The sequence below is a fragment of the Oncorhynchus nerka genome, linkage group LG18 (genome assembly GCF_034236695.1).
Source record: "Oncorhynchus nerka isolate Pitt River linkage group LG18, Oner_Uvic_2.0, whole genome shotgun sequence".
Taxonomy (NCBI): Eukaryota; Metazoa; Chordata; class Actinopteri; order Salmoniformes; family Salmonidae; genus Oncorhynchus; species Oncorhynchus nerka.
The window spans coordinates 17845711-17916536 of record NC_088413.1 but is presented as its reverse complement, the minus strand read 5'-3'; the positions used below and the strand labels follow the sequence as shown (position 1 = coordinate 17916536).

Here is a 70826-nt window from a genome sequence, read left to right as displayed (position 1 = left end):
AAGAAGTCCACCAGCTTGCGTTGCAGGTCTGCAAGCAGACCGGCGGGGGTTGAGGACAGCCAGTTTATGCCACAAGGAAGATGCCACCAGGTTGTTGATTATCAGCACCCTCCTCTATATGACACTTGGGACAGGAGCCACCTCCACCTGGCCAGTCTTGACACCACTGCCTGTGACAGCCCCTCCCAGTTCTTGCTGACCCACCTCTCCGAGCCCAGGTACACCCCAACACTTTAAGCCCTTCACAACCCCACTGCAAACCCCTGGAAGCAGAGGAGGAGCCCTATCCCCCATGTCCCACTTAACAGAGCTTTGCTCTTTCCCCAGTTTACCTTAGCTGATGAAGCTCCCCTCGTACACCTTCAGACTGGTCTCTCAGTTCCTGCATATCTTGCCCATCCCTGACCATCACAGAAACATCATCTGCATATGCTGAGACTGCTATTCCTGTCACCACTTCCATGCCTGTCCAGCACACTCCCCGCAGTCTCCTGCGTAGCAGTCCTAAAAAAGGCTCAATGGCTAGTGTGTACAGCTGCCCAGATAGAGGGCATCCTTGTCTAATCCCCGTCTCACCCAGACTGGCCTACTGAGCCCCCTCCCACCTTAACCATACATGACGCCCCAGCATACAACAGCTTCACACAGGTCACAAAACTCTTCCCAAACCCAAACACAGACATCACATTAAACAGATACTCATGATCCACTCTATCAAAAGCCTTCTCTTGATCTAAAGAGACCAGTCCAAAGTTCACATTAGAACCTCTCGACAAGTCCAACATGTCCCTAATCAAGAACAAGTTGTCCGTGATTGAGCGTCCCGGTACACAATATGTCTGGTCCTTGTGTATTATAGAGTCCAGATGGGACTTCAGTCTGTTAGAGAGGACCTTGGCAAAAATCTTGTAGTCCGCACAGAGTAATGCCACAGGCCTCCAGTTCTTAAGTTCACACAAGTCCCCTTTTTGGGCAGAGAGTCAGAGCCGCCCGACGGCAGCTCATCGGCAACTCTCCTACCCCGACGCATTCACGCAACACGCAAAATATATCCTGTCCAATTGTTCCCCAGAATTTTTGTAAAATTCCACTGGAAGTCCATCGACCCCGGTGCACGACCGGGGACATCTGGGTTACTGCCTCTGCCAGTTCATGTGACAACAGAGGAATGTCCATTTCATCCCTCTGTGCCCGAGAGAGCTTAGGAGTCCTGCGAACAAGACCTGAGCACACATAGGATCACACATTGCTGCCCTATACAATTCAGTATAAAACTCCACAGTCCGCTCCCGCATCTCCCCACCACAGAGGTCACCCGCCCATCAGACAGCCGTAGACAATGCATACCCTTGGCTTCACTGCTCTGTCTTTCCAAACCAAAGAAGAAGGAGCTGGGAGCATCCATCTCCTTGAGCATGGAGAACCTAGCTCTTACAAGTGCTCCCTTTGCATTAACCTGGAAAAAACTGCCCAGGTCCCTACGTAATTCGGCTAAGTTAGCCTGGAGGCCTACATTGCCTTGCCCCACCATCTCTACCTCCATCTCACTAATACACCGCTCTAGTTCCCCCAATACTCTCCTAGCCTCTGAGGATGAGAGAGCTGTGTACTGTTGACAGAAAAGCCGAATTTGCACTTTCCCCACATCCCACCATTGACTCAGAGACTCATACTCCTCTCTTCGCTGCCCCCATCTTTCCCAAAAAGTCTGGAAACCTGAGCAAAAGGTGGCATCTTGTAAGAGCTTTACATTGAACTTCCAATAAGATGCCTGCCGGGGCCCTGGTGAAATAGACAGCCGAGCCATGGTTATGTGGTGATCCGAAACCCCACTGGGAGAATGGTAGCACCCAGCAGCCTATTGCTCTGATTCCTGGACATGTAAAAACGATCAAGTCGAGCTGCACTCACCCTAGCCCCAAAACCTTCACCCACGTATACTGTCTTATGTTTGGATGTTTAGTTCTCCAAACATCCACTAGGTCAAACTGATTAAAGATGTCCCTTAACACTCCCACTGACACTGAATGAGGCTCTTCCCCATTTCTGTCTTTTGTAAAATCCATTGTACAGTTCCAGTCACCTCCGATCACCAGCGTCTCCTCAGGCGCTACTTGTGAGAGTTCCTGTCTAAGACTCCCAAATAGAACCCTCTTTCTCTCCCTGTGTTAGGCGCATACACATTTATAAAGACAAAAACCATGTTGTTAATTTCTGCTTTAACAACAAGCAACCTACCCCTACACACCTCCTTTGAGGAGCAAATTTTTACAGCCAGACCCGGTGCAAAAAGGACTGCCACTCCTGCACTAAGATTTGTCCCATGGCTCAACACACTTGCCCCTTTCCACCAGAGCCCCCAATCAACTTCATTCACCACATCACTATGCGTCTCCTGCAGAAACAACACCTGTACTTTTTTTTGTTTTACATATTCACCCAACACACTCCTCTTTCCCGCATCTCTGGCGCCATTTATATTGAGCGAGCCTACCCGAAGAGTCTCCATAAGAAGTGGGAGAAAAGCCAGCAGAGAAATAGACCAATAGCAAAGCTCAAAAAGCCCTAGTGTCAGTAAGAAATTAAACATTTAAACAGTGTCTGAAGGTAAACCTTTACGCACTGTTGTGACCCACTTCCTCAACCTAAACCGTTTCCTGGGTGAGAGGACACCATGCCCCTCATTTCTCATAGCATGTTGTACTGATCTTACAAACTTTCTAGGATCAGGAAAAAAGTCTCAAGATCAACTTTTTTTTTTTCCCCTTAGTCTCATTCAGGAACCTTGTCAGTTCTCTCAACGTGTACTTAGACCCCTCTGGTTGACTGGCTGTCAGCTCCGGGCCAATTGAAGAGGAGTCTGAAAAAAATAACTCCTCATCCTCTTCCTCAGACTCACTTTCCTCCTCTTCTCTATCTCCCACCCTGACCACCTGCCCTTTCTCTCTGTTTAGGGCCTCACCCACAGCAACAGGCAACATTTCCATGGTACCTTTATCCACATCCTTTTTCCTTTTCCTCTTGACACCCTCCTCCCCCCTAATCTCTTACACTTCCCCACTATACTCTCCTCATCCACTAGAATAACCTGACTAGACGCAGTATCATCTGCACCACCCTCTATAGCATGACTAGGGCCAGCCTCATCTGCACCACCCTCCATAGCATGACTAGGGCCAGCCTCAGCTACACCACCCTCCATAGCATGACTAGGGCCAGCCTCATCTGCACCACCCTCCATAGCATGACTAGGGCCAGCCTCAGCTACACCACCCTCCATAGCATGACTAGGGCCAGCCTCATCTGCACCACCCTCCATAGCATGACTAGGGCCAGCCTCATCTGCACCACCCTCCATAGCATGACTAGGGCCAGCCTCAGCTACACCACCCTCCATAGCATGACTAGGCCCAGCATCATCTGCACCACCCTCCATAGCATGACTAGGGCCAGCCTCAGCTACACCACCCTCCATAGCATGACTAGGGCCAGCCTCATCTACACCACCCTCCATAGCATGACTAGGGCCAGCCTCATCTGCACCACCCTCCATAGCATGACTAGGGCCAGCCTCATCTACACCACCCTCCATAGCATGACTAGGGCCAGCCTCAGCTACACCACCCTCCATAGCATGACTAGGGCCAGCCTCATCTAGCACCACCCTCCATAGCATGACTAGGGCCAGCCTCAGCTACACCACCCTCCATAGCATGACTAGGGCCAGCCTCAGCTACACCACCCTCCATAGCATGACTAGGGCCAGCCTCAGCTACACCACCCTCCATAGCATGACTAGGGCCAGCCTCAGCTACACCACCCTCCATAGCATGACTAGGGCCAGCCTCAGCTACACCACCCTCCATAGCATGACTAGGCCCAGCCTCATCTACACCACCCTCCATAGCATGACTAGGGCCAGCCTCAGCTACACCACCCTCCATAGCATGACTAGGGCCAGCCTCAGCTACACCACCCTCCATAGCATGACTAGGGCCAGCCTCAGCTACACCACCCTCCATAGCATGACTAGGCCCAGCATCATCTGCACCACCCTCCATAGCATGACTAGGGCCAGCCTCAGCTACACCACCCTCCATAGCATGACTAGGGCCAGCCTCAGCTACACCACCCTCCATAGCATGACTAGGGCCAGCCTCAGCTACACCACCCTCCATAGCATGACTAGGCCCAGCATCATCTGCACCACCCTCCATAGCATCTCTAGGCCCAGCCTCAGCTACCCCACCATCTCTAGCCTGACTAGACCCAGCCTCTGCTTCTCCACCATCTCTAGCCTGACTAGACCCAGCCTCATCTACACCACCATCTCTAGACTGACTAGGCCCAGCCTCTGCTGTCTGCATCTCCTTACCCCCTGCATTTTGACCCTGATTTCCCCCACTTGCACCCTCACTCCGTCTATGGCCTTTATGTGGGCACGCAAAGCTCTTGTGCCCCAAATCCCCACATTCAAAACACCGTAGACTATCTGTGCTGGCAAAACCTGCATAGAGCCCCTCCCCATGCCTCACTTTGAAATGCACATTTAGCTGTTGCTCATTATTGTTCAGAAACATAAACACTTGCCTCCTGAACGAAACAACGTGCTTAATGGCATCTGCCTGAAAACCTGCTGACAGTACACGGAAACCGCTAGCAAACTTACCAAAACGACTTAGTTCTTTCCTAATTTGATCGTCCGTAATAAACGGAGGCAAATTTGCCACTACAACTCTTGTTGAAGGGGTAGAGAGAGGTGAAATTGACACCAACACATCCCTCACAAATATTCCGCTAGCAATTAGCCTACCGACCAAATTTGCCCTTTTCATGAACACAACCACAGCTTTGTTCATTCTAGAAGCAGAATGTATAAACTCAGCAGAACCTCCTCCACCTTAACTCCGTTCTCAGGAACACACCTGAATCCATGCTGTATCGACAGCGTCTCCTCCGCGCTAGGCTGAGAAGCCATTGCGCACACTACACCTTCCACCCCCCCGGAAAGTTACTCTGTCCTCTTCCACCCTAACTTTGAAGAAAAAAACTTTGGATACCGCTAAAAACAAATATTGCATTAACCCTCCACCATAGAAAATAACCTGTAAAGAAAAGAATCAAGAAAGTTAGTTAGGATAGAGCTTTCCACACCAAACACTCAAACTCCAAAAACACCCAGCATGCACCGAGAGAGAGAGAGAGAGAGAGAGAGAGAGAGCAGAGAGAGAGATGGAGGAAGGAGAGAGAGTTGGGGAGAGATAAAGGTGTGAGAGAGAGAGAAAGAGAGAGAGCAGAGAGAGATGGAGGAAGGAGAGAGAGATGGAGGAAGCAGAGAGAGATGGAGGAAGGAGAGAGAGAGAGAGAGAGAGAGAGGAGAGAGAGTTGGAGGAAGGAGAGAGAGTTGGAGGAAGGAGAGAGAGTTGGGGAGAGATAAAGGTGTGAGAGAGAGAGAGAGAGAGAGATGGAGGAAGGAGAGAGAGATGGAGGAAGGAGAGAGAGTTGGGGAGAGATAAAGGTGTGTGAGAGAGAGAGAGAGAGAGCAGAGAGAGATGGAGGAAGGAGAGAGAGTTGGGGAGAGATAAAGGTGTGAGAGAGAGAGAGAGAGAGAGATGGAGGAAGGAGAGAGAGATGGAGGAAGGAGAGAGAGATGGAGGAAGGAGAGAGAGAGAGAGAGAGGGGAGAGAGAGTTGGAGGAAGGAGAGAGAGATGGAGGAAGGAGAGAGAGTTGGGGAGAGATAAAGGTGTGAGAGAGAGAGAGAGAGAGAGAGAGAGAGAGAGAGAGAGAGAGAGAGAGAGAGAGAGAGAGAGAGAGAGAGATGGAGGAAGGAGAGAGAGTTGGGGAGAGATAAAGGTGTTAGAGAGAGAGAGAGAGAGAGGAGAGAGAGATGGAGGAAGGAGAGAGAGTTGGGGAGAGATAAAGAGGAGAGAGAGTTGGAGGAAGGAGAGAGAGATGGAGGGAGGAGAGAGAGATGGAGGAAGGAGAGAGAGATGGAGGAAGGAGAGAGAGATGGAGAGAGTTGGAGGAAGGAGAGAGAGTTGGGGAGAGATAAAGGTGTTAGGGAGAGAGCGAGAGAGTGAGAGAGAGAAAGAAAGAGAGAGAGAAAGTGAGGAGGAAGGGACTGTGAGAGCGAAAGGTGGGGATAGATAAATGAGAGAGGGAGAGAGAATGAGGGAGAGAAAGAGAAAGAGGGGAGGAAGGGCTTGTGAGAGAGAGACGTGAGGAAAATAAATAGGAGAGAGAGAGAGAGAGAGTGAGAGAGAGAGAGAGAGAGAGAGAGAGAGAGAGAGAGAGAGAGAGAGAGAGAGAGAGAGTGAGAGAGAGAAAGGGAGAGAGCGGTTGGAGGAGGGACAGAGAGTGGGGGAGAAGGAGGGGGAGAAAGAGGGGGAGAAAGAGAGGGAGAAAGAGAGCAATCAAGTAAATAAGTGTGTGAAAGGGGGACTATGCCTTTTAATTAAATGAACTATAGTGGTTAAGGTTCAATGTACCTTGTGTTTTCCAGCACTGTATATACAGTATATTTAAAGCGGAACTGACAGAGTTCTAGCAACATGACATTTTATTAAAGTCTGTTCATAAACACGCCCAAGAAGAGCATGAGTTTAATTCAAACAAATTCTAACAAGCGGGCACTAAGATATGGTTAGTTTCACGTTTTCATAAATTCATAGAATGTTTGGGGATTACATATACTAAGACATATGTTATAGCAATATAGAGTGGGAAAGCGGCAGAGCGTTTTGACAATTAATAGACACTGCAGTAAATAAAGCCCAATGAAAACATGTCTTGTCCAGGACCTGAGTGTCACGAATCCCGCCGAAGATGGTGCCTCTTCCTGTTCGGGCGGCGCTCTGCGCTCGTCGTCGCCGGCCTATTAGCTGCCATCGATTCCCTTTCCTTTTGTTTCTGTTTATTGGGTTTAATTGGGTACACCTGTTTTGAGTTAGTGTTTGTTTGTAGGCTATTTAAGGGCACTAGGCCCGCTGGGTATTTGTGTGGGCTTGTTCTCTGTTATTTTGGTGTTGGTGTAGAAGTGTATTCTCATTATTTTCCGGACAGATTTAGTCCTGTGTATTTTGGACGGGTGGTTCCATACGCCCTAGTGTTGGCATGTCCATGTCTCCGCTGTCGTTGGAATAAATGGATTCACATACGATATTACCTGCTCTCTGCGTTTGACTCCTCCACCGCAACATTTGTAGAAGTCGTAACCCTGAGAATACGCAGACCAATGCGGCATAGCCAATCAGAGCTACAGCTACACTATGAACTGGACTGTGTGTTTCCAGGCAGGTGGGCCTGTCCTCATTCACTTTGAACTGGACTGTGTGTTTCCATGCAGTAGGGCCTGTCATCATTCACTATGAACTGGACTGTGTGTTTACAGGCAGTAGGGCCTGTCATCATTCACTATGATCTGGACTGTGTGTTTACAGGCAGTAGGGCCTGTCATCATTCACTATGAACTGGACTGTGTGTTTCCAGGCAATAGGGCCTGTCCTCATTCACTATGAACTGGACTGTGTGTTTCCAGGCAGTAGGGCCTGCCATCATTCACTTTGAACTGGACTGTGTGTTTCCAAGCAGTAGGGCCTGTCCTCATTCACTATGAACTGGACTGTGTGTTTCCAGGCAGTAGGGCCTGCCATCATTCACTTTGAACTGGACTGTGTGTTTCCAGGCAGTAGGGCCTGTCATCATTCACTATGATCTGGACTGTGTGTTTCCAGGCAGTAGGGCCTGCCATCATTCACTTTGAACTGGACTGTGTGTTTCCAGGCAGTAGGGCCTGTCCTCATTCACTTTGATCTGGACTGTGTGTTTCCAGGCAGTAGGGCCTGTCCTCATTCACTATGAACTGGACTGTGTGTTTCCAGGCAGTAGGGCCTGTCATCATTCACTATGAACTGGACTGTGTGTTTACAGGCAGTAGGGCCTGTCATCATTCACTATGAACTGGACTGTGTGTTTACAGGCAGTAGGGCCTGTCATCATTCACTATGAACTGGACTGTGTGTTTCCAGGCAGTAGGGCCTGTCATCATTCACTATGATCTGGACTGTGTGTTTCCAGGCAGTAGGCCTGTCCTCATTCACTATGAACTGGACTGTGTGTTTACAGGCAGTAGGGCCTGTCATCATTCACTATGAACTGGACTGTGTGTTTCCAGGCAGTAGGGCCTGTCATCATTCACTATTATCTGGACTGTGTGTTTCCAGGCAGTAGGGCCTGTCATCATTCACTATGAACTGGACTGTGTGTTTCCAGGCAGTAGGGCCTGTCCTCATTCACTATGATCTGGACTGTGTGTTTACAGGCAGTAGGACCTGCATCATTCACTATGAACTGGACTGTGTGTTTCCAGGCAGTAGGACCTGCATCATTCACTATGATCTGGACTGTGTGTTTCCAGGCAGTAGGGCCTGTCCTCATTCACTATGATCTGGACTGTGTGTTTCCAGGCAGTAGGGCCTGCCATCATTCACTATGAACTGGACTGTGTGTTTACAGGCAGTAGGGCCTGTCATCATTCACTATGATCTGGACTGTGTGTTTCCAGGCAGTAGCAACAGCGTGACTTCAGATCATTAGAAAACATTCACCAAAAGACACAAAATACACCTGAAAGTATTTCTGCAGTAATGTAAATACCACAGGAGTCCTCTTACATGTGGGAACTTTACAGTCCTATTGATCAAACAACCATGAACAGGTAAGCTCTCCACCTCAGTTATACACATCAACAACAACAAGAACAACAACTAATTCTAGCCTGAATGAGATGAGCTAAAATCTAACGAGGGAACATTAGATAAATGCTCTCAAACTTTTTCAGCTATTTAACAGTCAAAATGTCAGCACTAGCTGTGCCACCAGAGACTCTGGGTTCGCGCCCAGGCCCTGTCGTAACTGACCGGGAGGTCTGTGGGGCGACACACAATTGGCCTAGCGTCGTCCGGGTTAGGGAGGGTTTGGTCGGTAGGGATATCCTTGTCTCATCGTGCACCAGCGACTCCTGTGGCGGGCCGGGCACAGTGCACACTAACCAAGGTGACCAGGTGCACGGTGTTTCCTCCGACACATTGGTGCGGTTGGCTTCCGGGTTGAATGCGCGGTCTGTTAAGAAGCAGTGCGGCTTGGTTGGGTTGTGTTTCGGAGGACACATGACTTTCGACCTTCGTCTCTCCCGAGCCCGTACGGGAGTTGTAACGATGAGACAAGATAGTAACTACTAACAATTGGATACCACGAAATTGGGGAGAAAAAAGGGGGTAAAATTCTAAATTTTTTAACAAAAAGTAAAAAGTAAAATAAAAAATAAAAATGTCACTGATAAACGATGGGGAATAGTAGGTAACCTGCTGGTCCTCCTGCAACCTGCCTGCCGATGCATGCAGTCCCAACAAAGTACCCAAGCTAACTGGCTAAAGTTGGCTAGATTGCTAGCTACTTCCAGAAGCAAATGAGAGAACACCTCACTCTTACCATTCACTTGCCCTAGCAGAGCTGGTTAGGCTGTTTACATGTTATCTAGAAACAGTGCCTCCCCAAGTGGATGCAGTAAACAGTGTACCAAGCAGGCCTGCTATGATTTACAACCTCATAACAATATTTTTGGGACTACCGAGAAATGTATTGGTGAATTATATGAATCATGCATTGAACTGCATCCATCTATTCTGCCAACGTTGCCTTAGTGTACATCAAGAAACATTGAGTCAAATAGAACCCATTTTTAAAAACTCTTATAAAGGTGGTTTTGTAGCTTAAACTGGGAATTTGATATATTTTACTGATATTATTGTCTGTTTGTTTCATATCTGCAAAGTAGCTAAAACGCTGTCAGTTCCACTTTAAGAGAATATTGTAATATTGATGTACTGTACATTAAGAGACTATTGTAATATTGATGTACTGTACATTAAGAGACTATTGTAATATTGATGTACTGTACATTAAGAGGCTATTGTAATATTGATGTACTGAACATTAAGAGACTATTGTAATATTGATGTACTGTACATTAAGAGACTATTGTAATATTGATGTACTGTACATTAAGAGACTATTGTAATATTGATGTACTGTACATTAAGAGACTATTGTAATATTGATGTCATTAAGAGACTATTGTAATATTGATGTACTGTACATTAAGAGACTATTGTAATATTGATGTACTGTACATTAAGAGACTATTGTAATATTGATGTACTGTACATTAAGAGGCTATTGTAATATTGATGTACTGTACATTAAGAGACTATTGTAATATTGATGTACTGTACATTAAGAGACTATTGTAATATTGATGTACTGTACATTAAGAGACTATTGTAATATTGATGTACTGTACATTAAGAGGCTATTGTAATATTGATGTACTGTACATTAAGAGACTATTGTAATATTGATGTACTCTACATTAAGAGACTATTGTAATATTGATGTACTGTACATTAAGAGACTATTGTAATATATTGATGGTGTTACATGGTAACTGTTATCATCTACAAATGGACATTTGCCTGGAAGTCGACTTACACAATGAAGAAAGTATTGGTGTGTGTGTGTGTGTGTGTGTATGTATGTGTGTGTGTGTGTGCGTGCGTGTGTGTGTATGTATGTGTGTGTGTGTGTGCGTGCGTGCGTGTGTGTGTGTGTGTGTCTGCGTGCGTGCGTGTGTGTGTGCGCGTGTGTGTGTGTGTGTGTGTGTGTGTGTGTGTGTGTGTGTGTGTGTGTGTGTGTGTGTGTGTGTGTGTGTGTGTGTGTGTGTGTGTGTGTGTGTGTGTGTGTGTGTGTGTGTGTGTGTGTGTGTCCCTCTGGACTTTCCAAGTCTGATATCCAAATCCATCAAATCATACGCCCACGCAAATCATTTTTTCAAAACAAAGTTCAGTATTTATTTCTTTATATAATGTTGCCTCTTTCCTTCCACAGTGAGAAAGATGACAGCAGAAGACAACTCAATCTCCTCACACAGTCAAGTAGATACCAAAATATTGTTTTCTCACACATACATACACTCTCTCTCACACTCTCTCACTCGGTCAAGCAGGCAGGTTTAATTTACAGTCCAATCATTGGGTAAAATGGTATGACTGGGGCTTTGGTCGTCTGAAAGTGACCTGACTGTCATGGCCACAGAAGAGCACCGAGGCCCAGTTTGACCTCACCCTAATTGCTGACATATATGGACGGACACAGTGTTACCACAGCAGAACAGAACACAAACCAATCCCTGGACTCTATTATTAGTGAACAGCGTATTGTTGAGTCCATAGAATCCTGTTTCTATGGTTGACTCACATGTATTGAAAGGCTGTGTCCCATAGGGCACCTTACTCCCTAGTTAGTGGTCTACATTTGAACGAGGCCCATGCATAAGGGACAGGATGCCATTTGGGATTCAACCCAAAATCTCCAACTGAATAACATAGGTAATGCTTTTCTTTAAAAGCGAGGCGATTTCAGAAAGCACAATCTATGTATTTACTGTAACAGAAATAGATTGAAATGACATTAGATGGAGCTGCAAGACTGTCTGTCTGTCTGTATCTCTCTCTCTCTCTCTCTGTGTCTGTTTCTCACCACTTCATCTAGAAACTCATAACTTAAGGTGTGTGTGTGTGTGTGTGTGTGTGTGTGTGTGTGTGTGTGTGTGTGTGTGTGTGTGTGTGTGTGTGTGTGTGTGTGTGTGTGTGTGTGTGTGTGTGTGTGTGTGTGTGTGTGTGTGTGTGTGTGTGTGTGTGCCTCTCTGTTCTCCTCCTACTCATACCCTATCTCAGCCTGTCCTTGCCCTCTTCACCTCTACTGAGAACATCTATGTAAAAGGGTAAAAGGAACGGTCTCTCCTCCCTCCCTCCTTCCTCCCCTCTTTCTCTCTCTCCTTCTTCCTTCCGCTCCCTCCTTTAATTTCTCTCTCTCTTCAGAGAGATGGAGCACGCAGGGGTGAGTGCTTTACAGAAACAGGTGACCGGTAGGATAAAGAAAGGAAGAGAGAGAGACAGAGACAGAGGGGATGATTCGTCAGCACGCCTACCCACCCTCCTACAAAGCCTTGTAGAAACTCAGACAAAACGAGTAGGAAGAAAGGAAGAGGAAAGGAAGTCTGTTTTTGGTCACCTCCTCAGAGGTCCTCCTCCTTTCTCTGACGTTGCTTCAGCTGTCCGCCAATCAGATTCCAGTCTCTCTTTTAAACTGTCTTCCGTCGATCACTGGTCGCCAAGGCAATAGGTCAGTCAGTCTGTCTCTGTCAGCAAGTCAAGGAATTACGTCTCTCTGTGAGTCAGCAAAGTCTGTGAGTGACAATTTGGTCCCTCTGTTGTTCTGTCCATCTGTCAATCAATCTCAGTAAAGCCACAATGTAACTTTCCTTGTCTCTCCCTGCTGGGACACTGCCTGGCTTTTCCTTCCATTCATTCTGTGCCAGGATCTCTGAGCTCAGTAGTCCAGAACAGTCCTATTGGAATAATATGGCTGGTCAATCACTAGTCGGTCTTATTGGTTTGGACTGTCCAGTCCAGTCCAGTCATCACGTGTGCCATTCTATGTCTCTTTCACTTCCAGTTCTAGATATCTTCTTGAGTTCTATGCAGTTCAGTTACTGGTTGATTCTTCTGAGTTGAACTAAGTTGATTCTTCTGAGTTGAACTAAGTTGATTCTGCTTAGTTGATGTGGGGAGGGGGAGTATTAGACTAGAGATATTGGGGTGGGTATGGTAGTCGGAACTGGGGGGCTGAGTTGAAAACACTTAATTTGTTTGTTTACTCATCATCAAGTTTTTAGCTATAGGACTAACAAGCAGTCATGGGCTCCGTCTGAAATGGCGCCCTGTTCCCTATGTAGTGCAGTGTCAAAAGTAGTGCACTATTTTCACCTTCCAAAGAAGTGAGTGAGCATTCCAAGAGAGAGAACAAATGACTTAAAGAGATCAATTATTGATCAAGTAAAATCAGTTTGAAACACAACAGCTGCTGCACCCAAAGAAAAGTCTCACAAATGTTATTCAGAATCTCAATAGGTCTTTTTATCTCTCAAACGGGTCATGTCACGCATTCCGTCAATGACATCACAAACAAACAGCGATAGCCAATCAGAACAGCGAATGACACTGCCAGACAGGAAGCATCCTTCCCCTGTGGCTTCTATGGTGATGATGTCATATTTACAGGACATGAAGTTATACAAAGACTGAACTTGAATACCTGAAGTGATTGCTTGTCTCTCCTATTAAGTATCTCATGGTCAAAGGACAGTACTGTCATTTTCTCTCTCTCTCTTTCTTTCGTTCTTTCTTCATTTCACCGTGTCTCACATTCCTTTGGTTTATATATATATTGCCTGCGCTGTCCTTGCTCCCTCTCTTCCGTTCTCTTTATTATTGAGAATCTCGACAACCCTCTCTCCCTCCCTCTCTGTCCTTTCCTGTTGCGCTTTCTTCTCTTCTCTTCCACCCTTCTCCCTCCCTCTCTGTCCTTTCCTGTTGCGCTTTCTTCTCTTCTCTTCCACCCTTCTTCCACCCTCTCTGTCCTCTAGCTTCTTCCTTTGGTAACTTTTTAACTCATCACTCTCTCTGACTTTCTCTCTCTCTACCTTTACATATCTCTCTACATATCCTCTCTCTGTGTGTCTTTCTCTCTCTCTACCTTTACATATCTCTCTACATATCCTCTCTCACCTTCTCGTACTCTGGTGACTGCCTCTCTTTCATTCCTTCATCCCTTCTTTTCTCTCTCCCCTTAGCGATTTCTCTGTAAACAATCCATTATAAAGTAGGCATCATGGTAGACAACATATAAGAAGGAAATCTCAACTGCACTGCACCATCAAGTACACCCACCTATTTACAGTACAGTTGTCAGAGTTAGTACAACAATAGAAATGTAGATACTGTCGTAACTGTAATCATAGCACTTGTAGTAGCAGACGTATTCGGAATAGTAGTAGTCGTAACATGCATATAATAGTCGTAGCACTTGTAGTTGTAATATTCCTCCAAGTGACAACAGTTATAGCATTCACAACAGTAAGTAGCACTGGTGTTCGCTGTAGAGCGTTACAGGTGACCACTGACCCCTGATTGCAGGTGTCGTCATGGCAACCAACACACTAGTCAGGTGAGATGCAACTGTTGTAGTAACAGCCTTGGTTGACTACTGTACTGTACTATATTGTACTATGTACTGTCAGCCATAGTTGTTTAACCCTGCATTAAGTTAGAAGTAACAATCTAACCCCCCCTTTGTATCCCCTGCTGTCCTGTACTACTGACAGAGGTTATCCAGTAGGACATCAGAGGGTTAACTAGGGAGGTACAGAGTCTTTAACAAGGGGTTCCCCATGCCCTGAGAGGGGCTGGGGCAAAGACAGGAACGGGAAGTGGGTCCTCAGTCTGATTCAGCCAAATATGAGGTGTAGATTGATGGAGACTGCGAGTAGCGAGAGGGCGAGGAGGAGTGAGAGAGAGGGGGATGATGTGGGGGTGGAGGAGGAGTTGGGAGGGAGGCCATCGAAGTCAGGCGGACACTCGAGCTCGAAGCATCGCAGCGTGGTGCCGGCGTCCTCGTTCTCATAGTTCGCCCAGTACTCCTCAGCGTCGAGTTTGGGTAGTGCTGCCTCTTCCTCACCGAGCTCGTACTTGACGTTGGTGGAGGACACGATGGGTGGGTTGTTCTTTCCTTGGGGGAACGGGAAGGCCTTGATGGTCTCGGAGCTCTTCTCGAACACTGCCTTGGTCTGGGACTGGGGCTTGTGCTTGGAGAACCACCATCTTGTCTTGGTGCTGAAGGTCCTCGTGGTGGAGCCGGCCAGGGTGCCAGGGTCGGGGAGAGGGCAGAGGGCGAAGTCCATCTCACGGAGGAAGCGGAGGTCCATCCCGCGGCGGGGGGACGGGGAGGAACACAACAGCTCGGACGATGAGACGCGGGCGCCACGGAACCACTCCCACAGGGGGAGGGCCTCGCAGCCACAGGACCAGGGGTTCCCATTGAGACGGAGGAACTCGATGCCCTGGGTGTCACGGAGAGCCTGGCCGGGGAGCTCAGCCAATGAGTTGTTGAACAGGAAGAGCATGGTCAGGCGTCCGAGGTCGCGGAACGCCCGGCGGTTAACCTGGCGCACACGATTGTCATGGAGAAGAAGGCGGTCCAGGTTGACCAGGCCACGGAACACGTTCTCCGACAGAGTACGGATACGGTTTCCATGCAAGAAGAGCTGGCTCAGGTTGATGAGGTCAGAGAAGAGGTCATCCTGGAGGAAGTGGAGCTGGTTCTCCTACAAGGACGAAACAGGAAACAGGAAGAGGAAGTGGTCAGGTGGGATCAGGTGATGATGGGCTACATCTCAGTAGTGGTGAGGTGAGAAACATTTACACCTTCCACTAAAGGGCATCTCATAACTATCACTGATGCAGCATGATTTGAATCATGATACAACATGATGTGATTGTGATTATATAAAATGATGTAATTTTCACAGCTATGAGAATTCCCTGTAGTGTGTGTGTATGCGTGTTGTGTGTGTTTTCATATGTGCCCGTGTGTGCATGAATATATGTGTACTGCCCCTACCTGCAGGTAGAGGAACTGCAGGCTGTACAGCTTGTGGAACAGGTCGTGGGGCAGGGCGGTAAGCTTGCAGCGGTGCATGTGGAGACTCTGGAGTTTCTCCAGGCCCCTGAAGGCGCCTCCTTCCAGCCTGCGCAGGTGAGAGTTGTCCCCCAGGTCCAGCTCCTCTAGATCCCTCAGCTCACTGAAGGAGCCAGCCTCAATCCACGTGATGTTGTTGGAGAACAGCCACAGGACCTATAGGGGAGAGGGGAGGAGGGAGAGGAGGAGGAGGGAGAGTGTGAATATCAATATGTATTCTAGGGTCAGGTATTATTCTATGGTCATATTGTAGGTAAGACTCTGGACTCAAACTCAAAAAGAAAAACAAGGGTTAGGAGCAAAGATAGAGGCAGAGAGAGTTAGAAAGAGAGAGAGAGGGGGCAAAAGAATCACACACTCAAACACCCGCCATGTCTCCTTTAAACAATCTATAGTCTCTTACCTGAGTCCCGAAGCCGAAAGAGCCGACTCTGAGCTCCGTAATTCGGTTGTTCTGTAGGAACACACGCTGCGAGTCGTAGGGCACGCCGACGGGCACGAAGGTGAAGTTCTGCGCCTGGCAGCTCACGGTCATGGGAGTCGGGTAGCACACGCATAGATGCGGGCACGCCGCCGACGGACCGGGCTTGCCGAGGACCAGCCACACCACCAGCCATAGGGAGAGTCCGCCTGGGAGAGAGAGGGAAGCGGGGAGAAGTGAGTCTAGATGTGGGGTCGGGAAGGCGAATCTAGCGGGAGCTGTCCGATAGCTGTGGGTGGTTCTGAAACTGTTTAGTGGTGGCCCGGATGGCAAACTGCTGCTGGAAATGTGGCAGTTGAATCCCAATACAGCTCATCAGTCAAATCTCAGATCACAATCAAAGTGTTGCTTATGTACCAAAGTAGTTATGGATGCAGCAATAGTTTTTTTTCCACATTTGAATACGGAGATATGAGGAAAAGATAGCTGGAGCTGTCCACTAACAACGGTGCTGAAACCGTTGACGCAGACACTCAACTGCTGCACTAAACCACATTGCTACCTTCAGTTGATGCTAAATACTTTATGCAAAGCCTTTGCTAATCTGAATGCCTAAAATGTATCATTTTGAAATTGTTGAAAACATTCGCAAAATATCATCATATTGGTGGAATGAGATTGTCATTTTAATACTGATTAAACAATTCACGCTCAATTTAGACAATATGAAGCTCATATTCAGTAAAGATTACAGCATCATGAGCCCATATGATGACAGAGATGACGTATAACCACTTTAGAAGGCGTGATTGAGTAACCAAGTCTGTGCGTAAAACTGTCTGTCTCTCTTTGCTTGCGTAAGGCATTACGCACGGCAGTATCGCAAAGTAAACCCAAGTAAATCGCATCTAAAACTATTACAAACATATTAAAAGTCTAAGTTAACTTCCAGATCTTACACAGGCGATATCGGTCTATTGAATAGTTGCAAAGTAGGCCTACATCATAAAGTAAAATCAAAGTACAATCGTAGCAAAATTGCAAGTTTAAAACGTCCCGTACTAAATCTATTTTACAAACGTATTGGAATCTAACAGCATCTAACATGGCTGCAAAGCCCGCATGTTGTTTAAATATTATCTGTGAATCATGCATTCCATTGCTAACTGGGTGAATGATTACCAAACTATCAAATCAGATACTTTCTCAAAGTCATAGTAGCCTAACTAACGCACAACACCTCTTACACTATTACATCAGAAGACAAACAGAATATAACGGGAAACCGTTAGAAAAGTGGTAGAAATAAGTCAACTGGAGGAAGGATTCTCAAAACTATCAAGTAAGATAGTTTCTAAAAGTCATAGTAACTCACGCACAACAGTATAAACCAATAGATGGTGGTAAGAAAATCCGTAGAAACTTACTTTTGCAGGTGCGCATGAATGAGCATTGTCTGCTCCGAGCGGTTGTAGGGGTGTCCATTTCAAACCAAAGCCGAAAGCGAGTTAGCCTGAGAGGGTGAATTACTGCCTGCTATCTCCGCTGACTGGTACTCTGGACGATTGGTTCCCGAGTCGGAGCGACTGAGAGAGTACCGAATGTTGGCTCCCGGTGTCCCATTTATACTCGAGAATCCCGTTAGCGCCTACGGTTGTGGGCACCACGGAATCCCCTACGTCACGGGCCAAGATCGAGGGAGGGGGGTAAATTGAGAGAAGAGAAAAAACGGAAAGAGGAGGGGCCGTGCACTGTGCGTGCGGGTGATGAGAGGATTCTTGGAGAGACCGCGCGCGCAACCGCAGATAGCCTAGAGGACAGCGCTCCAAGATGGAGAAAGGAGTAGATTCAGACAGAGTCACGCGGGAGGGAGGGATGGAGTGAATGATGGAGTGAGTGAGAGGAAGGGAGGGAGGTACGTAGGCACGATGCCCGGTAATGACTGCGCTTTGTGGAGGAGCGGAGGACGGGTAGAGAAAGCAGCACTAGGTTCGCTGCCTGGCTCGCGATCAGAAGCCTCTATGGTCTGTTTCCGGGCGGCAACGGCACGCCTCAGAGAGAGGGGGGATAGAGAGATGAATGGAGAGCGAGAGAATAGAAGGAAGAGAGAGGAAAGGAGATCAGTGGGATTAAAACCAAATCTGATGAAACAGACGGAGGGGGGGACATTTACCTACTGCCAAAGGGAGGTTGTCGCACAGACATTTCTGAATGAATAATTCTACTTAGCCTATAAGGAGTGGAGACTTAGTAAATAAAACCCACAACACTCTCATATGTGCCGAAGTAGATGGTGACATGTGACATGAGACAGGAATGAATGAGTAGTCTTAGATATTATGAGTGGGACACATTCAGTTTGAGATACAGAAGGATTTTGGAATGTGAAGGTGGGGGTTCTAACGATATAATTGGGATTATCATTATATGGATCCAATAGGCTAATTGGTAAAACTCAGAACGTTTTGGTGTAACTGGTCTGTCCAGCAGTGTTTGGCTCATTTGGTGCTGTATACTTTCAAGCCAACCCAATGACAACCCCTGAAGACTGACTTGCTTTAGCTCTCTAGGCTTTAGTTCAGCGGACTAACACAGTCTTGTGGTGGACAGGAGACCCAGTCGGCTACATACAGACAGAAATGTAAAGAGACAGACAGACAAACGTAGAGAGACAGGCTTTAGCTCAGCGGGCTAACTCAGTCTTGTGACATGCAGGAGACCCAGATTCCCCTGACTCTCCCACACTATCAGCTGAGTGTGTTAGTTCCCTAGGTTTTAGCTCAGCAGGGGAACACAGTCTTGTGGCACTCAGAAGACCCAGATTCTAACCCCAGTCAGTCACATATAAAGAGATGAAGGAACAGTCAGTTAATCAGATGAAGGAACAGTCAGTTAATCAGATGAAGGAACAGTCAGTTAATCAGATGAAGGAACAGCCAGTTAATCAGATAAAGGAACAGCCAGTTAATCAGATAAAGGAACAGCCAGTTAATCAGATAAAGGAACAGCCAGTTAATCAGATAAAGGAACAGCCAGTTAATCAGATAAAGGAACAGCCAGTTAATCAGATAAAGGAACAGCCAGTTAATCAGATAAAGGAACAGCCAGTTAATCAGATAAAGGAACAGCCAGTTAATCAGATGAAGGAACAGTCAGTTAATCAGATAAAGGAACAGTCAGTTTAACAGATAAAGGAACAGCCAGTTAATCAGATAAAGGAACAGCCAGTTAATCAGATAAAGGAACAGCCAGTTAATCAGATAAAGGAACAGCCAGTTAATCAGATAAAGGAACAGCCAGTTAATCAGATAAAGGAACAGCCAGTTAATCAGATAAAGGAACAGCCAGTTAATCAGATGAAGGAACAGTCAGTTTAACAGATGAAGGAACAGCCCGTTAATCAGATAAAGGAACAGCCAGTTAATCAGATGAAGGAACAGCCCGTTAATCAGATGAGTGATGGAGGGAATCCATGTTGTTGTTTTACACCTCCTCCTCCTGAAGATCTGGAGCTCAGTACTCTACTGCCCACTGCCATGATGCATGAATAAACCACACACACACACACACACACACACACACACACACACACACACACACACACACACACACACACACACACACACACACACACACACACACACACACACACACACACACACACACACACACACACACACACACACACACACACACACACAGGCTTCCCTTACCACTCCTACACACACCACCCGCTCTGTGTGTGTGTGTGTGTGTGTGTGTGTGTGTGTGTGTGTGTGTGTGTGTGTGTGTGTGTGTGTGTGTGTGTGTGTGTGTGTGTGTGTGTGTGTGTGTGTGTGTGTGTGTGTGTGTGTGTGTGTGTGTGTGTGTGTGTGTGTGTGTGTGTCGGTGTGTGTATGCGTGCGCGTGTGTGTCCATTTGCTTTCATGGATGCATGCTTGATTTGTGTGTGTGGGTATTTGTGAGCATGTTTGTGTGAGTGTGTATGTGTGTGTTTTGTTATGTGGCCATTCCAATATCTGTGAATAATTGATGTTTGTGACATAGACAAATAGAAATAGAGGTTTCCCCCTGCCACCCCCACCACCACCAGCTGTACATAGTTTGCTTTCTTGTGTGAGTGTGCGTGCGTCTCTCTCTCTCTATCTGTCTGTACAGTATCCGCCCATCATGTCTTGCTGCACAGCGAAACATCTCTGATCCTAACCAGCTGGAATTAACCTGCCACCTTATCAGTTAATCAATCGGTTGATTGAAATGTTGCTACAACGTTGCTCTCTCTAGATGAAGTCAAACAGTCCCGCTTTCATAAAGACCCCATTGAGAGTGAGGTGGGTGAGTGGGGGGATGGATGAAGTCAAACAGTCCCACTGTCATAAAGACCCCATTGAGAGTGAGGTGGGTGAGTGGGGGGATGGATGAAGTCAAACAGTCCCACTGTCATAAAGACCCCATTGAGAGTGAGGTGGGTGAGTGGGGGGATGGATGAAGTCAAACAGTCCCACTGTCATAAAGACCCCATTGAGAGTGAGGTGGGTGAGTGGGGGGATGGATGAAGTCAAACAGTCCCACTGTCATAAAGACCCCATTGAGAGTGAGGTGGGTGAGTGGGGGGATGGATGAAGGGGGCAAGGGCTGGTGTGCTACCAGAGGTGATGGTGGGGCTGGTGATCTGAGGTGTGTGGTGAGGGTGGAGCGAGTCGATGTTCACCGCTGAGCCAACACACCCCTGGGGTGTGGAGACAGATGGAGAAACAGGTGGACACACACACACATGGTCGGGTACACACACACACACACATGCACGCACACACACACACACACACACACACACACGGTCAGGTACAGTACACACACACACACACACACACACACACGGTCAGGTACAGTACACACACACGTTCATACAGTTTACAGACGTGGAGAAACACACACACTCCCAGTCAGACACAGAAGCATCTTTGACTTCCGCTCTGTAGCTCACTGCTATAAGGCCAAAACAATTTAGCTTTTTACAATTTCATATAGTCTTGCTCCTTTCCCCTCTCTCTCTCGCTCTCTCGCTCTTCATTCCTTTTGTCTCTCTCTCTTTCATTCACACTGTCCTCTACAGGAGTCTTCATTCCTAGCCTTGGCGTCACCACTTCCGATTCACCATATCTTATTTCACTTCCTTCCACGGCACTTACATGACTGGAGAGTGTAGACACACACTCTATCGAAGCATTGTGAAAGTAGTGTATACCTTCTGCACAGGATGTGTGTGTGTGTGTGTGTGTGTGTGTGTGTGTGTGTGTGTGTGTGTGTGTGTGTGTGTGTGTGTGTGTGTGTGTGTGTGTGTGTGTGTGTGTGTGTGTGTGTGTGTGTGTGTGTGTGTGTGTGTGTGTGTGTGTGTGTGTGTGTGTGTGTGAGTGTGTGTATAGAAGCCCTTTTTCTCAACTGACTGGAATTTCAGTTAACTTAGATGTGACCTCAGCTCAGCTCTGCTGTGTACTCTTCATAGGAGCTCCATTATCCCTCAGCTGTTATAGACAGTATGCATCTGAAACGGCACCCTTTTCCCTATATAGTGCACTACTTTTGATCAGGGTCCATAGGGCTGTGCTCAAAAGTAGTGCACTTCAGTATATAGAGGATAGGGTGCCATTTTGGACAAAGTCAAAGTCTCAAGGCAACATTATTGGCTCGATTGTCTCTATGCTGCTCTGTGCCGTTATAAAGAAGCAGTAGACACTCTCAGCCATTCAATGAAGAGTTGATAGTGTTCACGACTGTAGTGTTGTAAAGTTGAATTCCCTGTTGATCAGTGCCTCAGCAGCTCTCCTTTGATGGATGTCTACCTTCTTTTACTAGGACTTCGAGTGCAACTTCCTTTTTCTGAAGTTTAATTTCTGTTTCAACCTTTTGGGTGTGCATCTACCTACTCTCTAAAAGGAGGATGGAGTGAGGGAGGGGGGTGGAGAGAGGCAGGATGGAGAGAGTGGTGATGGAGGATGGAGAAAGGTAGGATGGAGGATGAAGAGAGAGTGGAGGGATGGAGAGATGCAAGGAGGGACGAGGGGGATGGAGAGAGAGTGAAGGGATTGAGAGAAGCAAGGAGGGATGGAGAGAGGTAGGAGGTATGGAGAGAGGTAGGAGGGAGGTAGGAGGGAAGGAGAGAGGCAAGGAGAGATGGAGAAAGGGATAGAGAGAGGGAGGAGTGATGGAGAGAGGCAAGGCAGGATGGAGAAAGGGAGGAGAGAGGGAGGAGTGATGGAGAGAGGTAGGAGGGAGGAGGGAGAAAGAGTGGAAGGATCGAGAAAGGCAAGGAGGGATGGAGAGAGGGAGAATGGATGGCGAGAGGTAGGAGGGATGAGAGATGCAAGGAGGGATGGAGAAAGGGATGGAGAGAGGTAGGAGGGATGTAGAGCGGGAGGAGGGATGGAGAGAGGGAGGAGGGATGAAGAGAGGTAGGAGGGATGGAGAGAGGGAGGAGGGAGCATGGAGAGAGAGTGGAGGGATGGAGAGAGGGAGGAGGGATGTAGAGAGGGAGGAGGGATGGAGAGAGGGAGGAGGGATGGAGAGAGGGAGGAGGGATGGAGAGAGGTAGGAGGGATGTAGAGAGGGAGGAGGGATGGAGAGATGTAGGAGGGATGGAGAGAGGGAGGAGGGATGGAGAGAGGTAGGAGGGATGGAGAGAGGGAGGAGGGATGGAGAGAGGTAGGAGGGATGGAGAGAGGGAGGAGGGAGCATGGAGAGAGAGTGGAGGGATGGAGAGAGGCAAGGAGGGATGGAGAAAGGGATAGAGAGAGGGAGGAGGGCTGGAGACAGGCAAGAAGGGATGAGAGAGAGAAGGAGGGATGAGAAAGGGAGGAGGGAGGATGGATGGAGATATTCAGATGCTTGTACTGTAAAATATTGGCCTACATTATGTCCATCCATCTTATCCAGTTTTTCACCTCTCCTTCCCTCTCTCCATCCTCCATCCATCCATCCCCCTCTCCATCCCTCCTCCCTCTGTGCTGAGCTAATGCTCTCTCTCCTCTCTCCTCCTCTTATCTTGCTCACTCAGTGGAATAGCAAGGATTACCCTATTTTCTCTCTCTCTCTCTCTCTCTGTCTCTCTGTCTTTCTCTCTCTCTCTGTCTTTCTTTCTTTCTCTCTCTCTCTCTCTCTCTCTCTCTCTCTCTTTCTCTCTCTCTCCCTCTTTCTCTCTCCATCATTTCATCGAACCACCCAATTGGATGTTTTTTCTCCATACCTGTCATAGGCCCCCAGTGGAATATACCCCCCCCCCCCACACACACACACACACGCACACACTTCTATTCTCCCGCCTGCCCTTCCCACCAGATCCCAATCTCCCTCCACTCCTTCCCTCTTTCTGCTCTCCCTCTCTCTCCCTCGTCTTTATTTATAAACTTTCAGACACAGGCACATCTCAAGGATGACGCAAATGTGAATGCAATGTACCAAACCATGTGGGGGGTGGGGGGGGTGGAGAGAGAGAGATGCGGGTGGATAGGAATACAAAAAGGAAGGGAAAAAGAGGGAGAAATGGAGATAGAGAAACAAAAATAAAAGGAGTTGGGAAACAAATCCCTGCTGGCTTTCTTGTCAACTGGCAGTAAAGTCCGCTCCACCATTCATTTCCTCCCTACATTGAACAGGAACAATGTGGGGCATTGGAACAGTCAGGACTCAACAAACATTGTGCTATCTAGAACCATTTGTCCCTGTAGCAGAACTCCCATAACCAAGGTTCCAGATAGAACCCTTTTAAATCAGATAAAAACCATTTTGGTTACAAATAGCACCCTTTCAAGGATTCTATTTGGAACTCATGGTCTGATGTGGAACCTACAAGGGTTCCATATGACCAGAAAAGGGTTTTATTTGTCTGAGAGTGTACACTACTGGATCAGTCAGTACTCATCTACTACCTGACATTTATCAAACTCACACAGCTCCTTTTGGCAACAGCAGAATTACAAATTCCAAGGGTACACCATGAGGGTCATGAACTTTTTTACCTGTCATTTACCTGTCAGTACTCACCTACTACCTGTCATTTACCTGTCAGTACTCACCTACTACCTGTCATTTACCTGTCAGTACTCACCTACTACCTGTCATTTACCTGTCAGTACTCACCTACTGCCTGTCATTTATCTGTCAGTACTCACCTACTACCTGTCATTTACCTGTCAGTACTCACCTACTACCTGTCATTTATCTGTCAGTACTCACCTACTACCTGTCATTTACCTGTCAGTACTCACCTACTACATGTCATTTACCTGTCAGTACTCACCTACTGCCTGTCATTTATCTGTCAGTACTCACCTACTACCTGTCATTTACCTGTCAGTACTCACCTACTACCTGTCATTTATCTGTCAGTACTCACCTACTACCTGTCATTTACCTGTCAGTACTCACCTACTACCTGTCATTATGATGTCAGTACTCACCTACTACCTGTCATTTATCTGTCAGTACTCACCTACTACATGTCATTATAATGTCAGTACTCACCTACTACCTGTCATTTACCTGTCAGTACTCACCTACTACCTGTCATTTATCTGTCAGCACTCACCTACTGCCTGTCATTTATCTGTCAGTACTCACCTACTGCCTGTTATTTATCTGTCAGTAGTCACCTACTACCTGTCATTATGATGTCAGTCCTCACCTACTGCCTGTCATTTACCTGTCAGTACTCACCTACTACCTGTCATTTACATGTCAGTACTCACCTACTACCTGTCATTATGATGTCAGTACTCATCTACTACCTGTCATTTACCTGTCAGTACTCACCTACTACCTGTCATTTACCTGTCAGTACTCACCTACTACCTGTCATTATGATGTCAGTACTCACCTACTACCTGTCATTTACCTGTCAGTACTCACCTACTACCTGTCATTTACCTGTCAGTACTCACCTACTACCTGTCATTTACCTGTCAGTACTCACCTACTGCCTGTCATTTATCTGTCAGTACTCACCTACTACCTGTCATTTACCTGTCAGTACTCACCTACTACCTGTCATTTATCTGTCAGTACTCACCTACTACCTGTCATTTACCTGTCAGTACTCACCTACTACCTGTCATTTACCTGTCAGTACTCACCTACTGCCTGTCATTTATCTGTCAGTACTCACCTACTACCTGTCATTTACCTGTCAGTACTCACCTACTACCTGTCATTTATCTGTCAGTACTCACCTACTACCTGTCATTTACCTGTCAGTACTCACCTACTACCTGTCATTATGATGTCAGTACTCACCTACTACCTGTCATTTATCTGTCAGTACTCACCTACTACATGTCATTATGATGTCAGTACTCACCTACTACCTGTCATTTACCTGTCAGTACTCACCTACTACCTGTCATTTATCTGTCAGCACTCACCTACTGCCTGTCATTTATCTGTCAGTACTCACCTACTGCCTGTTATTTATCTGTCAGTAGTCACCTACTACCTGTCATTATGATGTCAGTCCTCACCTACTGCCTGTCATTTACCTGTCAGTACTCACCTACTACCTGTCATTTACATGTCAGTACTCACCTACTACCTGTCATTATGATGTCAGTACTCACCTACTACCTGTCATTTACCTGTCAGTACTCACCTACTACCTGTCATTTACCTGTCAGTACTCACCTACTACCTGTCATTTACCTGTCAGTACTCACCTACTACCTGTCATTTACCTGTCAGTACTCACCTACTGCCTGTCATTTATCTGTCAGTACTCACCTACTACCTGTCATTTACCTGTCAGTACTCACCTACTACCTGTCATTTATCTGTCAGTACTCACCTACTACCTGTCATTTACCTGTCAGTACTCACCTACTACCTGTCATTTACCTGTCAGTACTCACCTACTGCCTGTCATTTATCTGTCAGTACTCACCTACTACCTGTCATTTACCTGTCAGTACTCACCTACTACCTGTCATTTATCTGTCAGTACTCACCTACTACCTGTCATTTACCTGTCAGTACTCACCTACTACCTGTCATTTACCTGTCAGTACTCACCTACTGCCTGTCATTTATCTGTCAGTACTCACCTACTACCTGTCATTTACCTGTCAGTACTCACCTACTACCTGTCATTTATCTGTCAGTACTCACCTACTACCTGTCATTTACCTGTCAGTACTCACCTACTACCTGTCATTATGATGTCAGTACTCACCTACTACCTGTCATTTATCTGTCAGTACTCACCTACTACATGTCATTATGATGTCAGTACTCACCTACTACCTGTCATTTACCTGTCAGTACTCACCTACTACCTGTCATTTATCTGTCAGCACTCACCTACTGCCTGTCATTTATCTGTCAGTACTCACCTACTGCCTGTTATTTATCTGTCAGTAGTCACCTACTACCTGTCATTATGATGTCAGTCCTCACCTACTGCCTGTCATTTACCTGTCAGTACTCACCTACTACCTGTCATTTACATGTCAGTACTCACCTACTACCTGTCATTATGATGTCAGTACTCACCTACTACCTGTCATTTACCTGTCAGTACTCACCTACTACCTGTCATTTACCTGTCAGTACTCACCTACTACCTGTCATTTACCTGTCAGTACTCACCTACTACCTGTCATTTACCTGTCAGTACTCACCTACTGCCTGTCATTTATCTGTCAGTACTCACCTACTACCTGTCATTTACCTGTCAGTACTCACCTACTACCTGTCATTTATCTGTCAGTACTCACCTACTACCTGTCATTTACCTGTCAGTACTCACCTACTACCTGTCATTTACCTGTCAGTACTCACCTACTGCCTGTCATTTATCTGTCAGTACTCACCTACTACCTGTCATTTACCTGTCAGTACTCACCTACTACCTGTCATTTATCTGTCAGTACTCACCTACTACCTGTCATTTACCTGTCAGTACTCACCTACTACCTGTCATTATGATGTCAGTACTCACCTACTACCTGTCATTTATCTGTCAGTACTCACCTACTACATGTCATTATGATGTCAGTACTCACCTACTACCTGTCATTTACCTGTCAGTACTCACCTACTACCTGTCATTTATCTGTCAGCACTCACCTACTGCCTGTCATTTATCTGTCAGTACTCACCTACTGCCTGTTATTTATCTGTCCGTAGTCACCTACTACCTGTCATTATGATGTCAGTCCTCACCTACTGCCTGTCATTTACCTGTCAGTACTCACCTACTACCTGTCATTTACATGTCAGTACTCACCTACTACCTGTCATTATGATGTCAGTACTCATCTACTACCTGTCATTTACCTGTCAGTACTCACCTACTACCTGTCATTTACCTGTCAGTACTCACCTACTACCTGTCATTATGATGTCAGTACTCACCTACTACCTGTCATTTACCTGTCAGTACTCACCTACTACCTGTCATTTACCTGTCAGTACTCACCTACTACCTGTCATTATGATGTCAGTACTCACCTACTACCTGTCATTTACCTGTCAGTACTAACCTAATACCTGTCATTTACCTGTCAGTACTCACCTACTACCTGTCATTTACCTGTCAGTACTCACCTACTACCTGTCATTTACCTGTCAGTACTCACCTACTACCTGTCATTATGATGTCAGTACTCACCTACTGCCTGTCATTTATCTGTCAGTACTCACCTACTACCTGTCATTTACCTGTCAGTACTCACCTACTACCTGTCATTTACCTGTCAGTACTCACCTACTACCTGTCATTTACCTGTCAGTACTCACCTACTACCTGTCATTATGATGTCAGTACTCACCTACTGCCTGTCATTTATCTGTCAGTACTCACCTACTACCTGTCATTTACCTGTCAGTACTCACCTACTACCTGTCATTTATCTGTCAGTACTCATCTACTACCTGTCATTATGATGTCAGTACTCACCTACTACCTGTCATTTACCTGTCAGTACTCACCTACTACCTGTCATTATGATGTCAGTACTCACCTACTACCTGTCATTTACCTGTCAGTACTCACCTACTACCTGTCATTTACCTGTCAGTACTCACCTACTACCTGTCATTTACCTGTCAGTACTCACCTACTACCTGTCATTTACCTGTCAGTACTCACCTACTGCCTGTCATTTATCTGTCAGTACTCACCTACTACCTGTCATTTACCTGTCAGTACTCACCTACTACCTGTCATTTATCTGTCAGTACTCACCTACTACCTGTCATTTACCTGTCAGTACTCACCTACTACCTGTCATTTACCTGTCAGTACTCACCTACTGCCTGTCATTTATCTGTCAGTACTCACCTACTACCTGTCATTTACCTGTCAGTACTCACCTACTACCTGTCATTTATCTGTCAGTACTCACCTACTACCTGTCATTTACCTGTCAGTACTCACCTACTACCTGTCATTTACCTGTCAGTACTCACCTACTGCCTGTCATTTATCTGTCAGTACTCACCTACTACCTGTCATTTACCTGTCAGTACTCACCTACTACCTGTCATTTATCTGTCAGTACTCACCTACTACCTGTCATTTACCTGTCAGTACTCACCTACTACCTGTCATTATGATGTCAGTACTCACCTACTACCTGTCATTTATCTGTCAGTACTCACCTACTACATGTCATTATGATGTCAGTACTCACCTACTACCTGTCATTTACCTGTCAGTACTCACCTACTACCTGTCATTTATCTGTCAGCACTCACCTACTGCCTGTCATTTATCTGTCAGTACTCACCTACTGCCTGTTATTTATCTGTCAGTAGTCACCTACTACCTGTCATTATGATGTCAGTCCTCACCTACTGCCTGTCATTTACCTGTCAGTACTCACCTACTACCTGTCATTTACATGTCAGTACTCACCTACTACCTGTCATTATGATGTCAGTACTCACCTACTACCTGTCATTTACCTGTCAGTACTCACCTACTACCTGTCATTTACCTGTCAGTACTCACCTACTACCTGTCATTTACCTGTCAGTACTCACCTACTACCTGTCATTTACCTGTCAGTACTCACCTACTGCCTGTCATTTATCTGTCAGTACTCACCTACTACCTGTCATTTACCTGTCAGTACTCACCTACTACCTGTCATTTATCTGTCAGTACTCACCTACTACCTGTCATTTACCTGTCAGTACTCACCTACTACCTGTCATTTACCTGTCAGTACTCACCTACTGCCTGTCATTTATCTGTCAGTACTCACCTACTACCTGTCATTTACCTGTCAGTACTCACCTACTACCTGTCATTTATCTGTCAGTACTCACCTACTACCTGTCATTTACCTGTCAGTACTCACCTACTACCTGTCATTATGATGTCAGTACTCACCTACTACCTGTCATTTATCTGTCAGTACTCACCTACTACATGTCATTATGATGTCAGTACTCACCTACTACCTGTCATTTACCTGTCAGTACTCACCTACTACCTGTCATTTATCTGTCAGCACTCACCTACTGCCTGTCATTTATCTGTCAGTACTCACCTACTGCCTGTTATTTATCTGTCCGTAGTCACCTACTACCTGTCATTATGATGTCAGTCCTCACCTACTGCCTGTCATTTACCTGTCAGTACTCACCTACTACCTGTCATTTACATGTCAGTACTCACCTACTACCTGTCATTATGATGTCAGTACTCATCTACTACCTGTCATTTACCTGTCAGTACTCACCTACTACCTGTCATTTACCTGTCAGTACTCACCTACTACCTGTCATTATGATGTCAGTACTCACCTACTACCTGTCATTTACCTGTCAGTACTCACCTACTACCTGTCATTTACCTGTCAGTACTCACCTACTACCTGTCATTATGATGTCAGTACTCACCTACTACCTGTCATTTACCTGTCAGTACTAACCTAATACCTGTCATTTACCTGTCAGTACTCACCTACTACCTGTCATTTACCTGTCAGTACTCACCTACTACCTGTCATTTACCTGTCAGTACTCACCTACTACCTGTCATTATGATGTCAGTACTCACCTACTGCCTGTCATTTATCTGTCAGTACTCACCTACTACCTGTCATTTACCTGTCAGTACTCACCTACTACCTGTCATTTACCTGTCAGTACTCACCTACTACCTGTCATTTACCTGTCAGTACTCACCTACTACCTGTCATTATGATGTCAGTACTCACCTACTGCCTGTCATTTATCTGTCAGTACTCACCTACTACCTGTCATTTACCTGTCAGTACTCACCTACTACCTGTCATTTACCTGTCAGTACTCACCTACTACCTGTCATTTACCTGTCAGTACTCACCTACTACCTGTCATTTACCTGTCAGTACTCACCTACTACCTGTCATTATGATGTCAGTACTCACCTACTACCTGTCATTTACCTGTCAGTACTCACCTACTACCTGTCATTTACCTGTCAGTACTCACCTACTACCTGTCATTTATCTGTCAGTACTCATCTACTACCTGTCATTATGATGTCAGTACTCACCTACTACCTGTCATTATGATGTCAGTACTCACCTACTACCTGTCATTTACCTGTCAGTACTCACCTACTACCTGTCATTATGATGTCAGTACTCACCTACTACCTGTCATTTACCTGTCAGTACTCACCTACTACCTGTCATTTACCTGTCAGTACTCACCTACTACCTGTCATTTATCTGTCAGTACTCACCTACTACCTGTCATTATGATGTCAGTACTCACCTGTCATTGTGATGTCATACATTGTACTCTAATCCTGTCAAACTTCTACTCCTGAGTTCTGTTCTGTACTGTCAAGCTTTTTCTTTCCCCCATCTCTCTCTCTCTCACTTTCTTTTCTCTGTGAACAGTGAACACACCCACTCGTTTGTCTGAGGAAAAGGGAGAGAAAGAGCAAGGAGTTACATATCAATCTTATATCACTCAACGAATGGAAAACAAGACTTCTCATAGAAGCTGAGACAGACCATCAACATTATGACGCATGGAACTGTCAGAACTAACTCACAAATGTGTGTGTGTGTGGTGTGTGTGTGTGTGTGTCAGCCAACCCTTTCCTCCTCTACATCATTTCATCATGTTTGACGTACAGTTTTGTAGGCTACATACATTATGCGCATACATTTCGAATGTGTTGTGGGAGCACATAGGTTACTCACACCAAACTGATTTATGTAATATTAATAGTTCGTTTTTCATCAGCTAGTCATGAATGGGGATAAGGAGAGAGAGAGAGAGAGATCCAATTGCAGAGGCATTTTTAAAAGAGCAACAAGCGATTTAAACCGATTGACTGATAACAATTACGTCTTATTTCAGTATATTCATAATTTAATTGATGTTAAGTCTCCTATATAGGGGGCTTTGAGTAGTTCTGGAACGGTTCTGACTGGGCTATTGCAGTTACCATATTACTGCCACACCGGCAGTCATGCGTCAGGACCGCAGTCCAATTCCACATGACCATGGACTCATGGTAATCGCCTCTTATGCACTCTGTACATGCATTGGTAGGACCCAACTCTCTAATGACTGTGAGGTGGTTAATGGCCTGGTACTCAGGGCTCTATTTTCCCTCTAACCACTCTGACATCAATCCAAATGCAATCAAGAATCACAACAAACACTTATCATCAAAACAGTATGATGCTTTTAAAACGGGGCGGCAGGGTAGCCTAGTGGTTAGAGTGTTGGACTTGTAACTGAAAGGTTGCAAGTTCAAATCCCCGAGCTGACAAGGTACAAATCTGTCGTTCTGCCCTGAACAGGCAGTTCACCCACTGTTCCTAGGCCATCATTGAAAATAAGAATTTGTTCTTAACAGACTTGCCTAGTTAAATAAAGGTTCAAAAATAAAAAATCAAATTTAAAAAACTCACCGTTAGGGAAAATGCAATTTGGCATACGCCCATGCACTGAGTTTACAAAACATTAAGAACACCTGCTCTTTCCATCACATAGAATCCAGGTGAATGCTATGATCCCTTATTGATGTCACTTGTTAAATCTACTTCAATCAGTGTAGATGAAGAGGAGGAGACGGGTTAAAGAAGGATGTTTAAGCCTTGAGACATGGATTGTGTCTGTGTGCCATTCAGAGGGTGAATGGGTAAGACAACAGATTTAAGTGCCTTTTGAACAGGGTATGGTAGTAGGTGCCAGGCTCACCAGTTTGTGTCAATAACTGCAACACTGAAGGGTTTTTCATGCGCAACAGTTTCTTGTGTGTATCAAGAATGGTCCACCACTCAAAGGACAACCAGCCAACTTGACACAAATGTGCATTGTAGTCAGCATATAAAGCATTTGATTCTTCCGTTCTCTTTACAGTGGAGTATCATTTGACTTCCAGTAGTTAAGTAATAGATGCTCTAATATAAGCTACAACAATAGTAGTGTTCAACCCAATGGGTATCTCACCACATCCCCATATGCCATGTCTTGATATATGCAGAGAGGGCTTAAAAGTAAACTTACATCGTAAAACTTCTGACAGACAACTTTCTAACTCTGCCCAGGGTAGCCGGACTAGTAACCGGAAGGTCCTGAAGGTCCTGTGAAATCTGTTCCTAGGCCATCATTGAAAATAAGTATTTGTTCTTAACTGACTTGCCTAATAAAATAATGAAAATAAATATATAAACTTTGGGAGCCATGCCATTCTAAAGAGGTGTATTCTAACAATAATATTTATGGGGAGATGGTTCCATTTAATTAGATCTGCTTTCATGTTGTTGAGTAATGGGATAAAGTAATCTTCATATATTTGTTGTTCGATGTCACAGAATTAGAAGGAGCATATTTCACACAGGACACCAGATAAGACAGGAGAATTACACCAGATAAGACAGGAGAATTACACCAGATAAGACAGGAGAATTACACCAGATAAGACAGGAGAATTACACCAGATAAGACAGGAGAATTACACCAGATAAGACAGGAGAATTACACCAGATAAGACAGACTGACCCTAGCCCCCCCGGCACATAGACTATTACAGCATAGATACTGGACGCTGAGGCTGGGGAGGTTGGGTGACATTGTGGCCCTGTCCAACGATACCGGACAGGGCCAACCAGGCAGGACATAACCCCCCCAACACACATTGCCAAATCACAGCTCCCACACCACTAGAGGGATATCAACTCACCACCAACTTACTACCCTGAGACAAGGTTGAGTATAGCCCACGAAGATCTCCTCCACCACACGAGCCCGAGGGGAAGATCACGTCACTGACTCAACCCACTCATGTCGGGTATAGTGAAAGAAAAGCCTGGCACGACGTGGCGCACCCCTCCATAAGAAAGAGCTCTAGTAAGTCAGTGACTCAGACCCTGTAGTAGGGTCAGAGGCAGAGCATCCCAGTGGAGAGAGGGGATCCGGTGAACAGCAAGGGCGGTTCGTTGCTCCAGTGCCTTGCCGTTCACCTTTGCACTCCTGGGCCAGACTACACTCAATCATAGGACCTACTGAAGAGATGAGTCTTCAATAAAGACTTAAAGGTTGAGCCTGAGTCTGCGTCTCTCACATGGATAGGCAGACCATTCCATAAAAATGGAGCTCTATAGGAGAAAGCCCTGCCTCCAGCTGTTTGCTTAGAAATTCTAGGGACAATGAGGAGGCCTGAGTCTTGTGACCATAGCGTACATTTAGGTATGTATGGCAAGACCAAATCAGAGAGATGGTAGGACCAAGTCCATGTAATGCTTTGTATGTTAGCAGAAAAACCTTGAAATCAGCCTTAGCCTTAACAGGTAGCCAGCATAGAGAGGCACTGGAGTAATATGGGTGTAAACATGTTGAATTATTGATGATATATTCGTCAAAAGAGAAATCAGGGTCCAGAGTAACGCCGAGGTCCATCACAGTTTTATTTGAGACGACTGTACAAAGCTTTGAGATTAATTGTTGGATCAAACAGCAGATCTCTGTTTCTTTGAGTTTAAAAATAAATCATTTGCCGCCATCCACTTCCTTATGTCTGAAACACAGGCTTTCACGGTAGATCATTTTGGGGCTTCACCATGTTTCATCCAAATGTACAGCTGTGTGTCGTCTGCATAGCAGTGAAAGTTGACATTGTGTTTCGAATGACATCACCAAGACTGACCATGTCTTAAAATAATGATGGGGTGTCGTTTCTCTTTGCTTATTTGAGCTGTTCTTGCCATAATATGGACTTGGTCTTTTACCAAATAGGGCTAACTTCTGTATACCACCCCTACATTGTCACAACACAACTGATTGGCTCAAACGCATTAAGAAGAGGTAAAAATCCTCAAATTAACAAGGCACACATGTTAATTGAAATGCATTCCAGGTGACTACCTCATGAAGTTGGTTGAGAGAACGCCAAGAGTGTGCAAAGCCGTCATCAAGGCAGGTGGCTATTTGAAGAATCTCAAATATAAAATATATTTTGATTTGTTTAACACTTTTTTTGGTTACTACATGATTCCATGTGTTATTTCATAGTTTTGTGGCTTCACTATTATTCTACAATGTAGAAAATAGTACAAATTAAGAAAAACCCTTGAATGAGTAGGTGTGTCCAAACTTTTTCCTTGGTACTGTATAGTAGGGGTAAAGTGACTAGGCAACAGGATAGATAGTAAGCAGCAGCGCGCGCGCGTGTGTGTGTGTTTCCCCATTCTCCACTCTTCTCCCAAAAAGTACACTTGCACGCTTTCTCGCATGAATTCAACAACGTCTGAAACTCCATCCAGCGAATGCTTACTCTAATCCCATGCTTTTAAATCCTTGAGTGAAGAATCAGAACGCAGCCTCAGAGCAACTAGAGTGAAGTTGCCCAAAGCCATCAAGGTCAGACGTGTGTGTTTCTCTCCCTAATGGTTACGGTTAGGTTTTGGAGAGAGTAAGCTGATCCTAGATCTGTGCCTGAGGGCGACCGTTACCAGTAGAATACGTAATAGCCTATTATCTTGAGACCTCCCACAGACCTGCATGTTGACTATCTCTCTAGCAGTGACCAGTCCTCTAATCAAGAAATCACACATACACACACACACACACACACACACACATTAACTCACACACACTCACAATCCAACAGACCCCTGAGGAGAGGTTTAGGCACACACACACACACACGCACGCACGCACACACACACACACACACACTTCTGGGAGTACACAAAAACAAATACTGAAGTACGAGTGCACACACATGCAAGCACACACGTGCACACACAAAGCCAATAAACTTGTGAGGTGCGAGAGAGTGAAAGATGCGAGGGAAATGACAGTGGGAAGGTGCAGAACTAGATACACAGAGAACACACACACATATGGTTTGCTTAAACACACACAAACGCACACACACAGTATGCTTAAAGGACAAACACAGCCATTTTTATATCAACATCAAATCATTTCTGGGTAACAATTAAATACCTTACAGTAATAGATATTTTTAGAGAAACATTTTGCCAGGACTGTCTGGGAGTGGGGAGGGTAAAACTAAAAACTAGATGCTATTGGCAGAGAGGTTGAGAACTCTGCTATTAACCAATTTACCTCATGATGATGTCACCACGGAAAGCCAAAACACCCGCCATGCAAACCTGCTGATTAGAAGGTCCTGTGTAGATTGTATTTTCAACCATAAACTATCAGGAAATAACACGGATCAAATGTTTTCACACTTTTTCAGTGTCAGTTTCATCAACTGTTGTACAATATGATACAAAACACAGGGTCTTTAAAAACAAACACTGGGCCTTTAAACACATAGACTGGGCCATTAAACACATTCACTGGGCCTTTAAACACATTCACTGGGCCATTAAACACATACACTGGGCCTTTTTACACTGGGCCTTTAAACACATTCACTGGGCCATTAAACACATACACTGGGCCTTTAAACACATACACTGGGCCATTAAACACATACACTGGGCCATTAAACACATACACTGGGCCATTAAACACATACACTGGGCCTTTTTACACTGGGCCTTTAAACACATTCACTGGGCCATTAAACACATACACTGGGCCTTTAAACACATACACTGGGCCATTAAACACATACACTGGGCCATTAAACACATACACTGGGCCTTTTTACACATACACTGGGCCTTTTTACACATACACTGGGCCTTTAAACACATTCACTGGGCCATTAAACACATACACTGGGCCTTTTTACACATACACTGGGCCATTAAACACATACACTGGGCCTTTAAACACATTCAGTGGGCCTTTAAACACAGCTTTCTGAAACACACACTTATCCTCACCCCCATGGGTCCTAGATAAGACCAGATACAAGATATCCCACAATCCCCGGCTCTTAAGAGACTCCCTGTGTGACGTCACTACCAACTGATCATCATAAGTGTGTCTGGAGCGAGGGCTCTGTGTGTGTGTGTGTGTGTGTGTGTGTGTGTGTGTGTGTGTGTGTGTGTGTGTGTGTGTGTGTGTGTGTGTGTGTGTGTGTGTGTGTGTGTGTGTGCGTGCGTGCGTGCGTGCGTGCGTGCGTGCGTGCGTGCGTGCGTGCGTGCGTGCGTGCGTGCGTGCGTGCGTGCGTGCGTGCGTGCGTGCGTGCGCGTATCTCTGGGGTTCGGACGGGAGACAAGAGACTGACGTCAACACTTCTCAGTACCCATATTTGTCCTTCTCACAGATGAGGGGAGAGGAGGATGCTGAAACCCTGTAGGTGTTTCTGCCACCACCGCCACCAAGTATTTATAGATTCATTTAATGGGATGTCGGTAGGTGAAGCAGTTGGAGAAGTTAACCCTGCTAGCACATAACATAATGACAACCATATGTTTCTTAGAGCTTGGTGAGAGTGTAGTGGTAATACTACATACAGTATATTATATATACAACTCACATGCGGCTCATAATGAGACTCTGCAATTAGCCCATTAAATGAATTATCTGACTCCATAAGATCAATAGCAGAATGCAGGAACACTATAGTTACAGTAATATAACACTATAGTTGAGTTACAGTAATATAACACTATAGTTGAGTTACAGTAATATAACACTATAGTTGAGTTACAGTAATATAACACTATAGTTGAGTTACAGTAATAGAACACTATAGTTGAGTTACAGTAATATAACACTATAGTTGAGTTACGGTAATATAACACTATAGTTGAGTTAAGGTAATAGAACACTATAGTTGAGTTACAGTAATAGAACACTATAGTTGAGTTACAGTAATATAACACTATAGCTGAGTTACAGTAATATAACACTATAGTTGAGTTACGGTAATATAACACTATAGTTGAGTTAAGGTAATAGAACACTATAGTTGAGTTAAGGTAAATGGCAATCAAGAAATGTCTGAGAATGGAATTGTATTTAATTACTTTGTGAAATGAATGGATTCTTAAGCATAAAGCTTAAGTTACAAACATGACAAGGCATTATTCTAAGCATGGTCAGAGAGAGAGAGAGAGAGAAGCCATAGCTCATGGGAGAGGGAGAGAAAGAGAGTAGGTATCTCACCACAGAAGAGGACTGGCCACCCCACATATGCTTTCTCTAATTCTCTCTTTCTTTCTCTCTCTCGGAGGACCTGAGCCCTAGGACCGTGCCCCAGGACTACCTGACATGATGACTCCTTGCTGTCCCCAGTCCACCTGGCCGTGCTGCTGCTCCAGTTTCAACTGTTCTGCCTTATTATTATTCGACCATGCTGGTCATTTATGAACATTTGAACATCTTGGCCATGTTCTGTTATAATCTCCACCCGGCACAGCCAGAAGAGGACTGGCCACCCCACATAGCCTGGTTCCTCTCTAGGTTTCTTCCTAGGTTTTGGCCTTTCTAGGGAGTTTTTCCTAGCCACCATGCTTCTACACCTGCATTGCTTGCTGTTTGGGGTTTTAGGCTGGGTTTCTGTACAGCACTTTGAGATATCAGCTGATGTACGAAGGGCTATATAAAATAAATAAATACATTTGATTTGAAATCAATTTGATTTGATTTGACCACAGAAGGACAAGAACATAAGAGAAAGAACTATGAATCTAAGACCCTTTTATTAGCTTCTGAGTTGTTTGGATTCTAAATGAGTTGTCGACCAATAGTATTACTGTAAAGTTAGCCACCAATCAGAAACCAGACCTACATGACTGAATCACAACAGAACCTCAGCTTCTCGGAGATGAGACAATTGGGTTGGCAAAACAACACAAAGCATGCTGAATTGCTAAGACAACACAGAGGACATACAGGACATACAGTTGATGAGAAGAGACTCTTCAGGGTTGCCCTGCAAGAGTGTGGCTGTCCTATGGTTATTTCGCATACTACCTTCCCACAACATTCTGGGAATGGCTCAGGGTACACAGCTAGCACATAACGTTCTGAGAACCATGTTTCTTAGGTGGGAATCTCAGTACTTCAGTATAACGTTTTCTACAGGTTTCTTCATGGTTCTATTTAAAGTCATGTTCTCAGTACATTCAGAGAACGTTAATAAACAACATTCTTCTGTGGGAATTTCAGTACTTCAGCATAACGTTTTCTCGCTGGTTTCCTCATGGTTCTATTTAAAGTCATGTTCTCAGAACATTCAGAGAACGTTAATAAACAACATTCTTCTGTGGGGATTTCAGTACTTCAGCATAACGTTTTCTCGCTGGTTTCCTCATGGTTCTATTTAAAGTCATGTTCTCAGAACATTCAGAGAACGTTAATAAACAACATTCTTCTGTGGGAATTTCAGTACTTTAGCATAACGTTTTCTCGCTGGTTTCCTCATGGTTCTATTTAAAGTCATGTTCTCAGAACATTCAGAGAACGTTAATAAACAACATTCTTCTGTGGGAATTTCAGTACTTTAGCATAACGTTTTCTCGCTGGTTTCCTCATGGTTCTATTTAAAGTCATGTTCTCAGAACATTCAGAGAACGTTAATAAACAACATTCTTCTGTGGGAATTTCAGTACTTCAGCATAACGTTTTCTCGCTGGTTTCCTCATGGTTCTATTTAAAGTCATGTTCTCAGAACATTCAGAGAACGTTAATAAACAACATTCTTCTGTGGGAATTTCAGTACTTTAGCATAACGTTTTCTCGCTGGTTTCCTCATGGTTCTATTTAAAGTCATGTTCTCAGAAAATTAAGAAAACGTTCCATAAAAAACACATTAGAAAAAATGTGTAAGGTTGAAAGAATGTTGAACCTTGCCATATGTGTACTATTCTAAGCATCAATAAAACTCTATCCTCTGTCTTGTTAAGTGTGGTCAGGTGTGTTGGCCACACCCATCCTAATGAACGCTTGTCTCCTTTGAAATGGGCTCTGTTTGAATGGAGTAAACTGAACAACTTTGCATGAGTTAAACAAACAGAGAACAGAAGATCCTAGGTTTGAATCTCACTGACGCCATGCCACAATAGAAAATACATGTGTTTGCATGATTAGTGCCTAAGCAGATTCATTTCCATGTGCCCTATAGATGGGTTAGCTGACAATGTCAGGAAAACAACGTGAACATGCTTCAATGGAGCAGAAGTTAGTCAGTTGTTGTGATTCTGGATGGCCAGATGGCTAGCAACAATGAGAAGAAACTGCCATGTGGGGAATCCAAGAGGTCCTTTTCATCTTGTTCTTGATACCATGTCAATGCTATTTATGGCAGATTTGCTAGCTAACTAGCCAACAGCTAATTGTGTATGAGAGACAATAAGTGCTCACTGTGCAAATGTATTTACGTTTACAATAAACATTGGAGACTAAATATCGTTTACATGTTGTCAACATTCTAAGCCAACCCAATCTGTTTTGCCCCATAGTTGCCCACGCATTTGTTTTGTTGCTAAACAACCAACCTGTCTGTCTGTGCTGGGAGTTCAGATCAGTTAACCTAAGCCAGCAGTGTTATTAAAAGTCTTACCTGTCTGTCTGTGCTGGGAGTTTAGATCAGTTCACCTAAGCCAGCAGTGTTATTAAAAGTCTTACCTGTCTGTCTGTGCTGGGAGTTCAGATCAGTTAACCTCAGCCATCAGTGTTATTAAAAGTCTTACCTGTCTGTCTGTGCTGGGAGTTCAGATCAGTTAACCTCAGCTAGCAGTGTTATTAAAAGTCTTACCTGTCTGTCTGTGCTGGGAGTTCAGAGCAGTTAACCTCAGCCAGCAGTGTTATTAAAAGTCATACCTGTCTGTCTGTGCTGGGAGTTCAGATCAGTTAACCTCAGCCAGCAGTGTTATTAAAAGTCTTACCTGTCTGTCTGTGCTGGGAGTTCAGATCAGTTAACCTCAGCCAGCAGTGTTATTAAAAGTCTTACCTGTCTGTCTGTGCTGGGAGTTCAGAACAGTTAACCTCAGCCAGCAGTGTTATTAAAAGTCTTACCTGTCTGTCTGTGCTGGGAGTTCAGAGCAGTTAACCTCAGCCAGCAGTGTTATTAAAAGTCTTACCTGTCTGTCTGTGCTGGGAGTTCAGAACAGTTAACCTCAGCCAGCAGTGTTATTAAAAGTCTTACCTGTCTGTCTGTGCTGGGAGTTCAGAGCAGTTAACCTCAGCCATCAGTGTTATTAAAAGTCTTACCTGTCTGTCTGTGCTGGGAGTTCAGAACAGTTAACCTCAGCCAGCAGTGTTATTAAAAGTCTTACCTGTCTGTCTGTGCTGGGAGTGCAGAACAGTTAACCTAAGCCAGCAGTGTTATTAAAAGTCTTACCTGTCTGTCTGTGCTGGGAGTTCAGAACAGTTAACCTCAGCCAGCAGTGTTATTAAAAGTCTTACCTGTCTGTCTGTGCTGGGAGTTCAGAGCAGTTAACCTCAGCCATCAGTGTTATTAAAAGTCTTACCTGTCTGTCTGTGCTGGGAGTTCAGAACAGTTAACCTCAGCCAGCAGTGTTATTAAAAGTCTTACCTGTCTGTCTGTGCTGGGAGTGCAGAACAGTTAACCTCAGCCAGCAGTGTTATTAAAGGTCTTACCTGTCTGTCTGTGCTGGGAGTTCAGAACAGTTAACGTAAGCCAGCAGTATTATTAAAAGTCTTATTGGAACATGATCTCAGAAACCATATTGAATTATCTTCAAACAACCTACCATTTACATTCTCAGAACGTTAATAAAACCACCCAGGAAAACGTTCAGGGAACCATAGCAAAATGTTCTCGGAACCTCCCTGGAACCTAAGAATGAACATTCCCATTCCCGTTTAAAAAACGTTCAGTTTTACCAGCATGGCTTCGTCCCCAGAACCAATGGTTAGCTGGGAAATGTTTTATCCTTTCAGGTTGGAAAGAAGGAAGGAGGGAAGTGTGGAAGGAGAAGAAGGGAGGGGGTAGAGGGATGGAGGGATGGAGGGAGGGAGGGAGGAGGGAGGGAGGGAGGGAGGGAGGGAGGGAGGGAGGGAGGGAGGGAGGGGGAGGGAGGGAGGGAGGGAGGGAGGGAGGGAGGAGGGAGGGAGGGAGGGAGGGAGGGAGGGAGGGAGGGAGGGAGGGAGGGAGGGAGGGAGGGAGGGAGGGAGGGAGAGAATAGTTGAGATTCCTGGAGCTTCTTCAGTGAGTCATTGCAATATTTAGAGTTGTAGGTAGAATGAAATAAAGACAAGTACATAAAACAAATGAACTTTATCAGCCCTGTCTCCCCCAACAACATGTTCACTTACTGGTAGCTCTGTCCAGCCCAAGCACATCATAGATGAAACTCGGGCTGTTCTCCGTGCACCTTACTTTTTGTAGCAGGTTAGGAGAATTAGGGGTTAGGAAATTGGTTACGGTTAGATAAAATGCTCAAATTGTCCTCGACACAACTCAAACATATAACCCTGCAAACGGCTTGTTTCCACTAACGCGATTCTGCTAATAGACTTGGAAAGACCCATAGAGATAGATAGAGGACTCATCATGGATATTAATCATAGAGGTCTTTCACAATATTAAAGTAGTCAACTGGATGAATTTGGATCAATCAGCCTTAACAAGAAGAACATTTATTACTTTAAAAAATGAGATAGCCTCAATGGCACTGCCCATGCTGTCACAGACACTATGATGGCACAGACACAAAGATGAGTCCTCTGTCTATCTCTATGGAAATACCCTGCCTGGTCCTTTGAATCCACCTGTACACTCATATACAAATATAACCAAGGTTTGAAATTATTCGGTTTTAGTCAAACATTATATCTGTTTTTTATTTTCTGGTGGTTAATTTTCTGTCTAAAAATGATTTGTGTTGATGTTCCGGTCCCCCGACCATCCGCTGAAGAAAACGATCTGCCCGCAGGCTGAATCCCTGGTCTACATTAAACTACCTCCTTACCTCCTTACCTCCTTTCCTAGAAAACACTATGTTCATGTTTACTTGAGGTGTTTGAGTGTAAACCCTACACCTGATTTCACCCAGCCATTGAGGGTTTAAGCCCAACTAATATTAAAATATTGTCAACTTTTTAATTATCTTGTTAGTTGGGTGGTGAACCTGTAACATTGCATTTATATAAGGGAGTTGGGGGGGGGGGGGGGGCTAGCTCTAGACTGATGTCATCGGTTCTATATATTATTATTAGACCAAAGGTGTGGGTGTTATGAAGGATCTGTCAGTAATTTATGTAAAATGTTGATGGCCGTGAGTGAGAAACCGTGTTAGCTACCTTATGTTGAAATAAGATGAATGTTAAACTTTGGAGTGTAAATAGAGGAGACACTACGTCATCGACACTCTCAGAACAGCTCTACTTGTTTGTACAATGTACACATAGAAACACAAATATCTGTTCTACTCTTGTTTTACTTTTTTAAACTATTTCTGTACATTATTTTGTTGTTTTTCTTTCTCTCTAACTACACTGACATTGACACTGACCCAACTCCAGCCACTTTAATAATGGGAATTGATGCGAAATTATGTAAATATATCACTAGCCACTTTAACTATGCCACTTTGTTTACTTTGTCTACATACTCATCTCATATGTATATACTGTACTCGATACCATCTACTGTATGCTGCCCTGTACCATCACTCATTCATATATCCTTATGTACATATTCTTTATCCCCTTACACTGTGTATAAGACAGTAGTTTTGGAATTGTTAGTTAGATTACTTGTTGGTTATTACTGCATTGTCGGAACTAGAAGCACAAGCATTTCGCTACACTCGCATTAACATCTGCTAACCATGTGTATGTGACAAATAAAATTTGATTTGATTTTGATTTGATTTGAACTAGACTGTAGCTATATGAAGAACTCCTCCACTGTATTCTAACTAGACTGTAGTTATATGAAGAACCCCTCCACTGTATTATAACTAGACTGTAGCTATATGAAGAACCCCTCCACTGCTATTGCTGCCATGATGTCACACAATCAATGTATAAAAGGCTCATTATTTGTTCTGTCTAAAACCTGATGAAGTCCAAGACACGAAACATGTTGGTTTTGCTTTTAACCATTAAGAAGCTTTCTTATTAACTTCCACTGTCCTCTAAGAGTTGCTGGATCTCCTCTCGGTCACACAATCACCGCCACAAGAGAAACATTTGATTAAATGAAGAATCCGAGGTGAAATCAGGTCAGGTTTAGTCTCTTTATTTGGGTTAGGATAGAAGAGGGTGCCGGGTCTGAGGACAAGCTTTTACAGTGACTGTGGCAGAGGTACGCAGCACATCTCCTTGAATCCTAGAAGTCTTGAATCCTAGAAGTCTAGAACCCTAGAAACCGTTCCCTCTTCTAGCCACGACAACAGACCCACACACACATCCGTACCCCCATAGATCAGAGTCAAAGGAGACACATTAGTCGTCTCATTTTGGGCTGAATTTAGGTTTGAAGAGAAACAGGATGGTTGGATGAAAAGTAAATTATGCGAGGGGGAAAAAGAGAGAGAGAGAGGGGAAGGGAGGGGTCTGAAAATAACAGAGACGGGGAGAGAGAGAGAAAAATAGAGAGAATATCTACATATCAACCCACCACATCTGGTCTTTGTTGATCTGTGAGTTGTTGTCGTTGTTTATTTACGTCAATAGTCTTAGAATCCATTGTTGTTTCGTGGTGTTGACGTCTCTGTCCAATCAGGGCGGCTGTACGCCACAAGTCTTACATCTCTCAAACAGGTAGAGGGCGTCGTCTCAAGAGGGGAAAAAACAAGTACCTCCCTCCATCCCTCACTCTCTCCCTCGCTCTAAAAAAAAAGATCTAACCACGGAGAGGATCACCGGGGGGGGTGAGGGGTCGGATGGAGGGATGGAGGGAGCTTTCTATCTTCCTATAGATAGGGTGCTTTCTTCCTGTCCCTTTTAGCCTTCCCCCCTCCTCCTCCTCCTCCTCTACTGTGCCCTTCCTCCGCCTCTCCTCCGCTCACTCTCTTTCTCGCCCTCTGGGACCCTCACTTGCTGGACAAGGTGTAGCAGCCGTGCTGGTGCCACTGCATGTCACGGATACGCCTCACAGACTGGAACTGGGGGTGCCGCGCGCCGAACTCGTTGAAGTGCCGGTACTCACCCTTCTCCAGGAGGTACTGGGAACCACGGTATCCAGGGAACTGGTAACCCACCCAGCTGGAAGAAAACAGCAGAGGAGAAGGGGGATGAGTGGAGGGATGGAGGGAGAGAGATGGGAGAAAGAGGAGAAGTTGGAAAGGGCTGAGTGAATGAGGGCTGGAATGGGGGAAAAGAGGGACATAGCTGGGAGAAAGAGAGAGGAGGAAGAAGAGATGAACAGAGGCCGAGAAATAAAGACGGAGAGAGAGAATCAATAGTGTGAGATAGAGAGAGAGGGCAGGAGGGACACAGAGGTAGAGAAATTAACAAAGAAGAGTAAAGTAGAAAAGAAAGCGAGAACCCAGGGAGACAGAGAGAAAAGATGAGAAGCCGACAGCATCAGAGGAACAGGCAGGGGAGTTGGGAGCTGGGAGGGAGAGAGATGTCTTGTTAAATAGAGGTATTGATCTGTTTGTCACGTTTTGCCTGTTGTGCCACAGGTACCTGTCTGTCCGTTTGATGTTTCAACCAGAAGGGAACCTGTCTACTCACTGTGGGCCAAACACATCTATGAAGGAACTGGACCGATCTCCTCTCTCACTGTGCAGATACACTGGAGAGACGGAGCTCACATGCACACAGATACACACACACACACACACATGAATGAACACACACAAACAAACTGTGCTATATAAAACCCTTTGTTCTGATTCTGAAGAGGCTGTTTAAAACAGGAAAGACATCCTGACATCAGTCCTGCTGCCTTTCGGAAAGTGAATCACAGATCTTCAGGGATACGTCCCAAATGGTGCCCTATTCCCTATTTAGTACACTACTTTTGACCAGGGCCCATAGTGCATATGAAGGGAATAGGGTGCCATTTGAGAGGCAGACTAGATTCTATTTGAAGTATGTAGACACAGGAAGCCAGAGGGAAACAGAGAGTTTATATATTAAATGATCTTCTAAATGGAACCCCTCTGACAATTAAAACTATTGTGGAAACTTTCGTCATTCCAAACTATTTTAGGAACAGTTTCTGAATTCTATTATTTACATAGAAACGGTGGAACGACTCAGCCATTTGAAATGAATGAATAATTTGTACAATAGATTACAAACGATCTAAGGTATCTAGGTTTGGTGATGCCTGGTTGTTTATGTCATAATGACATTACTGTCTCATCCACTTCCTGCTCTATCTCATCCTATAGACCAATGGCATGTTTGTCTGCGATGTGGGTGTGTCCTGTTGCCGCAGCGAGGAGCACTCACCTTCCGCAGCTGACCATGATGCTGCCGACCCTATCGGTGAATCCGTAGGAGAACAGAGAGGGAACATCATCATCCATGATCTCCATCTTACGACCTTTGAACTCTCCAACCTCGAACAGGCAGATCTTGTGCTTCTCAGGGTCCTGAGAGAGAGGGGAGAGGGGGAAAGAGGGGAGGGAGGTGGGGGGAGAGAGAGGTGGAGTTAAAAACTAACATAACATAACTAACAGATAACAGGCCGAACTGATCAATTTGGATAAATTAATGGAAGGATGGATTGATGAATATGGATGGATGAATGAATGAGTAGATGAATGGATGGATGAATGAATGAATAGATGAATGGATGGATAGATGGATGAATATGGATGGATGAATGAATGAATGAGTAGATGGATGGATGGATGGATAAATGAATGAATAGATGAATATGGATGGATGTTAAGAGAGATGATTACAAACAGCAGAAATACATGACTATCAGATACGTGCATGTAAATGTATTCTGGCCAATGACAGAGATGTAGTGCTGGAGAGATGTAAGGACAGAGTGATGGGGAGAGACAAATGGAGGAGTGTGTGACATACCATGCGGACGGGCCTGAAGGACAGCAGGTAGTCGTTCTTCTGACAGTTGCTCCAGGAGTCCCAGCGAGGATACTCTCCCTTCTCCAGGATGAACATCTCACCACAGAAGTTCATCTGCTCATAACCCACGAAACTGATAGAGGGAGAAAGGGAGAGAGAGAGGGAGTGAGAGAGGGAGAGGGGAAGAGGGGTAAGGGAGGGGGAGGAGAGGGGGAGAGAGAGGCAGAAACACATTGAGAACCATGGTTGCAGCAACATTTGATAGGAATAAATGTTAGTTTGTGTTAGATTGACAAACAGGTATGGGTGTGTCATAGTAACGTTAGTGTAAGGAAAAAATTTCACTACAAGTGCATGTGGGAATTAGGTGTGTGTTGGTGAAGCTGAGGTGTGTGTGTGTGTGTGTGACACAAATGAGGTGTGTGTGTGTGTGTGTCGAGGGACAGGCTGGTACTCACGGCCCGCAGTCGACACGCAGGGAGCGGACCCTGTCCATGCCCATGTCACACACGTTCATGCACTCATTGGTGATCTCCATACAGCGGCCCTGGAAGTTCTCCTGGTCGAAGACGCACATCTGAGATGGAGAGAGAGAGGGAGGGAGGGAGAGAGGGAGGGAGGGAGGGAGGGAGGGAGGGAGAGAGAGAGGGAGGGAGGGAGGGAGGGAGGGAGAAAGAGGGGGAGAGGGAGGGAGGGAGGGAGGGAGGGGAAGAGCAAGAGAGAGTGCGAGAGAGAGAGAGAGAGAGGAGAGAGAGAGAGAGAGAGAGAGGAAAAAGATCAAATAGATTGGGAAAAAGAGAGAAATTACAGTTCAATTCTCACATCTTCTTCTTTGAGGCTGAACTGTGTAATGTAACAAAACAAACACTTTTTGAATCGCAAATGGTCCCCTATTCCCTATATAGTGCACTTGGGCTCTGGTCAAAAGTAGTGCTCTACATAGGAAATAGGGGGCCATTTTGGACACAGACACTGTCCTTGTGTGATTCTCTTAGAACGCCTCCACACACACATAGCTATGGCAACTGTGACTTACCACCACAGGCAACTACAGGCATTGTGTGGAAACAGTGTGTGAGTAGTTACGTACGAGTGTCAAAGTACCAACAATTATATAACATATATGTGTGGCCATCTGGTTTTGTATGCGTACATTATATGTGTGTGTGTGTGTGTGTGTGTGTGTGTGTGTGTGTGTGTGTGTGTGTGTGTGTGTGTGTGTGTGTGTGTGTGTGCGTGCGTGCGTGTGTATATGCATGCAGGTGTGTTACCTTGTAGGCGTTCATGCCCATCTCAGATCTCTTCCCCTGGGCGGCCTTGCCGTCGGTCTGGGAAGCAGATTTCGACTTGTCTCCAGACATGATGACTGGAACAAAAACAGAGGGATGACAGAGGGAAGGAAATTAAAGGAGGTAAAGAAATGTACGAGGGTTCAACACACTGCTGCTAAGTTTAATGCTGTTTAAACAGACACAGCTCATTTACCACTTTATCCCATTGAAGTCTACAACTTTTACCCAAACGTACTGTGTTCTAGACAGTAGACGGTACCCCTGCTTTACTCCTTAGCTCCTTAGCAGAGCCTGTGATTGATCAACGGAACAGAAACATATGAGTAGCCATCTTGGATGAGGTTCAACCACATGTCCCCTACGGGCCACTTAAACATGTTCCTGGAGTTCCCTTACGATCCAAACATCAGTAAGAACAGAAGTTGTTGTTGTTTTTGCCCATGTAAAGCATGTCCACTTAAAAGTCAATGAATCTCCAATGTAAAAGAGTCAACCAGATATTATAGAAAACAAGAACCTACAGATTCATTAAACAATCCCTGTGGAACTAGGTAAAACACGTCAATGAAGGAAAATAAGTTATTCATGTGTTCTGTCTAGTTACTATGATGTCATTTAGAGTGACCTGTATTTGAATTTGACGTTTGAGATACATATTCTATCCCTCTCTCATCCCCCATTTTCCCTCATCCCCCATCTCTCTGTATCTCTGTGTGCCCGTCTCTTACCTCTGCTCAGTGTGTGGGTACAGGAGTGGGCTCAGGCGGTCAGTGTGTGAGAGGAGAGGGCCCTCCCGAACCTTTTATATGCTGGCGCCCAGAGAGGGGGGATTAGAGAGACAGAGAGAAACCCGCTGAGCTCACAGCCAGGGAAGAATAGAAACCCCCCCATCATCAAAGAGAGAGAGAGAGAGAGAGAGAGAGAGAGAGAGAAAGAGAGGGAGAGTGAGAGAGAAAGAGGGAGAGAGAGAGAGAAAGAGAAAGAGAAAGAGAAAGAGAAAGAGAGGGAGAGATATGTAAATACTGCATGAGTACAGAGATATGTATGGTAGTTGGTGATGGAAGTGTTGTCATGATGCACAGGTCTGTCTGTGAAGTTTTTAAATGTTATTGATTTTGTACGTTTATTTATTGATTTATTTATATTTAACCTTTATTTAGCTAGGCAAGTCAGTTAAGAACAAATTCTTATTTACAATGACGGCCTACCAAAAGGCAAAATGCCTCCTGTGGGGACGGGGGACTGGGATTAAAAACAAATAAACAATACAATATAAATATAGAACATCATTTTGGACCTGTTGTTATCAGGAACATGTTTTCATGGAACACTGTCATTTCCTCCACTATACATGAAGTCCTTATTCCTTCTCATCAGTTCTATCCATCTTTGGTTCTACCGTTTCTGTTTCACTCCCACTGGAAAGGCAGGTGTCCAACAGAAACCTGGGCCCATATTCATAAAGCTTACTGATCTAGGATCAGGTCCCCCGGTCCATCTAATCTTATTTATTATGATCTAACAGGATAAACTGATCCTAGATCAGCACTACTTTGAGACGCGTTATGAATACGGCCCTAAATCCTAGATCTGAGCTAAAGGTTATGATTGGTATTTGTAATTGTATTTATTATGGATCCCAATTAGTTACTGCCAAGGCAGCAGCTACTCTTCCTGGGGTCCAACAAAATTAAGGCAGTTTATACCATTTTAAAAACATTACAGTACATTCACAGATGTCTCAACACACTGGTGTTGGGGTGGGGACATTTGGTCCTAGATCAGTGCTTAGAGGTAACATCTGTTTGGAGAGAGATTGGTTGAGAGAGCAGAGAGATAGATGGATTTCATTTGATAATATTTGATGGATAATAAAATTGTCTTATGGACAAGGAGTCCAAGGTAGTATGGTCTATGGTAGTATGGTAGTATAGTAGTAGGCTAGTATGGTCTATGGTCTATGGTAGTATGGTAGTATGGTAGTGTGGTCTATGGTAGCATGGTAGCATGGTAGTATGGTAGTATGGTCTGTGGTAGTATGGTAGTATGGTAGTATGGTCTATGGTAGTATGGTAGTACGGTCTATGGTAGTATGGCAGTATGGTAGTATGGTCTGTGGTAGTATGGCAGTATGGTAGTATGGTCTATGGTAGTATGGTCTGTGGTAGTATGGCAGTATGGTAGTATGGTCTATGGTAGTATGGCAGTATGGTAGTATGGTCTGTGGTAGTATGGTCTATGGTAGTATAGTCTATGGTAGTATGGTAGTATGGTCTATGGTAGTATGGTATATGGTAGTATGGTATATGGTAGTATGGTAATATGGTAGTATGGTTGTATGGTAGTATGGTCTATGGCGGTATGGTAGTACGGTCTATGGTAGTATGGTAGTATAGTCTATGGTAGTATAGTAGTATGGTAGTATGGTCTATGGTCGTATGGTCTATGCTATCATGGTAGTATGGGCTATGGTAGTATGGTAGTATGGTCTATGGTAGTATGGTAGATGGTCTATGGTAGTATGGTAGTACGGTCTATGGTAGTATGGTAGTATGGTCTATGGTAGTATGGTAGTATGGTCTATGGTAGTATGGTAGTATGGTAGTATGGTCTATGGTAGTATGGTAGTATGGTATTATGGTCTATGCTATTATGGTTTATGGTAGAATGGTCTATGGTAGTATGGTCTATGGTAGTATGGTAGTATGGTAGTATGGTCTATGGTAGTATGGTCTATGGTAGTACGGTAGTATGGTAGTATGGTCTATGGTAGTATGGCAGTATGGTAGTATGGTCTATGGTAGTATGGTCTATGGTAGTATGGTAGAATGGTCTATGGTAGTATGGCAGTATGGTCTATGGTAGTATGGTAGTATGGTCTATGGTAGTATGGTAGTATGGTCCATGGTAGTATGGTAGTATGGGCTATGGTAGTGTGGTAGTATGATATATGGTAGTATGGTCTATGGTAGTATGGTCTATGGTAGTATGGTAGTATGGTCTATGGTAGTATGGTAGTATAGTCTATGGCAGTATGGTCTATGGTAGCATGGTCTATGGTAGTATGGTATAATGGTCGATAGTAGTATGGTAGTATGGCAGTATCGTCTATGGTAGTATAGTAGTATGGTAGTATGGGCTATGGTAGTATGGTAGTATGGTCTATGGTAGTATGGTAGTATGGTCTATGGTAGTATGGTAGTATGGTCTATGGTAGTATGGTATATGGTAGTATGGTAGTATGGTCTATGGTAGTATGGTAGTATGGTCTATGGTGGTATGGTATATGGTAGTATGGTATATGGTAGTATGGTAATATGGTAGTGTGGTCTATGGTAGTATGGTTTATGGTAGTATGGTCTATGGTAGTATGGTCTATGGTAGTATGGTAGTATGGCAGTATGGTAGTATGATCTATGATAGTATGGTCTATGGTAGTATGGTATATGGTAGTATGGTATATGGTAGTATGGTCTATGGTAGTATGGTAGTATGGTAGTATGGTCTATGGTAGTATGGTCTATGGTAGTACGGTAGTATGGTAGTATGGTCTATGGTAGTATGGCAGTATGGTAGTATGGTCTATGGTAGTATGGTCTATGGTAGTATGGTAGAATGGTCTATGGTAGTATGGCAGTATGGTCTATGGTAGTATGGTAGTATGGTCTATGGTAGTATGGTAGTATGGTCCATGGTAGTATGGTAGTATGGGCTATGGTAGTGTGGTAGTATGATATATGGTAGTATGGTCTATGGTAGTATGGTCTATGGTAGTATGGTAGTATGGTCTATGGTAGTATGGTAGTATAGTCTATGGCAGTATGGTCTATGGTAGCATGGTCTATGGTAGTATGGTATAATGGTCGATAGTAGTATGGTAGTATGGCAGTATCGTCTATGGTAGTATAGTAGTATGGTAGTATGGGCTATGGTAGTATGGTAGTATGGTCTATGGTAGTATGGTAGTATGGTCTATGGTAGTATGGTAGTATGGTCTATGGTAGTATGGTATATGGTAGTATGGTAGTATGGTCTATGGTAGTATGGTAGTATGGTCTATGGTGGTATGGTATATGGTAGTATGGTATATGGTAGTATGGTAATATGGTAGTGTGGTCTATGGTAGTATGGTTTATGGTAGTATGGTCTATGGTAGTATGGTCTATGGTAGTATGGTAGTATGGCAGTATGGTAGTATGATCTATGATAGTATGGTCTATGGTAGTATGGTATATGGTAGTATGGTATATGGTAGTATGGTCTATGGTAGTATGGTAGTATGGCAGTATGGTCTATGGTAGTATGGTAGTATGGCCTATGGTAGTATGGTAGTATGGTCTATGGTAGTATGGTAGTATGGTCTATCGTAGTTTGGTTTATGGTATTATGGTCTATGGTAGTATGGTAGTATGGCAGTATGGTAGTATGGTCTATGGTAGTATGGTCTATGGTAGTATGGTATATGATAGTATGGTAGTATGGTATATGGTAGTATGGTCTATGGTAGTATGGTAGTATGGTCTATGGTAGTATGGTCTATGGTAGTATGGTAGTGTGGTCTATGGTAGTATGGTAGTATGGTAGTATGGTCTATGGTAGTATGGTAGTGTGGTATATGGTAGTATGGTAGTATGGTCTATGGTAGTATGGTCTATGGTGGTATGGTGGTATGGTTTATGGTAGTATGGTAGTATGGTCTATGGTAGTATGGTAGTATGGTCTATGGTAGTATGGTAGTATGGTCTATGGTAGTATGGTCTATGGGAGTATGGTAGTATGGTAGTTTGGTCTATGGCAGTACCGTCTATGGTAGTATGGTAGTATGATAGCGTGGTCTATGGTAGTATGGTAGTATGGTCTTTGGTAGTATGGTCTATGGTAGTATGGTAGTATGGTAGTGTGGTCTATGGTAGTATGGTAGTATGGTCTATGGTAGTATGGTCTATGGTAGTATGGTAGTATGGTCTATGGTAGTATGGTAGTATGGTCCATGGTAGTATGGTAGTATGGGCTATGGTAGTGTGGTAGTATGATATATGGTAGTATGGTCTATGGTAGTATGGTCTATGGTAGTATGGTAGTATGGTCTATGGTAGTATGGTAGTATAGTCTATGGCAGTATGGTCTATGGTAGCATGGTCTATGGTAGTATGGTATAATGGTCGATAGTAGTATGGTAGTATGGCAGTATCGTCTATGGTAGTATAGTAGTATGGTAGTATGGGCTATGGTAGTATGGTAGTATGGTCTATGGTAGTATGGTAGTATGGTCTATGGTAGTATGGTAGTATGGTCTATGGTAGTATGGTAGTATGGTATTATGGTCTATACTATTATGGTTTATGGTAGTATGGTCTATGGTAGTATGGTCTATGGTAGTACGGTAGTATGGTAGTATGGTCTATGGTAGTATGGCAGTATGGTAGTATGGTCTATGGTAGTATGGTCTATGGTAGTATGGTAGAATGGTCTATGGTAGTATGGCAGTATGGTCTATGGTAGTATGGTAGTATGGTCTATGGTAGTATGGTAGTATGGTCCATGGTAGTATGGTAGTATGGGCTATGGTAGTGTGGTAGTATGATATATGGTAGTATGGTCTATGGTAGTATGGTCTATGGTAGTATGGTAGTATGGTCTATGGTAGTATGGTAGTATAGTCTATGGCAGTATGGTCTATGGTAGCATGGTCTATGGTAGTATGGTATAATGGTCGATAGTAGTATGGTAGTATGGCAGTATCGTCTATGGTAGTATAGTAGTATGGTAGTATGGGCTATGGTAGTATGGTAGTATGGTCTATGGTAGTATGGTAGTATGGTCTATGGTAGTATGGTAGTATGGTCTATGGTAGTATGGTAGTATGGTATTATGGTCTATACTATTATGGTTTATGGTAGTATGGTCTATGGTAGTATGGTAGTATGGTAGTATGGTCTATGGTAGTATGGTAGTATGGTCTATGGTGGTATGGTATATGGTAGTATGGTATATGGTAGTATGGTAATATGGTAGTGTGGTCTATGGTAGTATGGTTTATGGTAGTATGGTCTATGGTAGTATGGTCTATGGTAGTATGGTAGTATGGCAGTATGGTAGTATGATCTATGGTAGTATGGTCTATGGTAGTATGGTATATGGTAGTATGGTATATGGTAGTATGGTCTATGGTAGTATGGTAGTATGGTCTATGGTAGTATGGTAGTATGGCCTATGGTAGTATGGTAGTATGGTCTATGGTAGTATGGTAGTATGGTCTATCGTAGTTTGGTTTATGGTAGTATGGTCTATGGTAGTATGGTAGTATGGCAGTATGGTAGTATGGTCTATGGTAGTATGGTCTATGGTAGTATGGTATATGATAGTATGGTAGTATGGTATATGGTAGTATGGTCTATGGTAGTATGGTAGTATGGTCTATGGTAGTATGGTCTATGGTAGTATGGTAGTGTGGTCTATGGTAGTATGGTAGTATGGTAGTATGGTCTATGGTAGTATGGTAGTGTGGTATATGGTAGTATGGTAGTATGGTCTATGGTAGTATGGTCTATGGTGGTATGGTGGTATGGTTTATGGTAGTATGGTAGTATGGTCTATGGTAGTATGGTAGTATGGTCTATGGTAGTATGGTAGTATGGTCTATGGTAGTATGGTCTATGGGAGTATGGTAGTATGGTAGTTTGGTCTATGGCAGTACCGTCTATGGTAGTATGGTAGTATGATAGCGTGGTCTATGGTAGTATGGTAGTATGGTCTTTGGTAGTATGGTCTATGGTAGTATGGTAGTATGGTAGTGTGGTCTATGGTAGTATGGTAGTATGGTCTATGGTAGTATGGTCTATGGTAGTATGGTAGTATGGTCTATGGTAGTATGGTAGTATGGTCCATGGTAGTATGGTAGTATGGGCTATGGTAGTGTGGTAGTATGATATATGGTAGTATGGTCTATGGTAGTATGGTCTATGGTAGTATGGTAGTATGGTCTATGGTAGTATGTAGTATAGTCTATGGCAGTATGGTCTATGGTAGCATGGTCTATGGTAGTATGGTATAATGGTCGATAGTAGTATGGTAGTATGGCAGTATCGTCTATGGTAGTATAGTAGTATGGTAGTATGGGCTATGGTAGTATGGTAGTATGGTCTATGGTAGTATGGTCTATGGTAGTATGGTAGTATGGTCTATGGTAGTATGGTAGTATGGTATTATGGTCTATACTATTATGGTTTATGGTAGTATGGTCTATGGTAGTATGGTAGTATGGTAGTATGGTCTATGGTAGTATGGTAGTATGGTCTATGGTGGTATGGTATATGGTAGTATGGTATATGGTAGTATGGTAATATGGTAGTGTGGTCTATGGTAGTATGGTTTATGGTAGTATGGTCTATGGTAGTATGGTCTATGGTAGTATGGTAGTATGGCAGTATGGTAGTATGATCTATGGTAGTATGGTCTATGGTAGTATGGTATATGGTAGTATGGTCTATGGTAGTATGGTAGTATGGCAGTATGGTCTATGGTAGTATGGTAGTATGGCCTATGGTAGTATGGTAGTATGGTCTATGGTAGTATGGTAGTATGGTCTATCGTAGTTTGGTTTATGGTAGTATGGTCTATGGTAGTATGGTAGTATGGCAGTATGGTAGTATGGTCTATGGTAGTATGGTCTATGGTAGTATGGTATATGATAGTATGGTAGTATGGTATATGGTAGTATGGTCTATGGTAGTATGGTAGTATGGTCTATGGTAGTATGGTCTATGGTAGTATGGTAGTGTGGTCTATGGTAGTATGGTAGTATGGTAGTATGGTCTATGGTAGTATGGTAGTGTGGTATATGGTAGTATGGTAGTATGGTCTATGGTAGTATGGTCTATGGTGGTATGGTGGTATGGTTTATGGTAGTATGGTAGTATGGTCTATGGTAGTATGGTAGTATGGTCTTTGGTAGTATGGTCTATGGTAGTATGGTAGTATGCTAGTTTGGTCTATGGCAGTACCGTCTATGGTAGTATGGTAGTATGGTAGCGTGGTCTATGGTAGTATGGTAGTATGGTCTTTGGTAGTATGGTCTATGGTAGTATGGTCTATGGTAGTATGGTAGTATGGTCTATGGTAGTATGGTAGTATGGTCTATGGTAGTATGGTAGTATGGTCTATGGTAGTATGGTAGTATGGTAGTATGGTCTATGGTATGGTATGGTAGTATGGTAGTATGGTCTATGGTAGTATGGTAGTATGGTAGTATGGTCTATGGTAGTATGGTAGTATGGTAGTATGGTCTATGGTAGTATGGTCTATGGTAGTATGGTAGTAGTATGGTAGTAGTATGGTAGTATGGTAGTATGGTAGTATGGTCTATGGTAGTATGGTAGTATGGTCTATGGTGGTAGTATGGTAGTATGGTCTATGGTAGTATGGTCTATGGTGGTATGGTCTATGGTAGTATGGTCTATGGTAGTATGGGTCTATGGTATGGTCTATGGTAGTATGGTCTATGGTAGTATGGTAGTATGGTCTATGGTAGTATGGTAGTATGGTCTATGGTAGTATGGTAGTATGGTCTATGGTAGTATGGTAGTAGTCTATGGTAGTATGGTCTATGGTAGTATGGTATGGTCTATGGTAGTATGGTATGGTCTATGGTAGTATGGTAGTATGGTCTATGTATGGTCTATGGTAGTATGGTAGTATGGTCTATGGTAGTATGGTAGTATGGTATGGTCTATGGTAGTATGGTAGTATGGTATGGTAGTATGGTAGTATGGTCTATGGTAGTATGGTAGTATGGTATGGTAGTATGGTCTATGGTAGTATGGTAGTATGGTAGTATGGTAGTATGGTCTATGGTAGTATGGTCTATGGTAGTATGGTCTATGGTAGTATGGTAGTATGGTAGTATGGTCTATGGTAGTATGGTAGTATGGTCTATGGTAGTATGGTAGTATGGTAGTATGGCAGTATGGTCTATGGTAGTATGGTAGTATGGTCTATGGTAGTATGGTAGTATGGTATGGTACTATTATGGTTTATGGTAGTATGGTAGTATGGTAGTATGGTAGTCTATGGTAGTATGGTAGTATGGTCTATGGTAGTATGGTATGGTAGTATGGTATATGGTAGTATGGTCTATGGTAGTATGGTCTATGGTGTATGGTTTATGGTAGTATGGTCTATGGTAGTATGGTAGTATGGTAGTATGGTCTATGGTAGTATGGTAGTATGGTCTATGGTAGTATGGTAGTATGGTCTATGGTAGTATGGTAGTATGGTCTATGGTAGTATGGTAGTATGGCAGTATGGTAGTATGGTCTATGGTAGTATGGTCTATGGTAGTATGGTATGGTAGTATGGTCTATGGTAGTATGGTAGTATGGTCTATGGTAGTATGGTAGTATGGTCTATGGTAGTATGGTAGTATGGTCTATGGTAGTATGGTAGTATGGTAGTATGGTCTATGGTAGTATATGGTCTATGGTAGTATGGTAGTATGGTCTATGGTAGTATGGTAGTATGGTCTATGGTAGTATGGTAGTATGGTCTATGGTAGTATGGTAGTATGGTCTATGGTAGTATGGTAGTATGGTCTATGGTAGTATGGTCTATGGGAGTATGGTAGTATGGTAGTATGGTCTATGGCAGTATGGTCTATGGTAGTATGGTAGTATGGTATGGTAGTATGGTAGTATGGTAGTATGGTAGTATGGTAGTATGGTCTATGGTAGTATGGTCTATGGTAGTATGGTAGTATGGTAGTATGGTAGTATGGTAGTATGGTCTATGGTAGTATGGTCTATGGTAGTATGGTCTATGGTAGTATGGTAGTATGGTCTATGGTAGTATGGTCTATGGTAGTATGGGTATGGTCTATGGTAGTATGGTATGGTAGTATGGTCTATGGTAGTATGGTAGTATGGTCTATGGTAGTATGGTAGTATGGTAGTATGGTCTATGGTAGTATGGTATGGTAGTATGGTCTATGGTAGTATGGTAGTATGGTAGTATGGTCTATGGTAGTATGGTAGTATATGGTATGGTAGTATGGTAGTATGGTAGTATGGTAGTATGGTAGTATGGTAGTATGGTCTATGGTAGTATGGTCTATGGTAGTATGGTAGTAGTATGGTAGTATGGTAGTATGGTAGTCTATGGTAGTATGGTCTATGGTAGTATGGTAGTATGGTAGTATGGTCTATGGTAGTATGGTCTATGGTCTATGGTAGTATGGTAGTATGGTCTATGGTAGTATGGGTATGGTAGTATGGTCTATGGTAGTATGGTAGTATGGTCTATGGTAGTATGGTAGTATGGTCCATGGTAGTATGGTAGTATGGCTATGGTAGTATGGTAGTATGGTATATGGTAGTATGGTCTATGGTAGTATGGTCTATGGTAGTATGGTAGTATGGTCTATGGTAGTATGGTAGTATAGTATGGCAGTATGGTCTATGGTAGCATGGTCTATGGTAGTATGGTATAATGGTGATAGTAGTATGGTAGTATGGCAGTATGGTCTATGGTAGTATAGTAGTATGGTAGTATGGGCTATGGTAGTATGGTAGTATGGTCTATGGTAGTATGGTAGTATGGTAGTATGGTAGTATGGTAGTATGGTAGTATGGTATATGGTAGTATGGTATTATGGTCTATGGTAGTATGGTAGTATGGTCTATGGTAGTATGGTCTATGGTAGTATGGTAGTATGGTCTATGGTAGTATGGTCTATGGTAGTATGGTCTATGGTAGTATGGTTCTATGGTAGTATGGTCTATGGTAGTATGGTCTATGGTATGGTATGGTAGTATGGTAGTAGTATGGTAGTATGGTCTATGGTAGTATGGTCTATGGTAGTATGGTAGTATGGTAGTATGGTCTATGGTAGTATGGTAGTATGGTCTATGGTAGTATGGTAGTATGGTCTATGGTAGTATGGTAGTATGGTCTATGGTAGTATGGTAGTATGGTATGGTATGGTAGTATGGTATGGTCGTATGGTAGTATGGTAGTATGGTAGTATGGTCTATGGTATGGTATGGTCTATGGTAGTATGGTAGTATGGTCTATGGTAGTATGGTAGTATGGTAGTATGGTAGTATGGTATATGGTAGTATGGTCTATGGTAGTATGGTCTATGGTAGTATGGTAGTATGGTAGTATGGTAGTATGGTAGTATGGTCTATGGTAGTATGGTCTATGGTAGTATGGTAGTATGGTAGTATGGTCTATGGTAGTATGTAGTAGTATGGTCTATGGTAGTATATGGTAGTATGGTAGTATGGTCTATGGTAGTATGGTAGTATGGTCTATGGTAGTATGGTAGTATGGTATGGTCTATGGTAGTATGGTCTATGGTAGTATGGTAGTATGGTATGGTAGTATGGTCTATGGTAGTATGGTAGTATGGTCTATGGTAGTATGGTCTATGGTAGTATGGTAGTATGTAGTATGGTCTATGGTAGTATGGTATGGTAGTATGGTATGGTAGTATGGTCTATGGTAGTATGGTCTATGGTAGTATGGTATGGTCTATGGTAGTAGTATGGTCTATGTATGGTATGGTAGTATGGTCTATGGTAGTATGGTCTATGGTAGTATGGTATGGCAGTATGGTCTATGGTAGTATGGTAGTATGGTCTATGGTAGTATGGTAGTATGGCTCTATGGGTATGGTAGTATGGTATGGTTATGGTAGTATGGTAGTATGGTCTATGGTAGTATGGTAGTATGGTCTATGGTAGTATGGTCTATGGTAGTAGTCTATGGTAGTATGGTCTATGGTAGTATGGTGGTAGTAGTATGGTATGGTAGTATGGTCTATGGTAGTATGGTCTATGGTAGTATGGGCTATGGTCTATGGTAGTATGGTAGTATGGTAGTATGGTCTATGGTAGTATGGTAGTATGGTCTATGGTAGTATGGTAGTATGGTCTATGGTAGTATGGTAGTATGGTCTATGGTAGTATGGGTAGTATGGTAGTATGGTATGGTATGGTAGTATGGTCTATGGTAGTATGGTAGTATGGTCTATGGTAGTATGGTATGGTAGTATGGCTATGGTAGTATGGTCTATGGTAGTATGGTCTATGGTAGTATGGTAGTATGGTAGTATGGTCTATGGTAGTATGGTAGTATGGTCTATGGTAGTATGGTCTATGGTAGTATGGTAGTATGGTAGTATGGTCTATGGTAGTATGGTAGTATGGTCTATGGTAGTATGGTCTATGGTAGTATGGTAGCATATGGTCTATGGTAGTATGGTAGTATGGTATGGTAGTATGGTCTATGGTAGTATGGTCTATGGTAGTATGGTCTATGGTAGTATGGTCTATGGTAGTATGGTAGTATGGTCTATGGTAGTATGGTAGTATAGTCTATGGCAGTATGGTCTATGGTAGCATGGTCTATGGTAGTGGTCTATGGTATAATGGTATGGTAGTATGGTAGTATGGTCTATGGTAGTATAGTAGTATGGTCTATGGTAGTATAGTATGGTATTATGGTCTATGGTATGGTAGTATGGTCTATGGTAGTGGTTATGGTCTATGGTAGTATGGTAGTATGGTAGTATGGTAGTATGGTAGTATGGTCTATGGTAGTATGGTCTATGTAGTATGGTATATGGTAGTATGGTCTATGGTAGTATGGGTATGGTCTATGGTAGTATGGTCTATGGTAGTATGGTAGTATGGTCTATGGTAGTATGGTAGTATGGTCTAGTATGGTCTATGGTAGTATGGTAGTATGGTCTATGGTAGTATGGTAGTCTATGGTAGTTTGGTTTATGGTAGTATGGTCTATGGTAGTATGGTAGTATGGTAGTATGGTAGGTCTATGGCAGTATGGTCTATGGTAGTATGGTCTATGGTAGTATGGTCTATGGTAGTATGGTAGTATGGTAGTATGGTCTATGGTAGTATAGTAGTATGGTAGTATGGTCTATGGTAGTATGGTAGTATGGTCTATGGTAGTATGGTAGTATGGTCTATGTAGTGGTAGTATGGTCTATGGTAGTATGGTAGTATGGGTAGTATGGTCTATGGTAGTATGGTAGTATGGTATGGTATGGTATGGTAGTATGGTCTATGGTAGTATGGTCTATGGTAGTATGGTCTATGGTATATGGTAGTATGGTAGTATGGTCTATGGTAGTATGGTAGTATGGTCTATGGTAGTATGGTAGTATGGTCTATGGTATGGTATGGTAGTATGGTCTATGGTAGTATGGTCTATGGTGTAGTATGGTAGTATGGTAGTATGGTCTATGGTAGTATGGTAGTATATGGTAGTATGGTAGTATGGTCTATGGTAGTATGGTGGTCTATGGTAGTATGGTAGTATGGTCTATGGTAGTATGGTCTATGGTAGTATGGTCTATGGTAGTATGGTCTATGGTAGTATGGTAGTATGGTAGTATGGTAGTATGGTCTATGGTAGTATGGTAGTATGGTAGTATGGTAGTATGGTCTATGGTAGTATGGTCTATGGTAGTATGGTCTATGGTAGTATGGTAGTATGGTAGTATGGTCTATGGTAGTATGGTAGTATGGTAGTATGGTCTATGGTAGTATGGTCTATGGTAGTATGGTATGGTGGTATGGTCTATGGTAGTATGGTAGTATGGTATGGTAGTATGGTCTATGGTAGTAGGTCTATGGTAGTATGGTAGTATGGTCTATGGTAGTATGGTAGTATGGTAGTATGGTAGTTTGGTCTATGGTAGTACCGTCTATGGTAGTATGGTAGTATGATAGCGTGGTCTATGGTAGTATGGTAGTATGGTCTTTGGTAGTATGGTCTATGGTAGTATGGTAGTATGGTAGTGTGGTATATGGTAGTATGGTAGTATGGTCTATGGTAGTATGGTCTATGGTAGTATGGTAGTATGGTCTATGGTAGTATGGTAGTATGGTCCATGGTAGTATGGTAGTATGGGCTATGGTAGTATGGTAGTATGATATATGGTAGTATGGTCTATGGTAGTATGGTCTATGGTAGTATGGTAGTATGGTCTATGGTAGTATGGTAGTATAGTCTATGGCAGTATGGTCTATGGTAGCATGGTCTATGGTAGTATGGTATAATGGTCGATAGTAGTATGGTAGTATGGCAGTATCGTCTATGGTAGTATAGTAGTATGGTAGTATGGGCTATGGTAGTATGGTAGTATGGTCTATGGTAGTATGGTCTATGGTAGTATGGTAGTATGGTCTATGGTAGTATGGTAGTATGGTATTATGGTCTATACTATTATGGTTTATGGTAGTATGGTCTATGGTAGTATGGTAGTATGGTAGTATGGTCTATGGTAGTATGGTAGTATGGTCTATGGTGGTATGGTCTATGGTAGTATGGTATATGGTAGTATGGTAATATGGTAGTGTGGTCTATGGTAGTATGGTTTATGGTAGTATGGTCTATGGTAGTATGGTCTATGGTAGTATGGTAGTATGGCAGTATGGTAGTGTGGTCTATGGTAGTATGGTTTATGGTAGTATGGTCTATGGTAGTATGGTCTATGGTAGTATGGTAGTATGGCAGTATGGTCTATGGTAGTATGGTAGTATGGTCTATGGTAGTATGGTAGTATGATCTATCGTAGTTTGGTTTATGGTAGTATGGTCTATGGTAGTATGGTAGTATGGCAGTATGGTAGTATGGTCTATGGTAGTATGGTCTATGGTAGTATGGTATATGATAGTATGGTAGTATGGTATATGGTAGTATGGTCTATGGTAGTATGGTAGTATGGTCTATGGTAGTATGGTCTATGGTAGTATGGTAGTGTGGTCTATGGTAGTATGGTAGTATGGTAGTATGGTCTATGGTAGTATGGTAGTGTGGTATATGGTAGTATGGTAGTATGGTCTATGGTAGTATGGTCTATGGTGGTATGGTGGTATGGTTTATGGTAGTATGGTAGTATGGTCTATGGTAGTATGGTAGATGGTAGTATGGTCTATGGTAGTATGGTCTATGGGAGTATGGTAGTATGGTAGTTTGGTCTATGGCAGTACCGTCTATGGTAGTATGGTAGTATGATAGCGTGGTCTATGGTAGTATGGTAGTATGGTCTTTGGTAGTATGGTCTATGGTAGTATGGTAGTATGGTAGTGTGGTCTATGGTAGTATGGTAGTATGGTCTATGGTAGTATGGTCTATGGTAGTATGGTAGTATGGTCTATGGTAGTATGGTAGTGTGGTCTATGGTAGTATGGTGGTATGGTCTATGGCAGTTTGGTCTATGGTAGCATGGTAGTATGGTCTATGGTAGTATGGTAGTGTGGTAGTATGGTCTATGGTAGTATGGCAGTATGGTAGTATGGGCTATGGTAGTATGGTCTATGGTAGTATGGTCTATGGTAGTATGGTATAATGGTCTATGGTAGTATGGTAGTATGGTCTATGGTAGTATGGTAGTATGGTCTATGGTAGTATGGTAGTGTGGTCTATGGTAGTATGGTGGTATGGTAGTATGGTCTATGGCAGTTTGGTCTATGGTAGTATGGTCTATGGTAGTATGGTCTATGGTAGTATGGTAGAATGGGCTATGGTAGTATGGTCTATGGTAGTATGGTAGTATGGGCTATGGTAGTATGGTAGTATGATATATGGTAGTATGGTCTATGGTAGTATGGTCTATGGTAGTATGGTAGTATGGTCTATGGTAGTATGGTAGTATAGTCTATGGCAGTATGGTCTATGGTAGCATGGTAGTATGGTCTATGGTAGTATGGTATAATGGTCGATAGTAGTATGGTAGTATCGTCTATGGTAGTATAGTAGTATGGTAGTATGGTCTATGGTAGTATGGTAGTATGGTAGTATGGTCTATGGTAGTATGGTAGTATGGTCTATGGTAGTATGGTAGTATGGTATTATGGTCTATGGTAGTATGGTAGTATGGTCTATGGTAGTATGGTCTATGGTAGTATGGTAGAATGGTCTATGGTAGTATGGTAGTATGGTCTATGGTAGTATGGTAGTATGGTCCATGGAAGTATGGTAGTATGGGCTATGGTAGTATGGTAGTATGATATATGGTAGTATGGTCTATGGTAGTATGGTCTATGGTAGTTTGGTCTATGGTAGTATGGTAGTATAGTCTATGGCAGTATGGTCTATGGTAGCATGGTAGTATGGTCTATGGTAGTATGGTATAATGGTCGATAGTAGTATGGTAGTATGGCAGTATCGTCTATGGTAGTATAGTAGTATGGTCTATGGTAGTATGGTAGTATGGTATTATGGTCTATACTATTATGGTTTATGGTAGTATGGTCTATGGTAGTATGGTAGTATGGTAGTATGGTAGTATGGTAGTATGGTCTATGGTGGTATGGTCTATGGTAGTATGGTATATGGTAGTATGGTAATATGGTAGTGTGGTCTATGGTAGTATGGTTTATGGTAGTATGGTCTATGGTAGTATGGTAGTATGGCAGTATGGTCTATGGTAGTATGGTAGTATGGTCTATGGTAGTATGGTAGTATGATCTATCGTAGTTTGGTTTATGGTAGTATGGTCTATGGTAGTATGGTAGTATGGCAGTATGGTCTATGGTTGTATGGTAGTATGGCAGTATGGTCTATGGTATTATGGTAGTATGGCCTATGGTAGTATGGTAGTATGGTCTATGGTAGTATGGTAGTATGGTCTATCGTAGTTTGGTTTATGGTAGTATGGTCTATGGTAGTATGGTAGTATGGCAGTATGGTAGTATGGTCTATGGTAGTATGGTCTATGGTAGTATGGTATATGGTAGTATGGTCTATGGTAGTATGGTAGTATGGTCTATGGTAGTATGGTAGTATGGTCTATGGTAGTGTGGTAGTGTGGTCTATGGTAGTATGGTAGTATGGTAGTATGGTCTATGGTAGTATGGTATATGGTAGTATGGTAGTATGGTCTATGGTAGTATGGTCTATGGTGGTATGGTTTATGGTAGTATGGTAGTATGGTCTATGGTAGTATGGTAGTATGGTCTATGGTAGTATGGTAGTATGGTCTATGGTAGTATGGTCTATGGGAGTATGGTAGTATGGTAGTTTGGTCTATGGCAGTACCGTCTATGGTAGTATGGTAGTATGGTAGCGTGGTCTATGGTAGTATGGTAGTATGGTCTTTGGAAGTATGGTCTATGGTAGTATGGTAGTATGGTAGTATGGTAGTATGGTCTATGGTAGTATGGTCTATGGTAGTATGGTAGTATGGTCTATGGTAGTATGGTAGTGTGGTCTATGGTAGTATGGTGGTATGGTAGTATGGTCTATGGCAGTTTGGTCTATGGTAGTATGGTCTATGGTAGTATGGTATAATGGTCTATGGTAGTATGGTAGTATGGCAGTATGGTCTATGGTAGTATGGGCTATGGTAGTATGATCTATGGTATATGGTAGTATGGTAGTATGGTCTATGGTAGTATGGTAGTGTGGTCTACGGTAGTATGGTAGTATGGTAGTGTGGTATATGTTAGTATGGTAGTATGGTCTATGGTAGTATGGTCTATGGTAGTATGGTAGTATGGTCTATGGTAGTATGGTAGTATGGTAGTTTGGTCTATGGCAGTACCGTCTATGGTAGTATGGTAGTATGATAGCGTGGTCTATGGTAGTATGGTAGTATGGTCTTTGGTAGTATGGTCTATGGTAGTATGGTAGTATGGTAGTGTGGTCTATGGTAGTATGGTAGTATGGTCTATGGTAGTATGGTCTATGGTAGTATGGTAGTATGGTCTATGGTAGTATGGTAGTATGGTCCATGGTAGTATGGTAGTATGGGCTATGGTAGTGTGGTAGTATGATATATGGTAGTATGGTCTATGGTAGTATGGTCTATGGTAGTATGGTAGTATGGTCTATGGTAGTATGGTAGTATAGTCTATGGCAGTATGGTCTATGGTAGCATGGTCTATGGTAGTATGGTATAATGGTCGATAGTAGTATGGTAGTATGGCAGTATCGTCTATGGTAGTATAGTAGTATGGTAGTATGGGCTATGGTAGTATGGTAGTATGGTCTATGGTAGTATGGTCTATGGTAGTATGGTAGTATGGTCTATGGTAGTATGGTAGTATGGTATTATGGTCTATACTATTATGGTTTATGGTAGTATGGTCTATGGTAGTATGGTAGTATGGTAGTATGGTCTATGGTAGTATGGTAGTATGGTCTATGGTGGTAGTATGGTAGTATGGTATATGGTAGTATGGTAATATGGTAGTGTGGTCTATGGTAGTATGGTTTATGGTAGTATGGTCTATGGTAGTATGGTCTATGGTAGTATGGTAGTATGGCAGTATGGTAGTATGATCTATGGTAGTATGGTCTATGGTAGTATGGTATATGGTAGTATGGTCTATGGTAGTATGGTAGTATGGCAGTATGGTCTATGGTAGTATGGTAGTATGGCCTATGGTAGTATGGTAGTATGGTCTATGGTAGTATGGTAGTATGGTCTATCGTAGTTTGGTTTATGGTAGTATGGTCTATGGTAGTATGGTAGTATGGCAGTATGGTAGTATGGTCTATGGTAGTATGGTCTATGGTAGTATGGTATATGATAGTATGGTAGTATGGTATATGGTAGTATGGTCTATGGTAGTATGGTAGTATGGTCTATGGTAGTATGGTCTATGGTAGTATGGTAGTGTGGTCTATGGTAGTATGGTAGTATGGTAGTATGGTCTATGGTAGTATGGTAGTGTGGTATATGGTAGTATGGTAGTATGGTCTATGGTAGTATGGTCTATGGTGGTATGGTGGTATGGTTTATGGTAGTATGGTAGTATGGTCTATGGTAGTATGGTAGATGGTAGTATGGTCTATGGTAGTATGGTCTATGGGAGTATGGTAGTATGGTAGTTTGGTCTATGGCAGTACCGTCTATGGTAGTACTGTAGTATGATAGCGTGGTCTATGGTAGTATGGTAGTATGGTCTTTGGTAGTATGGTCTATGGTAGTATGGTAGTATGGTAGTGTGGTCTATGGTAGTATGGTAGTATGGTCTATGGTAGTATGGTCTATGGTAGTATGGTAGTATGGTCTATGGTAGTATGGTAGTGTGGTCTATGGTAGTATGGTGGTATGGTAGTATGGTCTATGGCAGTTTGGTCTATGGTAGCATGGTAGTATGGTCTATGGTAGTATGGTAGTGTGGTAGTATGGTCTATGGTAGTATGGCAGTATGGTAGTATGGGCTATGGTAGTATGGTCTATGGTAGTATGGTCTATGGTAGTATGGTATAATGGTCTATGGTAGTATGGTAGTATGGTCTATGGTAGTATGGTAGTATGGTCTATGGTAGTATGGTAGTGTGGTCTATGGTAGTATGGTGGTATGGTAGTATGGTCTATGGTAGTTTGGTCTATGGTAGTATGGTCTATGGTAGTATGGTCTATGGTAGTATGGTAGTATGGTCTATGGTAGTATGGTCTATGGTAGTATGGTAGTATGGGCTATGGTAGTATGGTAGTATGGTCTATGGTATATGGTAGTATGGTCTATGGTAGTATGGTCTATGGTAGTATGGTAGTATGGTCTATGGTAGTATGGTAGTATGGTCTATGGTAGTATGGTCTATGGTAGTATGGTAGTATGGTCTATGGTAGTATGGTAGTATAGTAGTATGGTAGTAGTCTATGGTAGTATGGTAGTATGGTAGTATGGTAGTATGGTCTATGGTAGTATGGTAGTATGGTCTATGGTAGTATGGTAGTATGGTCTATGGTAGTATATGGTAGTATGGTCTATGGTAGTATGGTCTATGTAGTATGGTCTATGGTATGGTAGTATGGTCTATGGTAGTATGGTAGTATGGTCTATGGTAGTATGGTAGTATGGTAGTATGGTAGTATGGTCTATGGTAGTATGGTATGGTCTATGGTAGTATGGTCTATGGTAGTATGGTAGTATGGTCTATGGTAGTATGGTAGTATGGTCTATGGTAGTATGGTAGTATGGTCTATGGTAGTATGTAGTATGGTCTATGGTAGTATGGTAGTATGGTAGTATGGTAGTATGGTCTATGGTAGTATGGTAGTATGGTAGTATGGTCTATGGTAGTATGGTAGTATGGTCTATGGTAGTATGGTCTATGGTAGTATGGTCTATGGTAGTATGGTAGTATGGTATGGTAGTATGGTCTATGGTAGTATGGTCTATGGTAGTATGTCTATGGTAGTATGGTCTATGGTAGTATGGTAGTATGGTCTATGGTAGTATGGTAGTATGGTAGTATGGTCTATGGTAGTATGGTAGTATGGTCTATGGTAGTATGGTATATGGTAGTATGGTCTATGGTAGTATGGTAGTATGGTCTATGGTAGTATGGTAGTATGGTAGTATGGTAGTATGGTCTATGGTAGTATGGTAGTATGGTCTATGGTAGTATGGTAGTATGGTAGTATGGTCTATGGTAGTATGGTCTATGGTAGTATGGTCTATGGTAGTATGGTAGTATGGTCTATGGTAGTAGTATGGTATGGTAGTATGGTAGTATGGTCTATGGTAGTATGGTAGTATGGTCTATGGTAGTATGGTAGTATGGTCTATGGTAGTATGGTAGTATGGTCTATGGTAGTATGGTAGTATGGTAGTATGGTATGGTAGTATGGTCTATGGTAGTATGGTCTATGGTATGGTCTATGGTAGTATGGTAGTATGGTAGTCTATGGTCTATGGTAGTATGGTCTATGGTAGTATGGTAGTATGTAGTATGGTCTATGGTAGTATGGTCTATGGTAGTATGGTCTATGGTAGTATGGTATGGTAGTATGGTCTATGGTAGTATGGTAGTATGGTAGTATGGTAGTATGGTAGTATGGTCTATGGTAGTATGGTAGTATGGTCTATGGTAGTATGGTAGTATGGTCTATGGTAGTATGGTAGTATGGTCTATGGTAGTATGGGTATGGTCTATGGTAGTATGGTAGTATGGTCTATGGTAGTATGGTAGTATGGTCTATGGTAGTATGGTCTAGTATGGTATGGTAGTATGGTAGTATGGTCTATGGGTATGGTAGTATGGTAGTATGGTCTATGGTAGTATGGTAGTATGGTAGTATGGTAGTATGGTAGTATGGTAGTATGGTAGTATGGTAGTATGGTAGTATGGTCTATGGTAGTATGGTATATGGTAGTATGGTCTATGGTAGTATGGTATATGGTAGTATGGCAGTATGGTCTATGGTAGTATGGTAGTATGGGCTATGGTAGTATGATCTATGGTATATGGTAGTATGGTAGTATGGTCTATGGTAGTATGGTCTATGGTAGTATGGTATGGTAGTATGGTCTATGGTAGTATGGGTATGGTAGTATGTCTATGGTAGTATGGTAGTATGGTCTATGGTAGTATGGTATGGTAGTATGGTCTATGGTAGTATGGTAGTATGGTCTATGGTAGTATGGTAGTATGGTAGTATGGTCTATGGTAGTATGGTCTATGGTCTATGGTAGTATGGTAGTATGGTAGTATGGTAGTATGGTCTATGGCAGTATGGTCTATGGTAGTATGGTAGTGTGGTATATGGTAGTATGGTAGTATGGTCTATGGTAGTATGGTCTATGGTAGTATGGTAGTATGGTCTATGGTAGTATGGTAGTATGGTCTATGGTAGTATGGTAGTATGGTCTATGGTAGTATGGTCTATGGTAGTATGGTAGTATGGTCTATGGTAGTATGGTCTATGGTAGTATGTAGTATGGTCTATGGTAGTATGGTGGTCTATGGTAGTATGGTCTATGGTAGTATGGTCTATGGTAGTATGGTAGTATGGTCTATGGTAGTATGGTAGTATGGTAGTATGGTCTATGGTAGTATGGTAGTATGGTAGTATGGTCTATGGTAGTATGGTAGTATGGTAGTATGGTAGTATGGTAGTATGGTCTATGGTAGTATGGTAGTATGGTAGTATGGTAGTATGGTATGTATGGTAGTATGGTCTATGGTAGTATGGTAGTATGGTCTATGGTAGTATGGTAGTATGGTCTATGTAGTATGGTATGGTATGGTCTATGGTAGTATGGTCTATGGTAGTATGGTCTATGGTAGTATGGTCTATGGTAGTATGGTCTATGGTAGTATGGTAGTATGGTCTATGGTAGTATGGTCTATGGTAGTATGGTATATGGTAGTATGGTAGTATGGTCTATGGTAGTATGGTAGTATGGCAGTATGGTCTATGGTAGTATGTAGTATGGCCTATGGTAGTATGGTAGTATGGTCTATGGTAGTATGGTAGTATGGTCTATGGTAGTATGGTTTATGGTAGTATGGTCTATGGTAGTATGGTAGTATGGTAGTATGGTAGTATGGTCTATGGTAGTATGGTCTATGGTAGTATGGTAGTATGGTATGGTAGTATGGTCTATGGTAGTATGGTAGTATGGTAGTATGGTAGTATGGTAGTATGGTAGTATGGTCTATGGTAGTATGGTAGTATGGTCTATGGTAGTATGGTAGTATGGGTATGGTCTATGGTAGTATGGTATGGTAGTATGGTATGGTATGGTAGTATGGTCTATGGTAGTATGGTAGTATGGTAGTATGGTAGTATGGTCTATGGTAGTATGGTAGTATGGTAGTATGGTCTATGGTAGTATGGTAGTATGGTCTATGGTAGTATGGTCTATAGTATGGTAGTATGGTAGTAGTATGGTAGTATGGTAGTATGGTAGTATGGTAGTATGGTAGTATGGTAGTATGGTCTATGGTAGTATGGTCTATGGTAGTATGGTATGGTAGTATGGTCTATGGTAGTATGGTAGTATGGTCTATGGTAGTATGGTCTATGGTAGTATGGTAGTATGGTCTATGGTAGTATGGTAGTATGGTCTATGGTAGTATGGTAGTATGGTCTATGGTAGTATGGTAGTATGGTAGTATGGTCTATGGTAGTATGGTCTATGGTAGTATGGTAGTATGGTCTATGGTAGTATGGTAGTATGGTCTATGGTAGTATGGTATGGTATATGGTAGTATGGTAGTATATGTAGTATGGTAGTATGGTAGTATGGTCTATGGTAGTATATGGTCTATGGTAGTATGGTCTATGGTAGTATGGTAGTATGGTCTATGGTAGTATGGTAGTATGGTCTATGGTAGTATG

General features: G+C 43.4%; 2 protein-coding genes across 2 annotated transcripts; both read right to left on the bottom strand.

The window, feature by feature from the left end:
• Nucleotides 1-11677: 11677 nt before the first annotated feature.
• Nucleotides 11678-17631, bottom strand: rtn4rl2a (reticulon 4 receptor-like 2 a). Its single transcript, XM_029643926.2, has 4 exons — nucleotides 17504-17631; nucleotides 16059-16285; nucleotides 15578-15811; nucleotides 11678-15281 (listed from the first exon to the last, which is right to left on the bottom strand). The coding sequence occupies exons 1-4, from the start codon at nucleotides 17559-17561 to the stop codon at nucleotides 14406-14408; spliced, it is 1395 nt and encodes a 464-aa protein (XP_029499786.1). The 5' UTR covers nucleotides 17562-17631; the 3' UTR covers nucleotides 11678-14405.
• Nucleotides 17632-43649: 26018 nt separating this feature from the next.
• crybb1l2 (crystallin, beta B1, like 2) lies at nucleotides 43650-48534 on the bottom strand. Its single transcript, XM_065003613.1, has 6 exons — nucleotides 48442-48534; nucleotides 47693-47787; nucleotides 46880-46998; nucleotides 46422-46554; nucleotides 45834-45976; nucleotides 43650-44633 (listed from the first exon to the last, which is right to left on the bottom strand). The coding sequence occupies exons 2-6, from the start codon at nucleotides 47780-47782 to the stop codon at nucleotides 44462-44464; spliced, it is 657 nt and encodes a 218-aa protein (XP_064859685.1). The 5' UTR covers nucleotides 47783-47787; nucleotides 48442-48534; the 3' UTR covers nucleotides 43650-44461.
• Nucleotides 48535-70826: the final 22292 nt, after the last annotated feature.

Coding starts and splice junctions, on each gene's coding strand:
- rtn4rl2a (XM_029643926.2), bottom strand. CDS start 17,561: ATGGACACCCCTACAACCGCTCGGAGCAGACAATGCTCATTCATGCGC. Junction 15,812..16,058: donor CTTTCGGCTTCGGGACTCAG/GTAAGAGACTAT, acceptor TCTCCCCTATAG/GTCCTGTGGCTGTTCTCCAA. Junction 15,282..15,577: donor TGCAGTTCCTCTACCTGCAG/GTAGGGGCAGTA, acceptor TCGTCCTTGTAG/GAGAACCAGCTCCACTTCCT.
- crybb1l2 (XM_065003613.1), bottom strand. CDS start 47,782: ATGTCTGGAGACAAGTCGAAATCTGCTTCCCAGACCGACGGCAAGGCC. Junction 45,977..46,421: donor CCTTCAGGCCCGTCCGCATG/GTATGTCACACA, acceptor CCTCTCTCTCAG/GACCCTGAGAAGCACAAGAT. Junction 44,634..45,833: donor ATCATGGTCAGCTGCGGAAG/GTGAGTGCTCCT, acceptor GTTTTCTTCCAG/CTGGGTGGGTTACCAGTTCC.